Here is a 72,089-nt window from a genome sequence, read left to right on the forward strand (position 1 = left end):
GACGCGTGAGAACTCCGCACGAGAAACGCCAGCGAACAAGGCATTGACAGCCTTGGCGTTAGCCTCGTGCTCAGACATATGAAGATGTGAGGTCCGAACGGCAAGCACCTTGTAAGCCTGGTTCCTGGTAATATCCTAGACCTCGGCTCCCATGCACTGCAAGAAAGCTCTCATGCGAACCTTCCAGTAGGCATAGTCCTCGCCGAAAAACACCGGGATCTTCCCAAGACTCGCCATGGTCGCCAAGTGGTTTTCGAACCGGTTAAGGTACTGAAAACCTCAACCAAGCACTGATACCAATTGAGGGACCGAATCTGGCGACCAGAGGGGGGTGAATGGGAGCCGATCAAAATTTCTGCCGAATTTGATCTGTCGGCCTATATCCCGAAAATCACCACAAGCCCTCGAACCTAGGATGAGAGAGTAGCTATGGACTAGCTATCTCTAAGCAAAAAACCCTAGGAAGAGAAACAAAAGCAATACAAGAAAACACCCAAATAGCAGCTCTGTTGAGTCAGACTGGTCTGACCGCTAGCTCAGACCAGTCAGACCGGTTGGGCTGGAAATTGAAATTCCAGACCGGTCAGCCCGGTCTCTCCCAGACAGCCCGCAACCAAAGCTCCAAATGGCAAATCTCGAGCAAACGAAGTCTAAATCCAATGAAACTTGGAGAATAACTTCACACCTGTCCCGTGAACATATCCCCAAGAGATCTCTCCCAGAAGATTAAAGGATCTTGAGAAATTGGGGGAAGATCAAAGTGGATTGGGGTTTTCTCAAGAACACAAAAACTCCAATTCGTGAGAACTCGCGATTCCAGGGGGTTTGGCACTAGGTTAGATGCATCGGAATAGTCACAAAGAGTTCAGCAAAGCACGAATTCAAAGGGTTGTCTCCACCAAACACAAAACACACCAAAAGAGGAGAATTCGAACCCAAAACGCAGGAGAGGAGGGAGAGGACGAGAACTCAGCACACAAAGGTGAATCTCAAACGAATTTCATTCATTAATCTCAGAGGAATTCACATATACAAAGGCTAGAGCCTACCACACCATCATCCACCCTCTAGATTGGAGAGATTAGCTATAATCAAACCTTCCTTTGCGTTGGAGACCTTGGCCCCAACCTGGAGTAGGGGGAAGGGGAAGGAAAAACCAAAAAGGACTCAAGAGACTCAAAGCACATGACCTGGAGAAGGGGCGACTTAAATACTCAGCTGCCGCGGCCAGACCGGTCCATGGGACCGGTCAGACCGGTCGGGTCTGCAGCAGCCCGCTGTACAGACTCAATCGACGGCGGAGTTTCTTTCTTCGACTCGAAGTCTTTGCTGCGATGCCGCCACGTCAACGAAGTTCCGGTCCGCGGTTTTGGAGGGTCCGCGAAACCCGGGTAGGTGGCCGGTTTTGAGAAAACTGCCAAAACTTCATGCGCGGGAAGATTCCCGCCTCCACGCCGTGGCCGTAGACGCCGTTCCCGCCTCGGCCTCCTGACGGCCCTAGACGCCATCCGACGCCCGTCACCTCCTCGCCCGCAGTGAGGCGCTAGACGCCGTCGACGCCCGTCGCCTCCATCAGTCCCGAGACCGACGCCCGTGCCTCCACGACTTGGCGTCTTCAACCACCGTCCGTTTGCTTGGTTTTGTGGCGCAAACCAAGAAACCCGCCTTCCGTCGCCGCTTGCGCCCTTGATCCAGTAGTGGACGCCACAGCTGTCGCCCGGCCTGAGCTCCTCCACGGCAACTCTCTGTCGACACTCGACGCCCGTGTACCTGCAATCCAAAGACAAAGTGCACGATCACACCGCATGGTTGACAATTCACTCATCACAGGCAGGATAGAGTACTCAACATTCCTCACATACATAAAGCGGCAAGTCACCTGTAGTCTGCGGAGATCCTCCATTGGCCGCTCTGAGGTCACAACAAGGTGGCCCGCGATCTTAATGGACACCTCTTTAGGGAGCTCCAACATCAACATCTGTTGTCGCTTTGCCGCCATGCAAATTTCCAGGCAGCATCACACGATGCGGTACACCATAAGATCAGGCCCCCGACTACCGGATGATCGAGGGCTCGCGTGGTAGCTTTTATCGATCGATGGACCACAGAAGCAGATGAATTTCCACTGGGCAGTTGAGGCTGGAAGCCAAAGCACTACGAACTGGCGATAATGTCGACGAGGAGTTCTTGAAGGCCCCTGTTTAGAAGTTCAAGCAGCGCCACGTCTTGGGAATGACAACCGTCTTCTCGCATTTACGGTAAGGTGCGTGGGAAAAAAGGAACCATTCACGGGAAGGAGCCAAAGGTATATTGTTTGCTCAAATAGAATTAAAGTGTGGAGTTGGTCACAAACAATTGAGTAGCGTATGGTTGATAGCACCTACCGAACTACCCTTGGCCCGTGTTCAAACCCGCGTGGCAGTAGAATTTTTTCCTACCTTTTATGGATCGTTCGTCACACATATTTTAATGCGGGCCTGCTTGTCTTCCAGGGCCGGATTGAGTTCGATCCTGGTGGCTCACTCAAACCTGGCCGCACACGTGGACCTCCGGGACCCGCAGTAACACGTGTAAGCCACGTCGATCTACTAGCCCGCACTCCTACACAGGGATGGTCGGATCGAACCTCTCTAGTGGCCCCATGTTGATATAATTGACCCACAACCCTAGACACGTGGACCGTCAGGTCCCTGACAGCATACGTGGCAACTAGGTAGACATGTTGGACTAGTCAAATGAGACCACACGTGGCTGCCAGCTAGACATACTGGACCAGTCAACCGGGGTCTACAGTTATATGTGTTAGCCACGTCAGCCTGCTAGGCCCGCACTTGTACACGTGAACCCTCGGGTCACACCTCTCCCAGTTGACTCGTGTTGACATAGTTGAGCAACAAGCCAGCATGTGGACCGGCAGGTCCAGACCGCTACACATGGCAGTCGGTCTGGTTCTATGACGAGTCACGGGCATTACAGGTACGAGGAGTTGATGGCGGGCTATTTTTGTGACGATATGAGATGTTGTTCTGTGACTTGCGCTTTACTTTCTTCATAGTTCCGTAGGGGCTGAGGGCTGCGTTGATGAACTATGATGAAACAAATGTTGTTCTATGATGCGCGTTTTACTTTCATCATAGTTAAGCAGGGGCCGAGGGCTCCCGCCGATGAATTGTGATGAAATTGGTTTTCATCATAGATGTGGTCTGTTCAATGATGAAGTTTCGGAACATCACGCGCAAAATATCGTTGAAGTTACTATTTCTACTAGTAACCCTATTCCCGTGGGCTATATAAGAGCGGACAAGGACCCCTCATACAACCCTCAGGCAATGCAAACCACCCAGCCGGACGCAGGGTATTACACATCTCGTGGCCCAAATCTGTACAAATCTCGTGTTGCTTGCACATGTTTTTGATCTCCGCGATTCCCTACGATCAATCTTTTACGTCGGGATATCTCTAGATAGGCGTGCCGGTAAAACAACGACAGTCATAACACTCATACTTCCAGTATAAGCTCCGAGTGCTTGCCATGAACAAAGCACTCAGGAAGCCCTATGACTGTAGGAGTCATCGCACACATACTTCCAATATAGGTTCTGAGTACTTGCCATGAGCAAAGCACTCGGGCAGCTCTATGACTGTAGGAGTCATCACACTCATACTTCGAGTATAGGCTCCGAGTGCTTGCTATGAGCAGAGCACTCGGCAGCCTAATGACTGCAGGAGTAATCACACCCATACTTCCAGTACAGGCTCCGAGTGCTTGCCATGAGCAAAGCACTCGGGCAGCCCTTATGACTACATGAGTCATCGCACTCATATTTCGAGTATTGGCTTCGAGTGCCTGCCATGAGCAAAGCACTTGCCAGCAGATGGATCTGAGTGAAGTGAGAGATGGAAGCCAGTTAGTTGGTTAGGGTTTGCTAGAGGGTGGCGTCTGACTTCCTATGGGGGTAGATTACAAGAAATCTTCTTTTTCTGCAGCATTGCTTCTATGATCTTAGAAGCACTGGCTGCCATGGCCCAGACCTAAGTCAAAAGACCTCTAGCTCATAGTTCGATTGGACATGTAGGTTATATTTGTACTGGTTTCTCATGTGGAACCATAGAAGGAATTCAATCACTACTAATTGGTATATTGATTTATGCATCGATGATGATAGATGCATTCGCCATAGTTCCAGCATTATATTACGGCAAACCCATGTCAAATATATAACGGATTTGGGCGCTCTAGCCAAAACGAATCCTATTTTGGCTATGACGATAGATGCATTCGCCATAGTTCCAGCAGTACTTTTTACTGGACTTTCAAAAGTTTGAGTCGTCAAAAACTTTTTTTGACTTTATTTGAGTTTTACATTGCAACTAACTGCAATGGTCGCACACTTTATTCCGTAGCCATATTCGTTATGATGAGGTCTCCACTCGTAGCAAAAGGAAACAAGCGCCTGCATTTTTATTTAAGAAAATGGAACAGCATGATCAGTGACAGGACAAACCAAACAGTATGAACGATATTAGCCAACCAAATGGAATACAAAAAGGTGAAAAATGCCAGATAAATGTGTTAGTGGAGTATATATTCCTATAAAAGCTGATTTGAATATAATAAATAGGACCTAAAGAAAAGATGCTATACAAAATCTTACCATCCCATAGATATAGTTTACGTCTGAATGATGCCGTAGATGCATGTGCTACAAAAAACTTTCCTGACTTGCAGCAAAACAATGTTTGCCGAAAGCTGCTTAATTTACTAGGTGTATGGACTGTATACATCTACGTTTCATATTAAATATGGTCACAAACATTTTAGAAAACAAAATATTTGATGGATGAGCCACCCATGTGCTCACTAATGGGTGGGCATAAAGTGCATGCACTAACTAAATAGTAGGCCCCTTTCAAACATACTACTAGAAAAATGCTCATATGGATGCCATATCACTCATGGATTTCTTGAAACTGCCAAATACTGTTTTCTCTTTTTGCTCAACATATAACCATATGAAGTATAAATGTAAGCCTCGTATTTATTAGAACTGTGACAGATATAAGGCGTATCTCCCACGGCATCTGCGAGGGATACATGATATATAAAATGGTTATGTAGTATAAACTCTATTGGTAGTAACAACATAGCTAGTGAGAGATACATTTGCTATGTTAGAGTTTAAATCTAAATATATATAGTAACTAAAAGATGAAATGATAACCTATGGAATAATTACATGGTCTAACGATGAACTTATAGGAAGAAAACACTATCAATGGCTTTGTAGTTCAACATTATGATTTATAAAAATATTCATAGTTGGTTGCGTGAAAACCTTTTGCTGTTAAATTTCAAGTCTTGATGAGATCTATAACTGTGTAGTTGATGACTTCTATAATATCTTAGTGATGGGTCAAATGCCTGTCAAGTTATCAGTATGATTGGCGCGATGCCCGCCACTTTTACAGACCTTTGTTCGCCACTATTGAAATTTCGCACGTAATGACTAAAAAATAGAAGTCCTGAAAACGTCATATCTAGTAAACAAAGAATCAAATACACCTCGAACTTACTACTTAACCAATGATCTCATTTGATAATCGATGCATGCTTCCTGCGTTACTTGTTCTCTATCATCTATCACACTCTTATGCCCTTCGATCCATTGGTATGAAAAGGTTGCTAGGAGCTAATAAGATCCTTTCCCGTGAACCAGAGTTCACAATGCACAGAAAGCCTGTCGATTCAACCATGAACATTACAAAGCTTTCGTGCCGCTTGTTTGCTATATGTCATAGCTTCTAAGTTACTGTCAAAAACATTTCAAATAATAAGACAATATAATACACCGTGACATGTCAATACTCAATACCTTTTCTCTTTTTTCTCCCAAAAAGTATCATGATACAGTAATGGCAGAGAAGATCATATCAATTTTCGTTAACTATCTTTCATATTTGAATATGGCTTAGGGATGGCATTGGTTGGGCCATAAGCAATATAAGTAAGCCAATTGCAGCACCTCACCGCATCGATCCTGCAATAACGATAGAGAACGTTTTCTGTTAGGCTATCTCCAACCATTCCCCCCATCCAACTCCCCCCAAACGTACTATTTACTATATTTTACTACCTCCCTCCAAAAGATTCATCCCCCTATAACTCCTTCTCTCCAACCATTCCACCCATATCTATTCCCCCTATATACTATCACTCATTAACTAACTATTTATTTAACATTTTTGAATTTAAAAAAAAATCATACAGTATTTGTACTATCATAATACACATTATCATTATGTTACGGGGCTCAAATGGTGTGTTAGGTTGATCTCCACCAGACTTGGCCCAACGGCCATGTTTGGGCTCTTGACTTGCGTCCTGATCGGGGACGCCCATCCCAACACGGCTGGTGGGCCTCCGTCGCACAGTGCCATATAAAAGAGAGAGCAGTGGAGTTGGCGGAACAAGACACGAGGTTCACCACAGCCGCCACCACCCCACTGTCCAAACCCTAACCGATCTACAGGCGCACTGTCAGCGACGGGAAGCTCCACCGGCGCCGGCACACCGTCCCCAACGTCCTCGCTGTGCCAGGACATCCACGCCGCCACCAAGCCGTCGCCGCGCCTCTGCGGTCTCTTCTCCAACTATGCCACCATCTCGTCAACCCTCAACGGCGGCACCATGGGAGGAGGCAGGAGCCGCCAACAAGGTATTTTCCCAACAGAAATTACTTCACCCACTCGATCAGCTCCTAAAAGAGCCAAAGTAGTCTAACAGGGTGATGTTATAGTTACGCTTCCCTTGGGTTCAGTCGCATTATTTGACGTTCCTCCGTGCATCATCACTTTCTCTTTTTCGGTTTTGCTGTGTAATTTCATGGCTTGAATTCATATATATGTTTTTTCCTCTAATGGCAGACATCTAGAACACGTTCCCTGCTCCGATATTGCCCCTCTAGCAAAAGGGCTGGGGTGATTTCCTCTAATGGCAGACATCTAGAACACGTTCCCTGCTCCGATATTGCTCCGATATATATGATTTTTTGTTTTTTCTGTGTGAAGTAACTCATATTTACTTGTTATTGGGCAATCATTTATAGAGTATTATTTAACCTAATTTAGTTTATAAAAGGGCTGGGGTAATTTCCAAAAGTCTTATTTTTATAAATAAAGATTATATACATTTCTCTTTTACAACCTTAACGTGGTTAATTCAAATAATTAGATTTTCATATCTTCTGGTATTGATAGTTTTACATCAGGTGCAAGTTTGACTCAGTCACTTACTATAAAAATTTCAGCAACTTTTATGCAGCAGATTAATTATGAAAAATCAAACAAATAGCTACACCTAGTATCAACATCAATTTATACAGAGAAAACTATACAAGTACTGGTCTTGAAAATTTTACTGAGTCTTCATAATACTATTATGAGTCTACTGTAAATGTTTCAGATTTAAATAAATATTACACAGAGCATTAAAAATCACACAATTTAAAGCTACATATATCAAAACTAATTTACACAGAGAGTTCTACTCAGTTTGAGAGGATTTAATTTTACCAGTATGATTATACAGATAGCTAGAAGTTTCAGTAAAAATTTTAGATTTTTCCAAGTACAGGAACTATTTTTATTGATTTAGTGTAATTATCCTAACCATAAATCATTTAGTCCAGTTGTGCTTAACTAAAATTTCTCAAACTTTTTCTATAGCGTCTAGGTACCAAAATAAGGGTACTGAAAAGTTGTAACTCCTAAAACATAGTATAGCAACTTGAATAAATAACCCATTTAAACTAAGCATAAATCAAGATCTATTTTAAAACTTAAGTTAGGAGTAAGTACTGGTCCTGCAAATTTTACACAAGCCTATACATACAACATGCAACACACTGACAAAAAATTGAAGACATCCCATGAAAGGATCTTGAGATCTAATTAAAGGTACATTAAATTTGTATTTAAATTAGAGCCATATACAGTGTGCAAATGAAAAAGTTTATCTAACAAAAGTTGCAGATCTACTTGCATGAATTCCAGAACAGTTGAGCTTCTATTTTTCCGATTTTTCTACGATTTTATATCAATTTTACAATTTCACTATTTTGAATTAAAAACTTGAAATAGAATGTCATGAATAGATCCCTGCATTTAGCAAAAAAACCCCTGGAACGATTGAAATCGTTGCAATCTCACCCCTGGCTGTAAACGGAACAGGGGCAGCGGCGGAGCGGCCGATTCCAGCGAGCCTCTTCGCCGGCGGCAAGGGGAACAGGACGGGGAAGCTTCACGGAGGCGAGAGCTACCTGTGGGTGGTCTTGGATGGGTCTGTGGTGGCCTGTAGCAGTGGCTTATCGTTGGACAGGGATGGCGGCGGTGGAACTTGGCGGCGGCGCAGCTCCAGCGGTGATGGCTGGCGATGACCGAGCCTAGGAGCTTCGTGTGAGCAAGGGGGAGGTCGTGGGCGAGTCCCTCTGGGCAGAGGAGGGCCAAAAGGGGGCGCTCGGCAGCCAGCAGGGCTGCGGTCAGGGGCGGCGGTTGCGGTGAGCGGTGGCGAGCGGTGGCCGGTTTGTTCAGTGAGGAATTGGGGGCAATGTTAGGCCGTTGAGCATCTCGGGAGGGAGGGGAAGCTTGTTAGGGGGCGAGTTTGGGCGGAGGAAGGCCGGGAGTGGGGGCTCCGCGGTGAGTTGCCCACGGTGGTGACATTGGCCACGGCGGCGGTGTTCTGGACATAGGTGAGGGAATGGGCGGCGATGTTTGGGCCTGGGAGGACCGGGGAGGCAAGGTGAAGGTGTAGGGGAGGTCAATTTGGGTCGAGGAGAGGTGGAGGAGGGGACTCCACGGTGAGGGCTCCGCGGCAGCGCTAATGGCACGGCGGCAGCGGTTCCTAGGCGTGGCTTCCCTTGCGCAGGGGCTGGCACGAGGGGGAGAGTAGAGAGGGAAAGTGAGGATGTGGCTGCGCGTGCGAACTGAAGTGTGGGAGCTGCAAGGGGCGGTGCAGGGGAGGGAAAGGCGCTAGGACGGACGAGGTGGCCGGCACGCGCGCGCGCGGAGCGCCGGCAGCGCGTGGCATGGCCGGCACGCAGCGATGGCGACGGGACGAGGCAGAAGCAAGGTGCTGTGGGTCATGGCTGGTCGGGGCTGTGCTTTGCTGCTGTCATTGGTGGCGTGTGCGCGCGGGCAGAGCTGTCGGCTCTGACTGGCGCCAGGCAGCAGCACGCGCGCAGAGCAGCGATGGCGGGCGGGAGGATGTGGTCGGGGCAGGGCTTTGCCGGCGGCTTGTCGGTCACGGGCGCGCGGTTGGTCTGGTATGGTCGGGGCAGCGGCGCAGCATCGTCGGCAGGGCTGCTCGGCCGCGTTGCGGCCGGGCTCTGCCCAAGGCGTGGCAGCGACAACGAGAGAACAGAGAAAGGGAGAGAGAAGAGAGAGAAAGTTGGTCAGCGGTGTTGACCGCGATTTTTCTCAAGATTTTCAATTGAAACTCGAAAATTTTTGAATACGAAAGTTGTTCAAAATTTCAAATCCTACAACTTTTGTTGCAGGCACTTTTTCATTTGAAGCTTCCTTTGAAAGTTAACATTTGAAACCTAAATGTAATTGAAATTACCCTATACACTTTGAATTTCAAATTTTTCTCCAAATTTTGTGTGGGAACTTGATAAACTTTGAACATGAAAATTGTTTGTCATTTAAAACTCTACAACTTTGGTTTTGGGCAAAAGTTCATTTGAGCAATGGTTTGAATTTTTCTTTTTAAGCCTATTTAATGAATTTTCAAATCAATAATTGTTGAAATCTTGAGTTAAAACAACTCGTCATTTCATGTGCAAAATTTCACTTTCTCCTCTTGACTTCATCTAGACTTTGGTTTATTATGATGTTGGTGAGATGCCTATTCAATTTCATAAGCATACTTGCATTGGTTAAAAAGTTATTTGCAGTTCCTGACTTAGGCTCAAAATAATTTATATGGTTTTATCTTTGGTTTTCATTTAGAATTTCTTTGTGCATTTTATGTGTAGTTTAGGCTAATGACCCTAGCTTGGCAATTTAAAAGCCTGGGCTATCACAGTTGACTCCGAGACTCTTATAATTATCTAACCTCGTTTGCCGAGTTGTGCGGCCTAGATAATGGCTATTGTTGAATAATGGGTAATGCTCTTTAGAGTGATGTTGATTGCATATCTTCTTTAGTCTTAGCATTGCTCATCTGACTTTTGACAAGGGTTGATGACAAGGGTGGCTCCCAGTGCCCTGCATAGATTGCGGCACTCGAATGCGGAGTGCCTGCCACTTGGGTGCCATTGGCTGTGCTTGTGGAGGGCTTGCTCGAAGCGTTCCTGGACTAGCGCAGCCCGTTTGCCATAGTTTTTTTTTTGAGGAGCTGTTGTAGATGGTCCAGCTTCTGAGTGGTGAGTTCTGATGTTCGGCCGCTTGCGTGCTGGTCTCGGGTAGTCTTCAGTGATGCGGTAGTTGGAGGAAGGGCTGTATGCTTCCGCTTCCTCGCGTTCTTGCCTCTTGGAGATGATCACGGTGTGAGCATCTCGATCGATATTGATGACATTGCAAAGGTCATTGTTGGAGTAGTCGTAAGATTCTCCAGCTTCATCTTGGTAGCGTTCAGCCATGCGGTGACAGTGTTCGGTGCACTTCTGGTTGCGGATCTTGCATCGCTCTTTCTCAATGTTGTTGTTGTCCTCATCTTCCATCTTTATGGCGATGGTGACACTTGGAGGAGGATGAGAAGAATCATGATTGATATTGGTTGTTACCTCCATTGTCATCGTAGTTGTCTTTGTGTTGTCATTGGAGAGGTACTCTTCGAAATTATCGGTGTGGTAGTCGTCGAGGATGGCCCGTTCCATCGAGTTATCTTCAGATTCGTGGATCTCTGTGATGCGCACCATGAAGACTTCCCGTGCGAGGTCTCTGGTGCCATTGGTTTCTTCTTCTTGTGGAGGAGGTAGAGGCACTCCTTCTTGGAAGGGAAATTTGTCGGGAGCCTGGTTGTTCACCTCCGGGAGGGTTTGGTCCTCCGTGTTTTTCCAATAGACTGTCCTACCCTAGGGGTGGATCTTATAGTCAGGATGGAGTCGTGAGGGAGTTGGTCTCCGTATCCCGATTCGGGATTGATTTAATCTGTTGGTAGGGCCTCCTGAGAATCGGTGGCATCTTCCTTTCCGAGTAGGAGTAGGGAGTCCAGATCCTTTTCGAGATCAACTAGGGTTTTGGATTTGGTAGCCTCCCGGAAGGTAGAGGCCATATTCTATAACCCTAGCGGGTAGCCGGCCAAAGAATTATAGGGTTCCGGGGGAGGTAGTCCCATCTCGGCCCGGATGCCTACATCTTTTAACCATTGTCAATATTCTCTGAATGGATCTGGTGTTGGTTTGCAAAGTTCTTCCATGAACTCATGGTTATTGTTCGACCACTGTTTGAGATCGTCGAAAGGGTTGGGATGATCGAGTCCATACATGAATTCGTCGAGGTTGTAAATAAATCTTGCCTCATGAGTGGTGTATTTCGTGGCGTCATAATAATTAAGGGTTCTTTTGTCAATTTGTTGCAATCAAGTAGAGAGTGATCGACTTGATCTAGACAGGCCAAGATGTCGTCCGAGCATGAGAGGCGCGGACTCGTCACTTTGAAGTTTTCGGCGGCCTTGCCGCCGTTTCGGTTGAGTGTCGTCTGCGTTAGTTCGATGAACTCGGCGATATTGTTTGTGACGTGATCGATCCCTTTGACTAGATCAAATTTGTCTACTTGAGGGTAGGTGGTGGCTTTGAAGTCATTTAGGTAATTTCCGATTAGATCGGAAATTCTATCTGCTTGGGGGATTTCGGTCTGGCCGCCTGCATTGTCGTCCTGAGTTGTGGCATTGGCCTCCATGCTCTAAGGCTCGGCAAGGTGGCTAGTGAAACCGCCCAAGCCATCGGTTACGTAGACCCATGAACCGAAGATGATGGCCGTGCCCTTTTTAGGGGTGTTGGTGAAGTTGAAGGTGGCTATCGAGTCCATCAGGAGATCGTCAGAGATTTTCCCCGTGGTGGGCGCCAGCTGTCGGTGTTTTCCTGGCACGCCTACTTAGGGATTCCCCAAGGTAGAAGAAGGATCGTGGGGGATCGTTGTGATCAAGAGCACGATGGTCCAAGCAACACGAGGGTTTAGACAGGTTCGGGCCACGACTTGCGTAATACCCTACATCATGTGGGTGGTTTGTATTGCCTGAGGATTATAGATGCTTTGGAGGGTCCCTACCTGCCCTTATGTAGCCTGGGGGAGCAGGGTTACATGAAACCCTAGATCAGTACAAGCCTAGGAGTCTATCCCGAGTACTTCTTGGGTGATTTCCTTATATACCGAATAATTCTAAGTCACACATATTTTAATGCGAGCCTGTTTCTCTTCCAGGGCCGGATAGAGTTCGATCCTGGTGGCTCACTCAAACCTGGCCGTACACGTGGACCTCCGGGACCCGAAGTAACATGTGTAAGCCACGTCGATCTACTAGCCCGCACTCCTACACAGGGACGGTCGGATCCAACCTCTCTAGTGGCCCCATGTTGACATAATTGACCCACAACCCTAGACACATGGCCGTCAGGTCCCTGACAGCATACGTGGCAACGAGGTAGACATGTTGGACTAGCCAAATGAGACCACACATGGCTGCCAGCTAGACATACTAGACCAGTCAACCGGGGTCTACAGTTACACGTGTTACCCACGTTAGCCTTTTGGGCCCGCACTTTTTACACGTGGACCCTCGGGTCACACCTCTCCCATTTGACTCGTGTTGACATAGTTGACCAACGAGCCTAGCTCGTGGACCGGCAGATCCAGACCGCTACACGTGGCAGTCGGTCTAGTTCTATGATGAGTCACGGGCATTACAGGTATGAGGAGTTGATGGCAGGCTATTTTTGTGACGATATGAGATGTTGTTCTGTGACTTACGCTTTACTTTCTTCATAGTTCCGTAGGGCCTGAGGGCAGCATTGATGAACTATGATGAAACAGATGTTGTTCTGTGATGCGCATTTTACTTTCATCATAGTTAAGCAGGGGCTGAGGGCTCCCGCCGATGAATTGTGATGAAATTGGTTTTCGTCACAGATGTGGTCTGCTCAATGATGAAGTTTCGGAACATCACGCGCAAAATGTCATTGAAGCTACTATTTCTACTAGTAACATTATCCCCGTGGGCTATATAAGGGCGGACAGGGACCCCTCCAAGGCATTACTTAGCATACGCACCTCATACAACCCTCAGGCAATGCAAACCACCCAACAAGACGTAGGGTATTACACATCTTGTGGCCCAAATCTGTACAAATCTCGTGTTACTTGCAAATGTTCTTGATCTCCACGATTCCCTACGATCAATCTTTTACGTCGGGATATCTCTAGATAGGCGTGCCGGTAAAACACCGACAGTCATCACACTCATACTTCCAGTATATGCTCCGAGTGCTTGCCATGAACAAAGCACTCAGGCAGCCCTATGACTGTAGGAGTCATCGCACTCATACTTCCAATATAGGTTCTGAGTACTTGCCATGAGCAAAGCACTAGGGCAGCTCTATGAGTGTAGGAGTCATCACACTCATACTTCGAGTATAGGCTCCGAGTGCTTGCCAAGAGCAGAGCACTCGGCAGCCTAATGACTGCAGGAGTCATCACACCCATACTTCCAGTATAGGCTCCGAGTGCTTGCCATGAGCAAAGCACTCGGGCAGCCCTTATGACTACATGAGTCATCGCACTCATATTTCGAGTATAGGCTTCGAGTGCCTGCCATGAGCAAAGCACTTGCTAGCAGATGAATCTGAGTGAAGTGAGAGATGGAAGCCAGTTAGTTGGTTAGGGTTTGCTAGAGGTTGGCGTCTGACTTCCTACGGGGGTACATTACAAGAAATCTTCTTTTTCTGCAGCATTGCTTCTATGATCTTAGAAGCACTGGCCGCCATGGCCCAGACCTATAGCTCATAGTTCGATTGGACATGTAGGTTATATTCATACTGGTCTCTCATGTGGAACCATAGAAGGAATTCAATCACTACTAATTGGTATATTTATTTATGCATCAATGATGATAGATGCATTCGCCATAGGTCCAGCATTACGGCAAACCCGTGTCAAATATATAACGGATTTGGGCACTCTAGCCAAAACGAATCTTATTTTGGCTATGATGATAGATGCATTCGCCATAGTTCCAGCAGTACTTTTTACTGGACTTTCAAAAGTTTGAGTCGTATAAAACTTTTTTTTGACTTTATTTGAGTTTTACATTGCAACTAACTGCAATGGTGGCACACTTTATTCCGTAGCCATATTCGTTATGATGAGGTCTCCACTCGTAGCAAAAGGAAACAAGCGCTTGCATTTTTTTTTTAAGAAAATGGAACAGCATGATCAGTGACAGGACAAACCAAACAGTATGAACGATATTAGCCAACCAAATGGAATACAAAAAGGTGAAAAATGCCAGATAAATGTGTTAGTGGAGTATATATGCCTATAAAAGCTGATCTGAATATAATAAATAGGACCTAAAGAAAAGATGCTATACAAAATCTTACCATCCCATAGATATAGTTTACGTCTGAATGATGCCGTAGATGCATGTGCTACAAAAAACTTTCCTGACTTACAGCAAAACAATGTTTGCCAAAAGCTGCTTAATTTACTAGGTGCATGGACTGTATACATCTACGTTTCATATTAAATATGGTCACAAACATTTTAGAAAACAAAATATTTGATGGATGAGCCACCCATGTGCTCACTAGTGGGTGGGCATAAAGTGCATGCACTAACTAAATAGTAGGCCCCTTTCAAACATACTACTAGAAAAATGCTCATATGGATGCCATATCACTCATGGATTTCTTGAAACTGCCAAATACTGTTTTCTCTTTTTGCTCAACATATAACCATATGAAGTATAAATGTAACCTCGTATTTATTAGAACTGTGACAGATATAAGGCGTATCTCCCACGGCATCTGCGAGGGATACATGATATATAAAATGGTTATGTAGTATAAACTCTATTGGTAGTAACAACATAGCTAGTGAGAGATACATTTGTTATGTTAGAGTTCAAATCTAAATATATATAGTAACTAAAAGATGAAATGATAACATATGGAATAATTACATGGTCTAACGATGAACTTATAGGAAGAAAACACTATCAATGGCTTTGTAGTTCAACATTATGATTTATAAAAATATTCATAGTTGGTTGCGTGAAAACCTTTTGCTGTTAAATTTCAAGTCTTGATGACATCTATAACTATGTAGTTGATGACTTCTATAATATCTTAGTGATGGGTCAAATGCCTGTCAAGTTATCAGTATGATTGGCGCGATGCCCGCCACTTTTACAGACCTTTGTTCGCCACTATTGAAATTTCGCACGTAATGACTAAAAAATAGAAGTCCGGAAAACGTCATATCTAGTAAACAAAGAATCAAATACATCTCGAACTTACTACTTAACCAATGATCTCATTTGATAATCGATGCATGCTTCCTGCGTTACTTGTTCTCTATCATCTATCACACTCTTATGCCCTTCGATCCATTGGTATGAAAAGGTTGCTAGGAGCTAATAAGATCTTTTCCAGTGAACCAGAGTTCACAATGCACAGAAAGCCTGTCGATTCAACCATGAACATTACAAAGCTTTCGTGCCACTTGTTTGCTATATGTCATAGCTTCTAAGTTACTGTCAAAAACATTTCAAATAATAAGACAATATAAGACACCGTGACATGTCAATACTCAATACCTTTTCTCTTTTTTCTCCCAAAAAGTATCATGATACAGTAATGGCAGAGAATATCATATCAATTTTCGTTAACTGTCATTCATATTTGAATTTGGCTTAGGGATGGCATTGGTTGGGCCATAAGCAATATAAGTAAGCCAATTGCAGCACCTCACCGCATCGATCCTGCAATAACGATAGAGAACGTTTTCTGTTAGTTACACAAGTACGGTGTGTTAGGTTGACCTCCACCAAACTTGGCCCAACGGCCATGTTTGGGCCCTTGACTCGCGTCCTGATCGGGCACGCCCAGCCCAACACGGCTGGTGGGCCCCCGTTGCACAGTGCCATATAAAAGAGAGAGCAGTGGGGTTGGCAGAACAAGACACGAGGTTCACCACAGCCGCCACCACCAAACTGTCCAAACCCAAACCGATCTAGAGGTGCGCCGTGAGCGACGGGAAGCTCCACCAGCGCCGGCACACCGTCCCCAACATCCTCGCTGCGCAAGGACGTCCACGCCGCTCTACTGCAGGAAGCGCCGCCACCAAGCCGTCAACCCTCAACGGCGGCACCATGGGAGGAGGCAGGAGCCGCCAGCAAGGTATTTTCCCAACAGAAATTACTTCACCCACTCGATCAGCTCCTAAAAGATCCAAAGTAGTCTAACAGGGTGATGTTATAGTTACGCTTCCCTTGGGTTCAGTCGCATTATTTGACGTTCCTTCGTGCATCATCACTTTCTCTTTTTCGGCTTTGCTGTGTAATTTCATGCCTTGAATTTATATATATGTTTTTTTCCTCTAATGGCAGACATCTAGAACACGTTCCCTGCTACGATATTGCCCCTCCAGCAAAAGGGCTGGGGTGATTTCCTCTAATGGCAGACATCTAGAACACGTTCCCTGCTCCGATATTGCTCCGATATATATGTTTTTTCGGTTTTGCTGTGTGAAGTAACTCATATTTACTTGTTATTGGGAAATCATTTATAGAGTATTATTTAACCTGATTTAGTTCATAAAAGGGCTAGGGTGATTTCCAAAAGTCTTATTTTTATAAATAAAGATTATATACATTTCACTTTTACAACCTTAACGTGGTTAATTCAAATAATTAGATTCTCACATCTTCTAGTCTTGATAGTTTTACATCAGGTGCAAGTTTGACTCAGTGACTTACTATAAAAATTTTAGCAACTTTTATGCACAGATTAATTATAAAAAGTCAAACAAACAGCTACTCCTAGTATCAACATCAATTTATACAGCAAAAACTATACAAGTACTGGTTTTAAAAATTTTACTGAGTGTTTATAATACTATTATGAGTCTACTGTAAATTTTTCATATTTAAATAAATATTACACAGAGCATTAAAAATCATACAATTTATAGCTACATATATCAAAACTAATTTACACAGAGAGTTCTACTTATTTTGAGAGGTTAAAATTTTACCAGTATAATTATACAGATAGATATAAGTTTTAGTAAAAAGTACTAAAAAAGTTTAGATTTTTCCAAATATAGGAACTATTTTTATTGATTTAGTGAAATTATCCTAACCATAAATCATTTGGTCCAGTTGTGCTTAACTAAAATTTCTCAAACTTTTTCTATAGCGTCTAGGAACCAAAATAAGGGTACTGTAAAAGTTGTAACTCCTAAAACATAGTATAGCAACTTGAATAACTAACTGGGCCTAGGAGCTTTGTGTGAGCAAGGGGGAGCTCGTGGGCGAGTCCCTCTGGGCAGAGGAGGGCCGAAAGGGGGCGCTTGTTAGCCAGCTGGGCTGCGGTCAGGGGCGGTGGTTGCGGTGAGTGGTGGCAAGCGGCAGCCGGTTTGTTCAGCGAGGAATTGGGGGCAATGTTAGGCCGGTGAGCATCTCGGGAGGGAGGGGAAGCTTGCTAGGGGGCGAGTTTGGGCGGAGGAAGGCCGGGAGTGGGGGCTCCGTGGTGAGCTGTCCACGACAGCGACATTGGCCACGGCGGCGGCGTTCTAGACATAGGTGAGGGAATGGGCAGTGATGTTTGGGCCTTGGAGGACCTGGGAGGCGAGGTGAAGGTGGAGGGGAGGTCAATTTGGGTCGAGGAGAGGTGGAGGAGGGGTCTCCACGGTGAGGGCTCCGCGGCAGCGCTAATGGCACGGCGGCGGCGGTTCCTGGGCGTGGCTTCCCTTGCGCAGGGGCTGGCACAAGGGGGAGAGTAGAGAGGGAAAGTGAGGATGTGGCTGTGCACGTGAACTGAAGTGTGGGAGCTGCAAGGGGCGGTGCAGGGGAGGGAAAGGCGCTGGGACGGCCGCGGTGGCCGGCACGAGCGCGCGCAGAGCGCCGGCAGCGCGTGGCATGGCCGGCACGCAGCGATGGCGACGGGACAGGGTAGGAGCAAGGTGCTGTGGGTCATGGCCGGTCGGGGTTGTGTTGTGCTGCGGTCGTCGGTGGCGTGTGCACGTGGGCGGAGCTGTCGGCGGCGACCGGCGCCGGGCGGCAGCATGCGCGCATAGCAGCGATGGCGTGCGGGAGGATGTGGTCGGGGTCTGGTATGGCCGGGGCAGCGGCGCAGCATCGCCGGCAGGGCTACTCGGCAGCGGGGCGGCTTGGCTCTGCCCGAGGCGCGGCGGCGATGGCGACAGAACAGAGAAAGGGAGAGAGAAGAGAGATAGGGAGAGAGAAAGTTGGTCAGCGGTGTTGACCGCGATTTTTCTCAAGATTTTCAATTGAAACTCGAAAAACTTTGAATACGAAAGTTGTTCAAAATTTCAAATCCTACAACTTTTGTTCCAGGCACTTTTTCATTTGAAGCTTCGTTTGAAAGTTAACATTTGAAACCTAAATGTAATTGAAATTACCCTATACACTTTGAATTTCAAATTTTTCTCCAAATTTTGTGTGGCAACTTGAAAAACTTTGAACATGAAAGTTTTTTGTCATTTAAAACTCTACAACTTTGGTTTTGGGCAAAAGTTCATTTGAGCAACGGTTTAAATTTTTCTTTTTATGCCTATTTAATGAATTTTCAAATCAATAATTGTTGAAATCTTGAGTTAAAACAACTCGTCATTTCATGTGCAAAATTTCACTTTCCCCTCTTGACTTCATCTAGACTTTGGTTTATTATGATGTTGGTGAGATGCTTATTCAATTTCATAAGCATACTTGCATTGGTTAAAAAGTTATTTGCACTTCCTGACTTAGGCTCAAAATAATTTATATGGTTTTATCTTTGGTTTTCATTTAGAATTTCTTTGTGCATTTTATGTGTAGTTTAGGCTAATGACCTTGGCTTGGCAATTTAAAAGCTTGGGCTATCACAGTTGACTCCGAGACTCTTATACTTATCTAACCTCGTTTGCCGAGTTGTGCGGCCTAGATAATGGCTATTGCTGAAAAATAGGGTAATGCTCTTTAGAGCGATGTTGATTGCATGTCTTCTTTAGTCTTGGCATTGCTCATCCGACTTTTGATGAGGGTTGATGACAAGGGTGGCTCCCAGCGCCCTGCGTAGATTGCGACACTCGAATGCGGAGTGCCCGCCACTTGGGTGCCATTGGCTGTGCTTATGGAGGGCTTGCTCGAAGCGTTCTTGGACTAGCGCAGCCCGTTTGCCATAGTTTTTTTGAGGAGCTGTTGTAGATGGGCCAGCTTCCAAGTGGTGAGTTCTGATGTTCGGCCACTTGCGTGCTGGTCTCGAGTAGTCTTCAGTGATGCGGTAGTTGGAGGAAGGGTTGTATGCTTCCGCTTCCTCGCATTCTTGCCTCTTGGAGATGATCACGGTGTGAGCGTCACGATCGATATTGATGACATTGCAAAGGTCATTGTTGGAGTAGTCGTAAGATTCTCCAGCTTCATCTTGGTAGCGTTCAGCCATGCGTTGACGGTGTTCGGTGCACTTCTGGTTGCAGATCTTGCGTCGCTCTTTCTCAATGTTGTTGTTGTCCTCATCTTCCATCTTTATGGCGATGGTGACACTTGGAGGAGGATGAGAAGAATCATGATTGATATTGGTTGTTACCTCCATTGTCATCGTAGTTGTCTTTGTGTTGTCATTGGAGAGGTACTCTTCGAAATTGTCGGTGGGGTAGTCATCGAGGTTGGCCCGTTCCATCGAGTTATCTTCAGATTCGTTGTGATGGTGTCGTGAGGGAGTTGGTCTCCGTATCCCAATTTGGGATTGATTTAATCGGTTGGTAGGGCCTCCTGAGAATCAGTGGCATCTTCCTTTCCGAGTAGGAGTAGGGAGTCCAAATCCTTTTCAAGATCAACTAGGGTTTTGGATTTGGTAGCCTCCCGGAAGGCAGAGGCCATATTCTATAACCCTAGCGGGTAGCTGGGCGTAGAATTATAGGGTTCCGGGGGAGGTAGTCCCATCTCGGCCCGGATGCCTACATCTTTTAACCATTGTCAGTATTCTCTGAATGGATCTGGTGTTGGTTTGCAAAGTTCTTCCATGAACTCATGGATATTATTCGACCACTGTTCTAGATCGTCGAAAGGGTTGGGATGATCGAGTCCATACATGAATTCATCGAGGTTGTAATTAAATCTTGCCTCAGGAGTGTTGTATTCCGTGGCGTCATCATAATTAAGGGTTTTTCTAGTCAATTTGTTGCAATCAAGCAGAGAGTGATCGACTTGATCTAGACAGGCCAAGATATCGTCCGAGCATGAGAGGAGCGGACTTGTCACTTTCAAGTGTCGTCTATGTGAGTTCGATGCACTCGACAAGATTGTTTGTGACGTGATCGATCCCTTTGACTATATCAAATTTGTCTACTCGAGGGTAGGGGGTGGCTTTGAAGTCATTTAGGTAATTTCCGATTAGATCGGAAATTCTATCTGCTTGGGGGTTTTCGGTCTGGCTGCCTGCATTGTCGTCCTGAGTTGTGGCATTGGCCTCCATGCTCTAAGGCTCGGCAAGGTGGCTGGTGAAACCGCCCAAGCCATCGGCTACGTAGATCCATGAACCGAAGATGATGGCCGTGCCCTTTTTAGGAGTGTTGGTGAAGTCGAAGGTGGCTATCGAGTCCATCAGGAGATCGTCAGAGATTTTCCCCGCGGTGGGCGCCAGCTGTCGGTGTTTTACTAGCACACCTACTTTGGGATTCCCTAAGGTAGAAGAAAGATCGTGGGGGATCGCTGTGATCAAGAACACCATGGTGCAAGCAATACGAGGGTTTAGACAGGTTCGGGCTGCGACTTGTGTAATACCCTACGTCATATTGGGTGGTTTGTATTGCCTGAGGATTATAGATGCTTTGGAGGGTCCCTACCCTCCCTTTTGTAGCCTAGGGGGAGCAGGGTTACATGAAACCCTAGATCAGTACAAGCTTAGGAGTCTATCCCGAGTACTTCTTGGATGATTTCCTTCTATACCGAATAATTCTAAGTCTATACGACTAGTTACATGATGTATGGGTATAGGACATGCCCCATCCCATATCTGGTACTGATCCGCGCCATGTCAGGTATCCCGTGGCCCCAGGTCTGACAAAGCCGGTGCCCAAACCAAGTATTTTTGCTAGAGAGAACGACCTTTAACTCACTTATAGTACTACCTCAGGAATCCTCTCCATCCATGACACATATCTTGGTGTGTCCTGCACACATGTTCCCTATGGATTCAATACCCTTGAATACTCTTGGGTGAAAGCTACAATAGTATCCGTGCGCTTGCGGATTTATTCGGAGTCGTTAAAATACCCAACAATAGGCTAACTTGCTTTTTCCTATGAGAGAAAAGAAAGAGGGTGATGAAGACATGATACCCATGGATATGACCATGCTTAGCGTATGACCATGCTTAGAGTATGGTATTTAAGTAAAGAAGGAGGCCCAAGGCTAATTCAGTTCGAGTCGCCAAGGTGGAGTCCCAAAGCAATTCAAGTTCGAGCCCACCTCGGTATCCAGGAGTAGCTCGCACCAAAAACGACACCTAGGTTGCATACGGAGTCCAAATTCGACGTTCTCCATATGTATGAAAAGCTAAGGAGATAAGCTATCCAATGGCATAGGTCACACCTCAATATCAGGTTCCATCAGGAATTGTCGAAACAAATGGACGTCTAGAATCTGTCAGGGTGATGCGCTACCGTCTTTTGGGCTGTTGGCCCGTGTTTTGTGTTGGAGCCCAATAGGGGCGTGTCCACGGGGTTTTTGGTCGACCCTTGGAGCATATATTTAGAAGCAGCAGCCACATTAGAGGGTTTTGTTGAGTTTAGTTTTCCTTTGAGAAACAAACATCGTTCATTGTAACTGTGACGCCGAGCCCTTTTGCTATGAATCAGGGTCACCGTTCTTGTTCTGCACCACTGTAGTGATTAGTCCTTTTGTGATCATAGCTTGAACCCCATATTCATATTCGCTTCATATTCATATGCAATTTCAGAATGCGTGTTTACCGTTTGTTATTTGTGTTCTTCCATTCAGTTTCAGAAAAAGCCTTCTTGGTGGGTCAATCGAGTTGTGGTTGGTTGATAACCAATGGAGCAGTGATGTAACGGTTGCATAACTTCAGATCATGTTTGATTAGAAGCTCGAATCACCAACGTTGAGTCTCCACTAGTCGAATTCATTATACCTATCGGAAGATCGGGCTGGAATACTCCTGGGTGAAGGCTACGATGATATCCCGTGTGCTTGCGGATTTATTCATGACGCTGGAAAACATCAACACAATCCATGATGAAAGAAGTAATCAAATATGGTGTGGCAAAAGGTCGAACAAGCATCATCATCCACTTCTCTGGGAGGGAACATTGCATGGTAAAACAGTGCCAGAAAAAATCCTGCATATCGGACTTAAAACCTCCTAGGTGATGACACTAAGATTTACGTTAAGATATATCTCCTGCATGCTGAATGGCATTTTCCCAGTGCCGTTACCGGAGGAAATAACAACCTCCTGGTGATGACGCTAAGAAATACCAATAGCGGATTTGGCGTGTTTGCGGATGTGGATATAATATTTTCATACCCATGAGAAGATATCTGTCAGGTTTAAGGTCGTATCCACTGGATTGCAAAAGAATTGCATTGGATTGCATTGAATTGCATTTGATACCATGAGCAGATATTTTCATACCACATTTGCTTCTACGATTTGTTTGTTTTTTACTCTGCTTGGAAAATGTGAGGTGGCCTGTCAATAGATGTGATGTAACCAACAGAGCCGTAATAAGGATACCAAAACTATTCTTCGACAACCATAAATTGATTATTCATGACCTTTGCCTTGGTTGGTGTCGTTTCACTTTCCTTGGACTTTCGTTCTCAGGACCAGTGGTTCAATTCCTTCGTCATTGGACACTAGCCTCCTTTTGTTGAGCCTCCTTTTTTCACGACCTCTTTATATCTATCAATCACCACTCACGCTAGACATACAACCCGCTAGCAGCAATCAAACAAGCTTAGTTTGCGGACCATAACCAGAGAGTCTTTATCTATCAATCACCAGAGAGAACGCACGCTAGACATATCACCTGCTAGCAGCAAGCAATGAAACAAGCTTAGTTTGCGGACCATAACCAGAGAGAGAGAGAGAGAGAGAGAGAGAGAGAGAGAGAGAGAGAGAGAGAGAGAGAGAGAGAGAGAGAGAGAGAGAGAGAAAATGGGCAGTTCATCTGGGCTTGTGGACTGGAGAGGACGGCCGGTGAACACGAAGAAGCATGGAGGAGTGAGAGCTTCAATCTTCATTCATGGTAAGCCAGTGGTATTTAAGTGCTCTCCAGTCTCCACCATTAAGTGTCAGCGAATCTAGTCGTCATCATCGATGATACAAAGATATTCTTTTGGCTCCCGGCCTGCTTCTGATAATCTAGAAACAAACTATGCCGATTCTGTTTTCTCTGCCATTATATATATGGCTTAAGCAGGTTTTGGATCTTCTCCCTCTTGTAATCCAAAATTTTGTACTCCCTCTGGTCTTTATTAAATGAGGTTTACAAAGGCTAATTAGTTAAAAATGAACAAACTAGCTTGTAGAAACGTCATTTGGTTAAGGAGGATAGTGCTTAGTATTACACCAGACAATTTGTTCAGATAGATTCTCCGACAAGGTACATCTTTCACAACATAAGAAACAGTACTTTCCATAGCTAGCGAGCCTTCCATTTTCACCTACTCCCGTATTATTGCTTAACGTGAACTCTTTTTTCTATTCGATGTTGACATCCATGGCTGTTGTGAGCCATCGTTGTCTCGATCAAACCATCTACACGCTAAACGCTCTAGTGCTTGCAATGATTCTGACATCTGGCCTCTTCCCTGCAGCGCTCGTGCTGCTCAGCAACGCCGCCAACATTGCCAATATTTTGAATCTTGTAAGCTACCTGCGCAATGAGATGCACATGGACGTGGCGAGGGCCTCCACCATGGCGAGCAACTTCTTCGCCGCGCTGCAGATGTTCTCCATCCCAGCAGCTTTTCTTGCCGACTCCTACATCAGGCGCTTCTACACCGTCCTCATCTTTGGCCCTATTGAGATACTGGTACAAGTTGCTACTCCATTTTTTTCGCAAAAGATATATATACGCCCAATTTTGTTTACTTTCAAGGTACATGTTGGATAAAAACAAAGAATCTTCTTTTTTTTGAAACTAATATTTTGCGCATGGTTAATAGCTTGTCATGCCATCTAGTATGTGTAGTGGAGACATTAGTCTTGTCGTTTCATCACTCTTTCGCAACCAATATGTAATTATATCACTGGTGGCATAAGTCGCTGCTCAGCGAAGTGGCACAAAAAAAGAACCAAACATTTAAGATTATATCATACTTTTGCTTTCTCTAAGCTGCCATGATGCAATAATGAACTAGACTATCTGCAAACTTTGCAGAGTTGGAACATGTTTCTATTTTCTAAAAAATAAATAGGAAAAGAAGTAGTTTGTATATTTCAATTTGGGTGATCCAGATCTGCACTACATGCATGGGCACATGACAACTGTCATTCTGAAATATTAGTGAGCCCTTGGACAGGGGGCCAAGATAAGGTGTGGCCAATCAAACTACTTTTCCTTTGCTTTCAGTGCTTTTGGTGTGCTGTCCCTATTTTATTTGTTGTTGTATCGTTCCATGTTTTCCTGGTTCTATATTAGTTTCGATGTTCCTTTGAACAGTGTAACTGTATTTTTCGGCCAACAATATGCTCATTTGTGTACCTTGAAAATATTAATCATTACCGTTATTATTAAAACTGTTCATTAGTGATGAGTTTATATATGTAATCTCCCCCACCTGGTAATAATATTCAGACATAAAAGTACCAAATCATGAAAGTCAGACAACAACCACTGGTGATGGAAGAACCAATTTAATTAGAAAGATCTTTGTTTAAACAGCCTAAACGTAACAAAGTACTGTGTAACTCAACTGCGGTATATGCAGGGCTACATCCTTCTGGCGGTCCAAGCACATGTCCCGTCCCTGCACCCACCACCGTGCAACCCTGGACAGCAGACAACCACTTGTGAGTCTGTCCACGGCTCAAACCTGAGCCTGCTTCTCCTGGGCCTGTACCTAATCCCCATTGGTGATGGGGCGGCGCGGGCGTGCCTGCCGGCTCTTGGCGGGGAACAGTTTAACAAGTCCGATCCCGTGGAGCAGAGGCAAGAGGCGAGCTTCTTCAACTGGTACACCTTCGCCGTTTCGACAGGTGGATTTGTGGGGCTCGTGTTCGTGGTATGGGTTGAGAACGATAAAGGTTGGGACATCGGGTTCATTGTATGTGCCCTGTGCGTGCTCCTGGGGATGATGATATGGATTGCCGGGTTCCCATTCTACAGGAACCAGCTGCCAACTGGGAGCCCCATCGCAAGAATACTGCAGGTACGCATTGCATTTAATCTTTGAAGTTGGTCCGTTTTCAATGCCTCCACATGAAGTATTATGTTGGAAAACACAGAGAAATATGCAATTATCTGTTCAAAACTAGTGCATCAAGAAATAACACATCAATGCTGGCGTTGTCTACGTCGAGTTATATGTAAATTGCAAATCATCCCCTCATGTGGATGATTTTGGGCCATCTTGGCCGATAGATAAAGCTCAATATAGAATCGAAGCAACACGTCTTTCAAATCGAACTTTGGCTAGTGCAATTTGATGAAAATATTGTTCCCTCTCCTTTTACACATTCCGTGGCTTTGAGTGACAACATTTGATGTGATTTTTTAATTATAGTAAATTGTACGCTGCTCATTGTTTTGAACTCTCCAAACAAGGATAGGAATGTGCAAGTCTTCGTTACAAAATTACTAAAGACTCATTAAGCCCACCATTGTTTTCATAGTTTATTGATATATTCTGATGTACTAGCCCATATAAATCTTATTGCCTTATCGTCCGATCCATGCTAGGTTCTTGTGGCAGCATTCAAGAATAGAAATGTTAAATTATCAGAAAACCCCAGTGAACTAAAGCAAATAAACCCTGATGAAGCCAGTGCATTTGAAATGCTACATCAAACCGAGGGATTTCGGTAAGTACAGAACATTCTTTTGATCTCTCCAAGCATTGCTGAAATTCAACAAAAGGTTGAAAGTCTCTTGTCACTACCCTACCATGTTTTTTTTTCAGTTGCCTTGATAAAGCTGCAGTAGACACCGGGAAGACTGGTGCCTGGTCTCTCTGCAGCATAACTCAGGTGGAGGAGACCAAGATCATCCTTCGCATGGTCCCCATCTTCCTCAGTGCCATCCTTGGATACATTCCGGTGCCTCTGATCCTCAACTTCACCGTCCAGCAGGGCAACACAATGGACACCAGGCTCGGTTCAATTCACATCTCCCCTGCAACACTCTTTGTGATTCCTACGGTCTTCCAGATGGTGATACTTGTCTTTTACGACCGGTTTATTGTCCCCTTCCTGAGAAAACTCACAGGCTATGTGGGTGGCGTCACACACCTCCAGCGCATCGGCATCGGGTTCCTTTCGGCCACAGTGGCCACAGGCATTGCTGCCCTGGTGGAGACCAAGAGGAGAAAGGTGGCCGAAGATAATGGCCTTATGGATGCGACCTCTGGGATTCCAATATCTGTGTTCTGGTTGACAGTGCAGTTCTTCCTCCTTGGCATTGTTGACGTCACCTCCTTTGTAGGGCTTCTAGAGTTCTTCTACAGCGAGGCATCCATGGGGATGAAGTCCATTGGGAGCTCCATCTTCTACTGCATTCTTGGGGTGTCTGCTTGGCTGGGGAGCTTGCTGATACAATTGGCTAACCGAGTTACAAGACACAGCGATGGTACAGGAGGATGGCTTGATGGGACAAACCTTAACAGAGGGAAACTTGATCGGTTCTATGGGTTGCTAGCAGTTCTTGAGCTAGTGTCGCTATTTATCTACATGTTTTTTGCGAGGAGATATGTTTACAGGAATGACCAAAAGGTTGTGGTTGATGAGGACAACAAGATTCCATCAGAACGAGCCATGAATGCCATCTGATCGTCTGCAAGTATTTCTAAGGCAAACATGTTGAGATGCTTAACTTACAGAAACTATGGTGATGTCGGGAATAGAAGGATGTTATGCGCTTATACAAACTTTTTTAGAAATATTGGGCCTGTATTGATTGTGTTAGAAATATAGGACATCTAAATGCAACAAATGATGGGCTACATTTCTACTTTGCAGGAACTGGATGCTAATAAGCTAATCCATCGTCCATGTGAAAAATTATAACCACATATTATAATAATTGAAATACATGTGTTGTGTTAAGCATCTTTTTTCATTTATTGAGTACATCCATAAATTTGCATTTCTGGGAGGTGTTGTGGTCGACTTTTATGATCCAAACATACCACCGGTATATTATGGGGGATATGTGAATTAAGATGTCTTTTATTTACATGGACCAAAGATAACTGCCATGTAGGGTAGCAGGGTTTCTGAAAATGTCTTTTAGTGAGAGCGTGAGGAACCAGCCCAAGTTGATTCTATTTAATCAAGTCATCATCCATTGATCAACTCAATTAAAAACAACCAATTCTGGTAGTTCTTGGAATATGTCATGAGCAACGCCTAGGATTTAAACACACTCTACAAGCACAACAGATTAAACATCATCACACAAGCACATCCATACATAGAGTTTCTATTACATAAATAGGTTCAAGGCACATAAAATAAGTTTTAGAGTTTTGCAGTGGAATGTTTTACAACACACTCATTACATACATAACGCAAAATAAGAAGGTAAACACTATATGCCGATAGTGCTCTTCTCATAGCCACCAGACACCTCATCACCCTCACCTCGATCAACAGGGTAGAAGTACCAAAGATGGCCTCTAGCTACGGATCACCAGCATCAACTTAACAATAGCACCATAAGTACAAAAATGTACTCGCATGTTTTATCCAATAAGGGTGTATCCTTGCCCAACCTCAAGGAAAATGTATTTGGTTAGCAGCAAGGATAGATCATGGTATTTAATTTTTTTGCATAAAAAGCATCTAACTTTAATAAAGTTATAATAAGCAAATGATGTAGCATCTATGATCTCCACATGGTACATCAATACAATTGCATAAATAAACTGATCATAATCGTAAGATCAATCTTCCATAAACTTCCTTGGTAACACTATGTTAAGGTCAAAGTACAAGAGCATGTTTGAAAGTGACCGGGTGCTCGTAGCCTAAGAGGGGGAGGGGGTGAATTAGGCAGTCTAAAATCTTAACCTATGGGTCCAACTAGTTTGCACAATAACTTAAGCTAAAACATGCCATCTAGATGTGCAACTATAGTTCTTCTAGTGTGGAACCCTCATCCCAAAAGAGTTTTACAACCTATAGTCAATGCTAGTTTGATCTACACTAAGAAAGTAAAGGCACACAAGTTGCAAGTATAAAATGCGGAAATATAAAGAGGGGATGAGAGGAGGCGAACTCTTGACACAAAGATGTATCTGTGGCATTGGTAGGCAAATGCCACTCCTAGTCCATGTCATTGAAGCACTCAATCAAGAGTATCGCTTCTCGGCCACCAAATCTGTTTCAGGGACACCTTGACTTGTCACCTAGGCTTACCCAAATTCCTGGTCATCTTGGTCCCGTTTTCCACTAAGGAGCTTCTCCATAAAGGATGGGGATCTCCACGTACCCCGCACAAAGTCATTGACGCCGCTCCACACAAAGCCGGAGGGTCGAAGATGTGCTGGCAAGCCACCAAGACTCCAAGGATAGTCGGTGCACTGAGATACACGTTCATTCACACAAGAACCAGCTCACAAGGTGCAACAGCTTGCTCTCACACTCTCTCAAGAGCTAATCCTAGTACTAACACTCACAAAGCTTGTGCTAAGCCTAAGGATTTGACCAATTTGCACTTGGATGGCTTGGAGACATTTCTTCAATGTGTGTGTGACTTCTCTAGACTCTAGCAAGATTCAAATGGCTGGGGTGAGGCATATATATAGGCCACCAACTCAAGAGAGCCATTGCTCCAACGGCTAGCAAAAATCAGCCAAGCATTTGTTAAACCGGTGCCTTTAGTGTTGGTTTAACCAGTCACTGATGGCTCTAAGTAGCCATTGGACCTTCTCACACAGCTGCAGCTGACGTATGAACCATCAGTTAAACCAATGCTGGGGTACTAGTTTAACCGATCACACTAGTTCTACATAGCCATTGCACTTCATCTTCTTCTGCCGACATCATTTAACCGAAGCTTTGTACTGATACCCATCTATTTAACAAGTGCTGAAGACTTTGCTTATGGAAGCTTGACATGCTCTCTGTGTAATAGCACGGTGAATGCACCAACACCCTCGGTTTGACCGGTGCTACTGAGTTCTTTAGTTGATCTTCAAAAACACTGTTCAATAATGCACCGATGCCAATGTGTCGGTTAAACCTGTGCCTTAGTGTCAGTTAAACTGGTACTACTATTTTATGCAGAACTTGTCCAATTCCAAATCAGATCATATGGTTTCAGTCGGTACATCTACTAGTGATATGATCATGAGTAATCCTAGAAGATCGATTGATGAAGGTAATTTACTTGCTAGCAATAAAATAATTTCAGATAATATTGGCCAATGCATTGTGAAAATTAAAATGGCCGATAATAGTAATACTTTGGAATTTAAAATCAATCCATCATCAGTGCCAAAATTTTTCTCTTCGTGGTTTACTTGTGGTCATTCTAGAATTAAAAGCAATAAACCAAAACCAAAAAGCCTTATGGAATTGGATGATGATATAGTGATAAGCTCTAAAGCATCGGATATGAGAAGCACAAGAAAAGGTATAGCCAAATGGATCAATGAGAAATCTGAAGCATTTTTTCGCTCAGCTTTAAAACCTTCTCCACAAAAGTCTCGGTAAGAGAAACAAAAAAATACTTTTGATTTGACTTTATGTGATGATTTATTTAATGTATTGCTAGAGAAGAATTTTATTAAATCTTTAGATCACAAAGTCATGATGCCATCTCTTGATGCAAAGGAGCAATATTATTGCAAATTGCATAATTCATTTGATCATAATACTCAGAATTGCAATATGTTTCAACAAATTATACAATCGGACGTTAACTCCGGACGATTGAAATTTACTCCTGCACAAGAGACTGACCAATTGAAATCAATTGGTCTTAATGACCTGAAGTTACAAATTGGCCAGCATGTAGCAATAAAAATATTGGTGAAAAGGAGAATTATAACTCCTTGAGTGGTGATAACAGCATCATCCATGAGTTACAAAGGAATGATATTTTTGAGGACGATGAGCTCAGTAATTCTTCAAGAGGCACCGGGGGGCCGACAAGTTTCTCCCAATCAGAACAACAGCCGGTTGCCCCTATTGCCTTGGAGAAACAGGGTTAGACAGGTTGAGCCAACCGGTCAGACTGGTACAAAATTGGTTAGACCGGTTGTCCAAACTGGTCAAATCGGTTCTGATCAGGGAAGCCCATAAATTCTTAAGTCGGAGCGTCCTAAAACAAATGGGGGTAAAGACCATTTTAAGCATAAGGGCAAGAAGCCGAAGCTCAGTTTTGATGAACTTCTGGCTAAATATTTAAGAGAAAATGAGGCCAAACGTGCTAATCAGTCAAATGGTGTTAAATCATCAAGATTTCCTCCTAAACATAATTCCAGGGGTCGGAAATGGCAAAAGAAAAATTTCCATTCAGTAGCATCATATTCTCCTTTAGGACCATCAATGGCACTTCCATATTCTCCCCATCCCACTAGTTTTCATTGCTATTCATCATGGGGGATGGGATGATCTATGGGCACATATTCCTTCATATTTTAGACCATATTATGTGGGGTATGCAGCACCAAGAGAGCCATCATGTGTAGGGCAGCCGTGTGTTGAGAATGACTGATTTACGCCAAAGGTTTGGTCTAGAGTTCAAAACAAGAAAAAAGGTTGTCAAGGAGATTTATGTGGTGAAAAAGGATTGCCACAAAGATAAGAGTTCAAATTTGAACTCAATTAATGAAAATCCGATTAATGTGTTGAAGACTTCGGATATTGATAGCAAAGAAAGTGGAAAAGTAGTTGTTGATCCTCCAAGTGATAAATCTAAACAGAAGGAGTTAAAGAAATCAACAATCAAGGCAAAATCATTGTTGTCCAGAATTGAAAAAGCTAAGCCATCCACTTAGTTCATCGAATTGGCAAAAGAAGAAGCTCCAGAAACTTAGTGCCCAAGAGTTGACAGAAAGGAACATGGTGTGCGTTCCTAAAGAGAGCATTCAAACTCAAGACAATGATGATGGTCAAACAAAAGGTGCAATGCAATTAAAGAAGAAGAGAAGGTCCAAGGGACGATATTCAAATATGAGGTTTGCACCAAATCATCAAAATTATTGGTCAACCCATCATTTGTTTAATCTACACATGCCACATATCTATGTATTGGAATTCATCCTTAGATGCATTTGGTCATCTCTCATATTCTTATTTTGATCCTCGGATGCCATATGGGTCTTTATATTATGGAGGGTTATCACCAAATTGTTATGCATATTTCCAAAATATTTAGTTCCTAGAGATGTATTTCATTCTTGGATTTATATATCTCTCTATACTTAATTTCGGCTATACATATTCTTATGGATGAATTCAATTTGGAAGATAATTTGTATCGTCCTTGGCAACATATACGACCAATGAATGTCTTTGACCCTTGCCCTAAAGTGATAAGCTTCCCGATGAGAGATCATTTATTAGTGGCTTTACTGCTGGGGGGGCAAGGTATTAGTAGAATAAGCAATTTTCCCCTATGGTTTTCATACTTTGTTGAATCAGCTTGAAAGAATTCTCAAGGCATTGGTGCTGTTTCATTTCATCAAGTGATGCTATTTTGAGAAGTATGGCCGGTTGAAATGCTTTTACATTAATAATTAAGCCGAATATGAAGTTTTATATTTGAGCTAGAAATCATTTGATCCATAGGTGTGAAATGTGCAGCGAGTACCTAAGTTAAATTATTGCGTACTTGGATCACTAAATATTTATTATGAAAATGTCTAGATGTGATACTTTGATGGATTTGTCATTTATCGTATATCTAGACATGTCAATAATGGAGCTAATATTTTGTCAAATAAAACATCTGGCTATATGATTAGAAAGGATCATTTTTGAATAAAAAAGCCCATACTTGTTGATGCCAAAAATGTGTTATATGGACAAATCGGTCCAACCGGTTCATAAGATCGGTCTGACCGGATTCCAAGGCCGGTTTAACTGCTCGTAAGACTGGTCTAACCATTTTTCGTATAGAAGACACTAAGTCAGCTATAGTATCCAAAAATCATAATACAACCGTTGGAAAAACCATTTATTGATTATTAGCAGAATTCTAGCTGTAAGGCTCGACATTTCACAATCAATTATATTTTGATGTTGAGCTATGCAATCAACATACCGAAGCTTAGTTCTTGACAATAGTTCAATCTTGGCCATTTGCATAGTGATTGTGGCATATTCATTTGTGAGGCCCATTGCAGTATTTTGCACTAGCGAACAAGCAAGTCGAATATGGTTCTTTTATTCCGGCTAGAGATTTATCATTCATGGATGTAAGGCCAGTGGATACTATCTTCAGTCATTCTATGCTTTTAGTTTTAAATCTAGAACACATTGTAAGACCAATTGCTATTGATTGCAATTTGGTCAATTTGTGCATCCATGGTCATTTAGAGATGTGAGAGTGATTTTGAACCGTATTTCAAATACTCATAGCCGAGGTGGTGTGCACTCAGGCTCATGTCTCACTGAAGATATGTGGTGACCATCGAGATATTTTGTTAATTTGATTCCTTCATCATTAGTAACAAGGTGTGGTTGGCACACCGGTGCTTCTCATTGTTTCAGTGTAGTTATGGCTTGAAAAAATGTTTCTTGGTATGCAAGCTGTACCAAGATATAAGGGGGCATATACTGACACCCAAATTTGGCATAGTCATCTAAACCAGTCAGACCGGTCATGACAACATTGTCAAATTGTCAATTGCACTTCACCATTGTGTTGACCTCATCGAGGTGATTGAGATGCATATATAGAACATCCAATTTGGACTCCCGACGAAGAAGTTATGCCTCCTGGAAGACCTGCACCACGGTCTGATCGGTCAGATCGGTTCAGGGGCGGTCAGATGGGTTCAGAGACCAGTTATACCAGTCTGAAATAATGCCCAATCCAAGATAGGAGTTGTATTTTGATACAGGATTTGTGTAGGTTTCTACTCCTAATGGGTACAAACCACCCCGCCCTATAAATATAAAGAAATACGACTGATTGAGACACATCCAATTGAACAAATAAACTTTAACCTCTCCAGAAACCCTAATTCTCTTCCAACCTCAACATGTTATTCATCTACTGATCTCCACGACCAGAGATAGCATCGTAAGGCTTGCTAGTCAACCTAGGGCAGGTCCAGCGACATTCACACCCTGACGGGGTTCTTCCCGGGCGAGAGCTTTGATGACCTTTGCTAGTGTGCTCGCAAACTATTTGTTCTTCGTCACATAAGCATGTTAGTTATCCTTTGTTTGTTTGCTCATAAACCTCGTAGTCTTTCACTATGTAAGTGTGATAGTTATCCCTCGAGACGACTGACTCCGGCGAAACCCTAGAAACTGGTCCGACTGGTCTGCTCAACCGGTCTGCGCGGCCTCATTTCCCTTCGGTCCGTTTGCAGTGGTCTCATGTGTTTTGACCGAGATTTGCGTAAACAAGTGTTTCCCTCCAACGCAATTGTTCAAGGATACTAATTCAATTCACAACAATTTATTATCATCACATCACAATGTAGTTAAAGGCATACAAATGTTCAGGGTTGAGTTTGAGATAAATACTTTCACGTGTGTTGATCTACAGACTACGAGTTAATCTTCTTACTTATAACACCTTAACATAATTATTAACATTTGTGAAGAAAAAATAGAGGCATAATATTAGGATCGTAGTCATAGGAAAGGACATCCAAGCAAGAAAAATATAGAGGCACCTGAATGGACTGGAGAAAATTGTCTTGCTGCTTGAGGTCCTTGGCCACCTTCTTCGCAAAGCAGATTATCACTACTACAGAATAGGCCTTTCGTCCAGGACATTTGTCCTGGCTGTCTTTGGGCCCAAGACCAAAGAGTGCTTTAGTTCCGGGTCCAATGGCTAGCTAGGCAACGTGGGGGGTACAAGGGCCTTTTGTCCCGGTTGGATCCACCAACAGGGACCAAAGCCCCTACATTTGTCCCGGTTGGTGGCTCCAACCGGGACAAAAGAGCCCTGGCCTATATCCCCCTTCTTCCTCCCCCCGCCTGAGCCATTCAACTTAGTGTTCTTGCTGTTCTTGGCTCGGGTGGGGGGAGTTCTTGCCCATTTCGTCCACAATTTGTGAAGACTCTTTGATTCTCTATTCATTCAACAGCTATAAAAGTTAGGATCTTGTTCCTCTCATCATTCATTTCTTGTGTACCTCATTTTTTATGGTTTAGAAATAGAGAAATGGGAGGTGTTTTTAGATTGGGAAAGTTTCTTCATTTTATTCCATTTGAACTCAAATGTGTGTGGTACTTTTAGCTGTGCATATATAGATAGATTTACTTGTTTTAGTTTATCTAGATGAGTATAGAGAGTTGATGTGTGATTTTCTTGTATAGAGAGTTGATGTGTGATTTTTCATGTATAGAGAGTTCATATTATGATTATAAATTAAAACTAGATTTTTGTTTACAATGAGAGTATATATATTACAATGTGAGTATGTATATATTACAATGTGACTATTTAGTATTTTATTAATTTTTTATTGTATCAAGAATAATTAGTTGTATTTTGTATGTGTTTTCATTATATTATTGTAAAGATAAGTGTAGGGAGTATGAGTTTGCCACCTATGAGTACATTGGAGCGTCATGCGTCCGCTCGGGCGGCGGTACGCAATCAACTGGAGCCCACCAGACAATCCCTTGAGTTCCGACATGAGGAGCGTGTTGGACTTCTGAGATGTCGTATTCGTCGTTGGGTTAAGAGAGCATTTCAATGCTTTGAACTTGGCCGAGAAAATCGCAAATTTCAGCGTGAATTTAATGTCGAACTACATGGTACGGATGACGATCACGAGTTGATGGCTCGATATAATGCAAGGCGTGAAGCGTCAGGACTAGCAGAATTTGACTGTAATGTGGAGAGACTTTGCGAGGCGGTTCACGAGGCCTCGGTCAGTAGGTCTCGTGAGTAGTTTGTATTAGCATGCATGTATTGTATTTGCTATTATTTCAGCTTGGACCATTTAAATTATTATGTTTGTGTGATGGATTATGTAGACCTTTTAAATAATCATAGTGTGTGAAGAATGGTATTAATGTGGACCTTTATTTTTCTATTCATGTTATTCAAACAATGCAGATAGACTGGCAATGGATGTACAAAGCTGACCGACGTACCAAAGAGTTCATTGATGGCTTGCATTATTTTTTGAATGTCGCCGAGGCAAACAAGCAGAATGGTTTCATGTGCTGCCCATGCTTACACTACCATAATAATAAAGATTATTCCTCAAGAACAACCCTTCACAGTCACATTTTCCGTCATGGTTTCATGTCCAAATACTTATGTTGGACCAAACATAGAGAAAAGGGTGTTATGATGGAAGACAATGAACAAGTAGATTGTGATGACATCAATTTTCCTATCCATGCCGTATTCGGTGCCTTTGACGATGATACTTCCATGGAAGAGCCTCAAGCAGATGCTGCAGAAAATGAGCCCACCAACAAGCTTGGGCAGGCATTGTGCAGTGAGCGGGAAGATTGTGAGAGTGAAAAAGAGAGGCTAAAGTTCCAGGACCATCGCAAGTTGTTGTACCCAGGATGTGAGGATGGGTTGAAGAAACTTGGCACCACACTAGAGTTTCTGCAATGGAAGGCAACATATGGTGTATCAGACAAGGGATTTGGTGAATTACTAAAACTTTTGAAAAAAATGCTTCCTAAAGACAACGAATTGCCTAGCACAACGTACAAAGCGAAATAGCTTGTTTGCCCTCTAGGATTGGAGGTGCAGAAGATACATGCATGTCCCAATGACTGCATCCTCTGCAGAAGATACATCGTGAATTTAATGTCCTAGCCCAGGATGTTTTTCTAGTTTTCTACGTTAAGGACAAGTCTAGCAAGCCAAAGAAGGGGATCAACAAGCAAACCGATGAGACAAAGCGACACATAGTCCTTGGGATCAACAAGCAAACCGATGAGACAAAGCGACACATAGTCCTTTCAGGTAAAAGAAATATCGTTGGAGTTGAGGACAAGACAGACTTGTTAGAGGACTATAATAACTTTGTTGACATTCCACCTTTCACAGTCAATGCTGATCCATGCATCCTACTAGCCAATGAGGATGCTCCATACTTGCGCCATGATCATAATCAAGGGACATTTGTAAAGAGGAAATCTGTTACCGTACCGGTACCTGCTAATCCATTATTATGTAATATTTTATAAACATGTGATGGGGAATTTGAATATTTTGATTATATATGTATTGCATCAATTTCACCTCGCACATTCACACTCACAAACTCCAAGCGAAACAACACATTGACTAATAACATGAATTGATTAAGTTATATGTGAAAATCACTTTTTTTAACATTAATGTGTTGAGGAAACTCATTTTATTTCGAAAGCGAATAGTTTGAAATATTTCTATTATCTAATACATATTTGCATGGTCAAAATTAAAATTATAATATGTATAAAGTTATATAAATTATGGGTCCTATCACTTAAATAAAAATACAATATTTTTACTGGACATATAGAATCTAAATAAATTTAGAAACTTTGTTTGATAATTTTTGGACTCATAATTTTTTTTCTACACAATTAAAAGCTGATAGCCCATTTTAAAAAGACAAATAAAAAAAGAAACAAAAAAATGCTGATAGCCCAATGTTTTGGCGCCATAATGAAAAACTGGCCTCATTTGTCCCGGTTGTTAGATCCATCTGGGACTAAAGGTGGGCCGCAGGTGCATTTTCGCAGCGGCCCGCCAAAACACCCTTTGGTCCCGGGTCGTGGCTGGAACCGGGACCAAAGTGCCCCATCCTATATTTCCTGGCGCCCCCTCCCCTCTCCTCCCTAACACTTTGCCACTTTCTTGATCCGCAGCCGCCGCTTGATCGCCGTCGTCGTGACCTGCCCTAGAGCGCCGCCGCGTCATCGTCCCTGTCACCACCCCGAGCACCGTCGCGTGGTCATCCCCGCCCCGAGCGTTGCTGCCTCGTCGACCCCACGCGCCGCCCTCGCGCCGCCGCCCTCCGCGTGGCCCAGGAGCACCGCGCCGCCGTCTGCCACGCCCGAGCCCGCGCCGCCCCCTCGCCCCCCGGAGCCCCGCCGTCATCGAGCACGCGCCCGCTCCACTGCACCGCCGCATCGACCTGCCCCAAGCACCGCGCCGCCAATTCCTGCCCCGAGCGCCGCCGCCCCGCCACATCGTCGATGTACGTCCCCGCCCTGAGCGCCGCCGCCTCGTCCGCCATCGTCCTTCCTCTCCTCGCTCGCTCCACCGCACCGTCGTCCCCCTGTGAGCCGCCCCACGATCCCCCTGCCCACGCCAGCCGGCATGCAGGGCTAGGTTCTTGATGGAACAGTAGCCCTCAAATTAGGTTCAAATTTGAAGGCAACAGTTCTTTTTTTATTATTCAATTTGTTTAGTGCATTAATTTGTTTTGTAATTCAAGTTAATTTGTTGTGATTCACATTAATTTGTTTGGTGCATTAATTTATTTGTAATTTAACCTCAATTTGGATGTATTTAGATGGAAATTTAGTTTGGAAATTTACTTGGAAATGTAGATGGAAATTTAGATGGAAATGTAGTTGGACTTTTGATGGAAATTTAGATGGAAATTTACTATGGAAATTTAGTTAGAAATTTAGATGGAAATTTACTATGGGAATTTAGTTGGAAATTTACTATGGAAATTTAGATGGAAATTTAGTTGGAAATTAAGATGGAAATTTATATGAAAATTTAGTTGGAAATTTAGATGGGAATTTTGATGGAATTTTTGTATGGAAATTTAGTTGGAAGTTAAGTTGGAAATTTAGATGGAAATTTAGTTGGAAATTTTGATGGAAATTTAGTTGGAAATTTAGTTGGAAGTTTACTTGGAAATTTAGTTGAAAATTTTGATCCTTGGAAATTTGGATTCCAAGCTGCACGACGTTTTCTTGCAATTTAGTTTGGAAATTTTGGATAAATAGGTGTATAATTTGATTAGAACAATTCGTATAAAACTGCATACCTACTTTAATTTGATCAAAACAATTTGTATATTCAATAGTTAGTTCAGATGGACCCACGACGTGATGCGATGGATGATGAGCAGTTCCTAATGGATATGATTGCATCCGGTAGCGCCGCGGTGGCTGGTCATGCCGACGACACTGGTGATGCCGCCAATACCGACATATACCTCAATATGTCCGGTGGCGATGAAATTGATCAACCTACAGATGCTGATGACGACCAGGAAGCAAATGTATATATCTGAACATCGATCCATCTATTCTAAGACGTACTTACAATGACTAATAACCATGAATATATATATTTTTTTAAGCCTTCTGGATTATCAAGTCAGGCCAAAAAAATGAAGTGAGGCCCGACCAAGAAACTAGAAGGGTGATTTATCATATTAGAAGTGGCTCCAGATGGTGAACTGATCGCTCCAGAAGCAGTCACAAAGAAATACGTTAGGCAATGTGGGTGTCTTGTGCGGGACCACATCCCTATAAGCTTTAGGTTATGGAAAACTAACAATCCGAGTGAGCAAAGGAATGTGGTGCCTGAAAGAGAAAAGGAATGGCTCTGGCAGGAGCTGAAGAAGTACTTCACGGTTCCGGCTTAATTAGAAGAAGCAGCTAAGCGCTGGACCCTGAGCAAGATGGCCGAACAACTTCAGACATTTAAGAAGAATCTGACGAAGAATTATATCAAGAAAGGGAAAATGCCAGAGTTTACTGGAGACCTTGCAAAGCAGAAGGACCATTGGAATGCCTTTGTGGCATATAAGTCTTCAGAGCTTGGGATTCGGAACGTGGAAAAAGCAAAGGAAAATGCCTCCAGGAAAGTATATCATCACACTCTAGGGCAAGGTGGGTACAAGCTGGCAAAACCAAAATAGGAGAAGATGGAGTAGGATTTGATTGACAAAGGTATCACACCTGCAACCATCACTTGGCCTGAACATTTAAAGAACTAGTACTATGCTCATGGTGGAACATTGAACCCAGAGTCGGGTGAGTGCATCTTTGGCCAGAAAATTCAGCAAGTGGCCCGGAGACTACAAGAGGCCATACAAGCAGTTGGCCAAGGGACATTCCAGCCCGATAGAGAAATAGACGAGCTGACTTACACCCTTCAGAACCTAGAACATTCGGGGCGTACAAGATGTCGGTGTTTTATCGTCGGGGTTCTCTGAGGGGTTTCCCGAGGAGAGTGGTTATGAGTAGGGGCTTGCCGAGATCAGAATGCGATGGTGCAAGGAACACAAGGATTTAGATAGGTTCGGGCTGCCAGAGCGTAATGCCCTATGTCCTATGTGGTCGTTTGTATTCCCTCAGGTATTGTTTGATATTTTGGAGGGGTGCCTGTCCGCCCATTATATAGTCTAAGCGAACAGGGTTACATGAAAGTCCTAGCTGAGTTCTGTTAGGATTCTAGTCCGAGAGTTTCGGCTTGTTCCCGAGACCGTCGACTAGTTCTACTCCTATTCGGGTAGATACAAAAGAGGTAGGGCATGACCATGTACTACTCCCTACTCTAGAATATTCCATCCTGATGAGCAGTCCTGCTGCCCCAGGTCTGACAAGCCCCCAAGCTCTTCGTAGTCAATTCATGCAGGCATCAAGTGCTTCTAAAGACTTTCGTCGGGTGCTTCGAGAGTTCCTGGACTTTTGTCTGTGTAACCGAGCACCTCGAGTGCTTCTGGAGTAAGTCGTCCATCCTCAGAGTCCATCGAGTGCCTCGAGTAGACTTCCAAGTGCTTCTTCGGCTACATCAAAGCTATGAGGTGCTCAAGCTCCAAATCAGTCCTGATATATGGTGAGCGATGTACTCGCACTCCATATGGAGTAGCACCAGAGCCTTAGATTGATTCGATGAATCGGGCTGAGGATCAACTCAGTCTTCTGGGTTCTTCGATCTTCCGTTTGGAGTTTGGAACTTTTTCAAAAAAAGTTGCTATTTATGACACGTATTCCACAGCCCCAGAGCCTTGAATTCAAATCCTTGATTTGGGGTTAAGGGTCCAGGAGAATCGTGTTACGTCCTCTTGTGATCTTTCTGAAATCATCAGTACTGCAGTGAATCTTCTGAAAAGGTGACAGTGCAGTGTACTGTTTGCCCGTGGGTTCACGTGGCGAGTACTGCTGTAGACTCTTTTCTGTTTCGCCCATGAGGCTCCCTGCCCTTGGATGTCACTGGCTGAGCTGCGGGTCTGCTGCTTCCTCTATTTAAGCAGGGTCTACTGTGTTTGGATCTTCATTCTTGCAGATGTAGCCATGGGTCCCAAGTGGAGTTCTTCATTGGAGGGTACTCGACCTCCTGATGAGAGTACTCGATTCATCCTTGTAGGTGCTAGAAGAGTGTTTGCAAGCAGCACAAACACTTGTTATCTCTCAGGCCGCCACCTTTGCTTCTCATATCGCAGCCATCCTGGTTGTCTTGGAGGTGAGCTGGTGGAAGCCGTGTCAGAAGCTTTTTTGGGTGTGAACTGTGGTTGTTTCCCCCTCGATGGCTTCTAGACAGATGGCATTGTTTTTGTTGCAAAACATATCAAGGAGAGGAGCAGGTGCTAGAAGAGGATTTGCGATGTTCTGGACCATCCATATCTTCTTACAACAAGCCTTTTCCTCCCTGAATGTATCTAGGTTACTCCCTTTTGGGGGTAACAAGCTTTGTATCTTTGTATCAGCCCTTGGGCTATTCTCTTTGTAGTTGAGATCGAGTGGTTTCGAGTGGTGAAACCGTTGAGATCTGTGTATTTTCTTATATTTGGATGTAATCCTTGTAATCGGACTTCCTTTGTAGTGAATCCCGATGTTGCTGGCTGAAATAACTCTGAGAACTTGGTTCATGACCTTTGAATTTCTTGTTATTTACTGTACTGCCACGGGGTGTGCTTATTTAACTGTTCGAGTAAATCTAGGTTTAGCACGCTTCCTTTGTTTGCTCCGCCGCTGAAAAACTCATCTGCTCTCCCTTCCAAGTGCCACGAGAAACTAGCCACCGCTAGCTCCTGAGCGTGAGGCAAGAGAGAGTCTGTTTTTCTCTGTTCCCATGGCGCCGAAGAAATCCGCTGCGAAGGGGAAGGCGGGCGGCGCTGCCGGTGCCGAGGTGGAGGTCCATGGGTCGAAGTCGAGTAAGTGTTCCGACTCCTATCTATTGAATCTAGTAGAGAGTCATCTTCTTCAGCCCCAGAACGTGATCCATTGGAGGCGTTCGGATGGGGAGTTTCTTCCTCATGAGGGGGGAAATGAATCTATCGTTTTTCTTCCTCATGTTCTTCGAGGCCTCGGTTTTCCCGTTTCTGATTTCTTCCGAGGCCTTCTTCACCATTTTGGGGTTCAGGTGCATCACTTGACCCCCAACTCAATTCTTCACATCTCAATTTTTGTTCATCTATGTGAAGCTTTCCTGGGGATTGAGCCCCACATTGATCTTTTCCAGTATTTCTTTCATCTGATACTCCACCCTAACGAATCGAAGATAGATGTAGTTGGGGGTGCCGGGTTACAGTTCCGTCAGGGGAAGAAACCGGAGTATATCTCCTATGACTTGAGTGACAAGTTGATTGATTGGAAGGGGATGTGGTTTTACCTTAGGAATGTTTCCTCTTCCCTTCCTGTTCGTACTCCTGGCCCCCCTATGAGGAGACCAAGTTGGAATTCCAAGGGAGGCAATGTAGATCAACTCAACTTTCTCCTTGGAGAAATTGAGAAGCTGAAGGCGGATCACCGGATTTGCGGTGCTTCTGTGATTGCGCATTGGTCAATGCGGAGGATCCAGCCACTGCAGTGGCGGGTCCATTTGGGCTTTCAGTATACGGGACAGACGGATCCTTCCCGTTCTAGCCGATCCAAGATTACTGAGGATGATCTGAAGGATCGGGTTATGCGATTGCTGAAGAACGTGGTTGAGACGACACATATTGCTGGGACTTTCAGTGCTGGCAGATGTCCTCTGGAGGTACTGCTTCGAGTAGTGGATTGTAGTTTTAAGTCGAGTACTTTTTGTGGCAGAGCCAATTTGAGTTACACCAGTTCGAATGCGCTAAACATTAAAACGCACCTCAACCGGTATAATCATTGGTCTGCGGGTAACATCCCGATGTAACCACTGAATATCTGATCGTAACACAAGTATACATCCCGCACGAAGGCGAGTCAGAGATACAACATTCCACAAAATTTTACATCACATAGATAAGGGGTGTAATTTACATCAGAGTTTAAAAGCTAGCAAGCCGAAGTTCTAGCTTTTACAAACTTATTCCAAAGGAACTTTAAAGAGCATTAACAGTAACTAAGTATACAAGAAAAGTTCTGCAATGGAAAGAAAACACAACTATACACAAACATCGTAGGATAGATGCCATGGTAAGCCCGAACAGGACATCATTCAGCCAACTCATTGCTGGCCGGGGATGGTTCCCATTCCATAGACCAGCCAGTAGGTAAAACACTAGGCCAAGTCAAACTAGTGTTTGGGTCCTCACAAGTCATTCCTGAAAACAAAGTCATAAGCAAGACTGAGTATACTAATACTCAGTAAGACTAACCCGACTGAGGGTATATAATAGCCCTTTAACTAGACATGAAAGGTTTGTGAAGGCTCTAGGGTTTCTTTTGCTGAAAAGCAACAAAGTGTAGGTCCTTACTTTCAAGTTTTAGCTTTTAGATTCTAGTGTTATTAATCATTCTAGGTAAGCACCTATCTACACAAACATGGTAGAAGATATATTTGCATCCAACAAGATTAAGTATCATAAATGTTTCACTTCTTACTCTATGTGGCACAGGGATCAAGCAGTCTCAATATCTGCGAGAAACGGACGATTCTGAATCGAATTTCCAACCTTGTAAGGGTAAACCTAACACACACGCTTGGAGTACTGTCAAATCACTCCCAGGCAACCGTTTGCTTCTCGTTCCGGTTCGTGGATCAGGGCCACTCTCCCCGACTACAGAGAACCACCACATCTCTGTACCCGTGGTGTTGCAACATAATTAATTTTCTATCTCTAAGAGAGAGTGGGAGGTATGTCCACTTTCCGGGCCGATCAGTTACTAGGTGTACCGCGTACCATTTTTATGGCATGTGGCTAGTACTTTCATACGCTTAACCACCGCTACCACACACTGTGGCCTTATCAAAATTTCATCAACATAGACGGATTTCAACCATGAAGCTTGTAACCAAATCCGTCCATGGTCCTTATAGTGATTGCAATAAGGTAAACAATCAACTCCTATAAAGCTCGCGAGTGACAGGCAATCACTTGACTTTTACCAGTTCTATTAGCATAGCATCTATTCGGACTCAGATTTCTAGTGTTCAATCAATAGGTACCTAGAATTTTGCATCTAAGGTTTTCAATCAACTCCAATAACTTAAATGCACAAGTAAATAGTAACAATAAGTTGCATAATTTAAAATAATAGGATTATGCACCGGGGCTTGCCTTCAGTGGCGTCTATTGAGTCAGTAAGCTTTGGCTCTTCCGAATCAGAGTTCGAGACATCAGTTAATTCAACAATGTTGGCCTGGGCTTCAGAAAAATCCCCGTCTGGCTCCTGGATGAGCTCGTTTGTTCCGTCTGCTAGTGATGTTGTTTCTATATGCAATGCAATAGTTGGAAATTAGTGAAGTGCTTGAGTATAGCTTTCCTTCACTATAAAGATGTAAACCAATGAAGTAAATAGTTAAGATTAAACTTAAAAGTTTTACTTTATTGGATAATTGTTTATAGAGTAAAAGTGAACACAATAAATTCCATAAAATAACATGGTAAAGGGATTTTTATTTCAACAAAACAAACAACAAAAATGATTTTTAAAAGAAATCCTGAAGAACAGAAGCAATACATCAAAAAGAAATTTTAAAAGTACAAACTAGAGTCCACTAATGGGTCTAGAAAAATTATACAGAGCTAGACATGCTCTCTAGAACACATGATCCAAAGCTCACAAGAAACAAAATTTTAGAACTTGAGTTACAAATAAAAAGGATCAAAATTCAATCCTATTTTTAGAACTAGCTACACAAGGATTCAACTCAAGCTCAGAACTTCAAACTATAGAGCTAATCAAAAGGAACACAACAAAATTGGTTTGACATTTTTCTGATTTTTCTACATTTTTCTAGGATTTTTCAAAGTTCATCACATAAAAAAAAGAAAAAGACTCTGGTTATTTTGCAGAAAGGACCCTGGAAAAGTTTGAATCCTTTGCAATCGGGTCCTTGGTCGGGGTCAGAGATGGGGAAAGGTGTTGACCGGCCAATTCTGGCGAGGGGGGTCGCCGGCGGCGAGGGCCAAGGGGCCAGGGAGGTTTAGTGGCTCGAGGCGCACCTGTAGGAGGGTTTGGGTGTGGCGTGGGATGGCCGGAGGAGGCTCATCGCCGGTGGGGCAGAGCATGGCAGCGGAGGTGAACGGCGGCGAGGATGTTCCGGTGAGATTCACAGAAGCAGTGTGAAGCTTGCTAGGGGGTTGTGGGGGTCGGGGTGGTGCTGCAGCGGTGGGTTGACGGTGGCAGGGGTTCGCCGGTGTTAAGAATTGGTGGCGGTGGTGTATGCCGGTGATAGTGCCCGGCTAGTGCTACTTATAGGCCAGAAAGAAGGAGATGAGTGAGAGGAGAAGTCCAGGGAGTGAGCTCGACGGAGGAAAGGCAAAATTGGTGACGGCGTTGGCTTCTCCATGGGCGGCCGGCGAGGTGGCGCGAGGGGAAGCGCTCAGGGCGGCGTGGCGCGAGCCAATGGTGCCAGTAGAGGCGGCGGAGTGGCGGCGGGGGCCTTGTGCGCGGTACGTGGAGGCGGTGAGGCGATTCAGGGAGGCGAATTTAGGGGCAGCCAAGCTCGCCAAAGTTGGAAGACAAGGGAAAGTGGGGCCAGGAGGATGCTAGGAGAGGTGGGTGGCACTCCAATGGCGGCGCAAGTGCCAAACCACGGCGGGGAACCGGCGGTGGCGGTGGCCTGCAGAGCTCCGGCAGATCGGGAGGTTGAAGATGAGCTGGGGAGGACTTGTTTGTAAAAAGGAAAAAGTTCAGGGGCCTAGAAGTAAAGTAAAATTTGCCATTGATCTAAGGCTCAAATGAAAAAGTTCCCAAAATGAAAGTTGTTCAGTTTTTAAAGATCTACAACTTTCATATTGTGCAAATTTGCACTAGATCAAAGGATTTTAAAATATTTCCAAAACTTCAAAAGAACTCTAATTTATAAAAGAAAAACACTTTTTGGTAGCAAATTTCAACAAATTTACGACTAATTTGCAATAAAGCTGTCAAAGTAATGATTACTAGCTCAATTGCAAGAAAGCCCTTCACAAAGTTGAAATTACTCCCTAAGTCAAACACTTTTGAAAAAAGTTGTAATTTTTCATAATTATAGATATACCCCTGATTTTGCACTGAAAATTTTTATCTATCAAACAAGAATAAACACAAAGTTCACACATTAAACTTTGATCTACTGGCTAGACACCTGAAGTGTCACACTTATTGTCGAGTAGTTGAGTTGATCTAGTATCTTTCGTGCAGATTAATCCCGAAAACTATAAGAGTAGGCCTCCGCTGCCCGAAGATGTGCCTTTGGCGCATACTGACTCAAGTGTGCATCTGACTTCTTTTGTCTTGCATTTTGGTTCAAATTAACCGTTGGATCTTTGGCTGATCGCGGTTGTTTCTTGTATGCAGGTCCTTCGGCTAGTCGGACGGCGTCAGACATCCGTGACGGGGCGGCAGATGAGTCGGCCGTTGATTCGGGAAGGACCCGAAAGTGGGGGGCCGCCTCTGCTGGTAGCAGTGAACGGTGAGTACAAACTTCCACTTCCCGGAGATCTTTGGCTTGTTTTTGACAATTTTTCTCCTTCTTAGGCCTCCCTCTCCTTCAAAGAGGCGGGTGGTGAGCTCCGTCGTGAGCCCGGCTACGTCGACTCCCGCCGTGACGGCTGAGTCTGGATGGAGTGGTTTTGCCAAGGGTCAGGGTGCTTCAGGGCTGAGCGTGGTCCCGAAGTTTAGCAAGCCAAAGAAATTCGTCTTGAAGCTGTCTTCTTAGTAAGTATAACTGTTGATCGGCTTCTTTGTCTTGTTTTCTTTGCTTTTATATTGAAGCTTCGAGTACTTTCCTTGTTTTGTAGCAACCCTGATGCTCTTGGGGTTGATGATTCGGAGAAGCGGATTTTCTCTTCTCTGAAGAGTATTGCTCAGCTGCCCCACAGCCCATCGAAGGGTGATGATCGGGTTGATGACTCTGCTACCGGTACAGCCGAGAGTCCTGCGTCAAAGGAGGCGAGCCAGAAGTCTCCTGTTGCTGGCACTGGTGAGTGGTCTCATTATGAATGATCGGCTGGTTTTTCTGTCATGTTTTGCTGACTGTCTTGTATCTTTCAGATAAACAAGCTGAGGTTCCGCCAAAGAGTCCTATAGCTGCTGGCGATATTGACTTGACCCCGCTGGATGTGCTGTGGCAGGAGGTGGAGAAGCCAGTCGAGGGGTCGACTACTGTAGCAAAGCAGATTCTGGGCTGTCATTCTGCTCTTACTGTAAGTGTCTTTTGTACTCAAGTGTTTTTTGTAGAATTGTCGAGTACTTCTGTTTTGACTGTGTTCTGTTGACAGGTTTTGGCTAAGCAAGTCGCTGAACAGGCCGAGTTCCTTCGGCAGGTTGGAGAGGGTCTCCAATTATCTGCTGACCAGGTGCAGCAGCTTGAGAAGATGGCTACTCTTGAGCGGTCTTCTCAAGAGCAGTTGCAGAAGGTCAGTCTTCTGGAGGCTCGAGTCGAAGCTTTGGAGTAGGATAATTCTGCTCTTAAACATAAGGCCTCCAAGCTGCAGGAGGAGGTGAAGGCTGCTGCCAACGAAAAGAAAGGTATTCTTCTTTCTTGATGCTTATATGCTTCGAGTAGTTTCTTCTATGCTCATATTTGCTTTGCTTTGGCAGATCTTATGAGCTTGTTGATGAAAAGGGATGAACTGGTGACTGATCTTAAGAATATTATGTATCGTCATGCAGATGATGTGGAGAAGCTGACCAAGATCAAAGCTGATGCTGACAAGTAGATGGTTAGCGATATGAAGCAGATCCAGGGATTGGCCCAGCAGCTGGCTGATCTTGAGGCGGCGGCTAAAGTAGTCGTCGACATGGTGGACGATGAGGGAGCTGGTGGCAAGAGTCTGCTGGATCGTCTTCGTGAAGCCCCCCAGCGACTCAGCAGTTTCTTCTCCGACACCTCTAGGGATTACTTAGCTCATGCCCTAGGATTAGTAAAGTCTTTTCTCCCTTCCGCGAACTTGTCCCCTATTGGTGATGGGGTTGCCGGTGGCTGTTCAGAGGAACAATTCTCTGAGTATGTCACAGAGATGAAACCCATTGCTGATAGGGTTATTAGTGGCTTGGAGTCGACGCCAGAGGCTTGAACAATTGTTGTAAAACTCCATTGGCTTTTGTGTGGACAGGTGTCTATTGCAGTACTTTTGTTATTCTGATGTATAGCACTTTCTTTTGAGTTGACGGCCGATCGGCTGGTTGCCTTTGTCATTGGCTGTCTTGATTTGTTTATTCGAGTATTGTGGTAGTCGATTTTCCTGTGTCATAGTTGTTCGAGTACCATAGTAGTAGAGGTTCTTGATTGTCACGTGGACGGATGAACCCTCTTTGTCGAGTACTATAGTAATCGATAGGTCTTCATCTTCTTGTGTGATGACTCCCTTGATTGGGGTCTTTTTGGGTCGAGTACGTAGTAGTTGACTGGTTATCATCTCATGGATGAGTAATTCTTCTTGTGAAGTAGAGATCTTGTCTCAGCTTGAGTCGAGTACTGTAGTAGGCGACTAGTTGTTGTCTCTTATATGAGAGAGTCCTTTTGGGAGATGGGGAGCTTGTCCCGTCCGAAGGTCGAGTACCGAGGTAGTTGAAGATTTGTCGTCTTATGGACGAAGAAATTCCTCTTGGGAGATAGGGATCTTGTCCCATCCGATGATCGAGTTCCGGAGTAGTCGATATTTTGTCGCCTAATGGACGAAAAGTTCCTCTTGGGAGATAGGGAGCTGGCCCCATCGAGTACCATAGTAGTCGATCAATTGTTGCCTCATGGACAAAAAAAATCCTCTTGGGAAATAGGGAGCTTGCCCCATCGAGTACTGTAGTAGTCGATCAATTGTCGCCTCACGGATGAAAAAAAATCCTCTTGGGAAATAGGGAACTTGTCCCTCAGGGCCGCAAGGCTCGTGTCCCTTAGCCCCATCTACTCGATTCGCCGTGCCTTTTACATTAACTTAACAAGGAAAGGTTGGTATTTGGAGCAATAGATGGAGTACCAACTCCTGAAGAAGATAGAGAACTTGTCTCTCGGGCCGCGAAGTTCATGTCCCCCAACCCTAGCTACTCGATTCGCTGTGCCTTTTATCTTAACTTAACAAGGAAAGGTTGATATTCGACGTAGCTGATGGAGTAACGACCCCTAAAGAAGGGGGAGCTCATGTCTCTGTGTTTTACTCCTGAAGAAGTTAGAGAACTTGTCTCTAAGGCCGCAAGGCTTATGTCCCGTAGCCCCAACTACTCTATTCGCCGTGCCTTTTGACTTTGAGTAAACAAAGAAAGGTTGGTATTTGAGATAGCCGATGGAGTTATGACTCCTGAAGAAGATAGAGAACTTGTATCTATGGTCTATGTCGACAAAAATTTCTCTTTCATCCAATTCTGAAGCACTCGATTTCTTCTTTCATTGGAATCTTGCTCGGGCAGATGTTGGCATTTCTTATGCCCCAATAGAATGTTAATTCCGCAAACGCACATAATCACTGCTGTAGCACTTCACCATGGAGTATTCGAGGGTATCGTATTTTCCTCAGGGAAGCACTATGGTAAAGAGTATCGTAAATCGAATGATAACCGTACTAGCTTAATCAACCGACTAACTAAACGGGGGTAAGCCAGATACAAGATAAGATAAGATAAGTGGCTAGTCTATGAATGAATGACACACGGAGGCTCAAATCCTTAGAGAGGTAGCAGCTGGGAGGACAACGAGCGAGATAAGATATCTGATACACTTCTGAACTATCGAACTAGCCTCTTTAGATCAGACTAACTATCTAACTAATCTTTGGGAAGGTAGAGCTTACTTCGGCGGCCTCAGGGAAGGACTCAGAATGTGATGAGAAGGGAGTCTAATGGCAGTCGGCACTACTGATATGAAAGCACCCGAACGTGGTGGACTACGAGGGATGGATAGGGCTATCACCACCTGCCGCCTACCACAATGGTACCGTAGGGTGGAACACACTTTCTAGCTAACACTAAGCTCAGACACCATGTCTGCATCAGTGTTAGGATTTCTCTCGAGGCCTTCGAGAGAAATCTCCCTCAACCTAGAGCACTAACTTGAGATACCCTTGTCCGGGCGAGAAAACCCGTAAGATAAATTCCCCAATATCAGAGAGATAACTTAGCCTAAGCTAAAGGATACAACTTCTGCGCTCGAGCTAAACACTCAGACTCGAGAAGATAAAGGAAAGCAGAAAGTAAAGCTGACTCAGAAAAGTAGAGAAGATAACTTATATTGATAACTTCGAAAAAAGATACAAGAGCTATAATAGACTTCCGAGGACTCCGGAATCTAGAGCAAGCTCGACTCGACTCTAACTCCCAAACTACTAATCCTACTCTACAAAGTGAAGAGAGAAATGAGCTCCAAGGTGTGTGTTATAAGTGATGGATGGGGGTTCTATTTATAGCCTTCCAAGGTCGGTTCTGAGCAGGTGAAGCACGTGGCATCGGTTGGAGGTGGTTGTGACAGTTGAGCTTAACTTCCACGCAAAGCCGGGGCTCGAGTGGCTACAAGGTGGGGCCGGCCGGCCTAGGAGTGTGGCCATCTGGCCACCGCCTTTGCGTGGACGTCCCTGATCGCTTCCTGGAGTCGGTGACAGTTGTATAGCCTCAACACCCGCACGTGCTAGGCCGGCCGGCCTATGGGAGGCTGGCCGGCCTCCCTCTAGCTCTCCTCGGCCCTCGGTTGCACTGATGTCGTGAGTGGACGCTTGTGATCATCCAGGGATGTGGATTGATGACATGGACATGTCTTTGCACTGAATGGTGGGTCCTTTGATCCTTGTGCAAGTCTTTCGGTCCATTCGATCAAACCGACGTCCAATCCTCGGCTCAGATACACTTGAGTACATGATAATGCCCCTGGATCGAAGATGTAGCAGGGTCTGTAGAGGTGCTAGGTCGGCCGGCCTAGGAGAGGCCGGTTGGCCTGGGATTTTGCCCAGTTTCGTCCCCTTTTGGCATGTGCTCTCCTGAAATCAAAACTCATCCAAAACTTGTGGAACTTATTAGAATTAAATAAAATATGAATGGAATATGGTGTAAAGCTCGATTTATTTCTGAGAAGTTGACGGCCAGAACGTGAAATAATGGCCGTCAATACCCCCCAAGCTTAAACTTTTGCTCGTCCTCGAGCAAAGCTGAAACTGAGGCTCGGTGGATCAGGAGTTGCATCAATGTTCACACCCAGCAAGTACCTTGTGCACAGCATATTACTCATCCCATATGTACTATGAGTAAGTTGGCTCATACCTAAGGTTCTTGAGGTTGGGGCGTATTCGTTTTCATCCCTTGGTCTTGGGCGGTTGAAGGACTGAACAACCTTCACCAGAATATTTTCTGCTGCTCGTTCAGGTTCCTAGCTCGGAGTTTTTTCAAGACTTTTCAAAAGAAGTTCATGTTTCCCAATGGTACTCTCGAGTCCCTCAAGGTGTATGATCCTCACATGGGGTCGGAGTTTTGACCCTCTTTTCCCTACTTCTAAAGCTGATATGTGGAGTTTATAGGTAGGGAGAGTGCTGCATACCTTGGTTACCTATATTGCTGAGCCGAATGGTGATCCATGAAGGATTGGAACTTAGCCAAATTCCAACCTTGTGGAATGTCAAAGAGGTGAACTCAGGTTTAGGAAGGGAATTTGGTCTCTTGTTTGAACTCCTTGTTTGCAACTCTTTGGGAGAGTGAGATTTTCTTCTTTCATTTTCAACTCTTTTTTTAGAGAATAATCCCCCCTCTCTTTTGCTGAATTAATTCTAATAACTTTGGAGTTTCATGATGAGAAGACCTTATATGGGATGATTGGGTAAGCAGTGGAGACATTTGGGTGTACGATTGCAGGGAAAAGATGCCTGGCGGTGGACGCCAGTCCCGGAGTGGGTGGTTGACAGACCAGACATTTGAGGCTAGCAAACGATGGGTATATGAAGGAAATTGATCGGCATATGGCAAGTTCCATTTCCTTGACGGACACACCATTCGGCAAAGCTCATGATAACACAAGATAGCTCATTTTTGGTTTATATAACATGAAAGGCTCTAGATGGGTCATTATAACCATGTGGGAAACCTTCACCATAATTTTAATTTTCAAATGATTCTGAGAGGTTCCCTACTAGAGCAAGCAGTTTTAAATCCGGTTTGGGCTATCTCGAATCCCGCAACAACTTAGACTTTGGAAATTAAACTCATGCCTCCACTCAACCATTTTTCAGTGGAACTAAAATGCGCGAACTAGCTCATGTACTAGGAGAGTAAAAACCTGTAAACGAGGCACATACGAGGCACGAACAGATCAACTATTCATCATTTCCAAAGCACGAGCTTACACGGATTTCTACTCATATGAGATTATTATTATTATATTTATTTTATTATATATATATTTTTTTAGATGCTTATTTATTATGGCATGGCTACTGAAAAACGATCGGGATGTGGTGACTTACCTGGTGGTACGACCCCCCCCAAAGTTTCGAAGAAGCTCAGTCCTCCTCATCGGAGTTCTGATCCTCCTTGTTGTGGTCCTCCTCTTCCTCCTCCTCATTCTCGTCGTCATTGTCCTCTTGTTCAGGTTGTTGGTACTGCTGGTGCTGATAGTACGGTTCGGATGGTTGATGATCCAACCCCATGTGGATGAAGATGTTGGATACGTCGTATTGCATCGCCAATGTCAGCCCCCAGCTCTGCTGAGTCAGCTCGGGGTTGTGTGCGATGGTCTCCTGCATTTGCTGCTGCTGTGCGCCAAGGTTGGTGATCTGGCTCGAGAGGTTGCCAATGCTCCGCATGATCGGGTCCTCATAATTGAAGCGTGCCGATGCCGAAGGACCTACCTGTGGACCATAAGACGGATGCATACCTGCGGGTAGTAGGGTCCCTGATCACCGGCGTACCCACTACTGCCGGCCTGGAATGAGCTCGGGTCGCCATGGGCATAGTACCCATAGGCATCCTCGAAGCTCATGTTCTGAGTAGAAGGTCCGGGCTGCGTAGTAGTGGGGGCCGATGGTGCTTGGCGTGATGGTCCTGCTCCGGCTTGCTGGTCCAGCCGGGTTCTGCTTCTTGTCTGTGCACATGCAACACTCCGTCGCGCGGGCTCCTTTTTCTCCATCTGCAGGGTTAGGCTTTTCACCGCGTAGAGAGAGAGAGTCTCGGCCATGGAAGCTCGATCTCCCTATCGTACCCGGGGTAACACATAAAAATAGAGTTTCCAGGCCCTTCGCGCATCATGTGCCCCTGCACGAAGTGCTCGAGGCCAACCTTGTACCTGAATGCCTCGGTCTCTGGCATGAAAGTGACCTCGGCATTGTCGATCACACCGACATACCTCGCAATGCGAGTGACTAGGGAGGTCATATTGATGGGGCTTTTGCTGGAGACCATCTTCTGTCAGTGAGCGAGCATGGTTCTGACTGGAGAGCAGCGGATTTGCTTTCCCATGGCATACAGGTACTGCAACTCAGGCAAGCTATAGAGGCGAAGGTCTGCACGAGGGTGCACGACCATGGCGAGCCACTTGGCTAGGAACCTCAGGGTAGGATTATGGATGGAGACTGTGATGTTTTTGCTCATCACAGGTTCATTTGATATTGCACTCCACCATGAGTTTCGATCATAATGATGTTTCTTAGCAAGCTCGTTGGGGTCAAGGATGCATCTTATGTGAAAACACAACGCGATGCTAAAGTCTTTTAGTTTCATTTCAAATTGTTCATTAAAGAGGCGGAAATGAACTTTAGTTTCAGCACCGGTTTCTTCAATGGCAAGAGAAATTAGAAACTCCATGGTTAGGAGCTGCGAACCTGGCTCAACAATGTCGGCGAAGTTCTCCCATCCGACGGCGGTGAGGGCGTTGTTCATGTCCTGCTTGAGTCATGTTTTCATGAGGAAGCGAGATTCGAACCTCTTGGCATGGCCGAAGTTCTGCCTCTTCAGTAGCTCCAGGGCCTCCCGTTCGTAGTCGTTCTTGATGGCGATCTGTTCGTCCATCATCAGAATCCTAATGCGAAGGCGGGTCTTCGGGATTACTGGAGGTTCCTCTTCCTCCCGGGACACATTGGTATGGCGACCGGAGTCGACCGACATATTATCCCGTGAGGAGGATGAACTCTGTGAACTCCTCGAGCTCTTCGAGAATGTCCTCTTGATCTTTTCCTTGGCCTTCTCGAACATGATTCCTGCAAAATGTTAGCACACAATACCCGAAGGATATGACAATTAAGAGGAAGGTTAGTCATTCTTGCGGGGCGTTAAACCACACAAACGTTCATCGTTCAGTGTTCCATGATTTTATTCAAGGGAAATATTTTTGGTATTTTCTGGTTTATGAACTTCACTAAACATTACTGAAATTTTATTTGTTTTTGGTTGAGCTAGCACTTGAGTTCTCCACCTGATTAACTCAAAAGAGACTAATTAAGCAAAGGAACTCAGGAAGCGAGAAGAGAAGCTCGTGATCAGGCTGGAACATGCAAACCTAAGCATGGGGTGCGTCGAGGAACGTCGCCGTCGCCGGGTTTTATAGCGGTGCACAGAAGCCAGGTCGGCCGGCCTAGGTGAGGCCGGCCGGCCTCCCACTGTGGCGAACGTGCCACGACAAAGGTCTACAGTGTAGGTCTGCAGGTGCTGGTGCTCCCTTTCGGTGGTGACGGGACACGAACAGAGGAGGAGAGCCGGGCGGCCTGAATGGGGCCGGCCGGCCTGCACCTGCACTTTCGGTACACTGCGCTTTGTCCCTTGCTCCATGTGCAAGTAATTCTTTCCATTCCCTGCTGCTCCTGGCCGACACGAGACAAAGTGGGCGGGCCGGCCTAGGTGGGGCCGGCCATCCTTGCATGTGGCCGAAATTTTTCGAAAATGTTTGTGAAGTTCTTTTGAATGCAGATTTTCAGAAATCAAATATGCTTTGGTTCAAAATCAAATATGCTTATGCAGAAATAGAGTAAAGTGTATGCAAGGGAAATCATACTATCCTATATGCAATGCAATGATGGATACGTACCATGAACCTCATGGCGCGGGCTTGGGTTTTGAGTCCGGAGCTGGTCTCTCCTTCTCTTTGGTTCGTTTGTCATCGTTGGGTGGAGTTCCTGACGACGACCCTTTCTTCTGCCACACCTTCTTGGGTGTGGGTTTTGATTCGACCTCTTTATTTTCCGATTCCAGAAATTTCTTACGTTGGATCCTTCGTCTCGCATTTCTGTAGTTGTGAAGCTTAATTTGCTTCGCCTCCTCTTGAATCCGTAGACTCTCCACGTACTCAATGAGGGCTTCGATAGGTGGGATGGACGGCTTCTCCGGCTCTTTCTCGGATTTCTTTTTCCGGTTGATTGCCTTGACTTGAGAGCATTGTTTGACCTTTGGCTTTAAGGCGAACGTCTCCTTCTGACCATTGATGTTGAGCTGAATTTCTCCGGCTCCCACATCAATACTTGCGTTTGTGGTACTCAAGAATGGCCTCCCAAGGATGAGAGGTGTCTTGGTGTCAACTACCATGTCAAGGATGACGAAGTCTATGGGAATAAGAAAATTCCGGATTGCGAATGTTCTCCGCTACTCTCGCGGGGTAGCGAATCGATTGGTCCGCTAGCTGCAAACACATAGCAGTAGGGGCAAGCGCATGATGATTAAGGCGGTCATAGACTACTTTGGGCATGATGCTGACACTTGCTCCCAAGTCGCATAGAGCGTTTGAGAAATGTTGGGTCCCGATTGAGCATGTGATGGTTGGGCAGCCTGGGTCCTTCTTCTTCACCAGGAGAGGGTTGAGTATAGCGGTGCTACACTCTTCTGTTAACTGCACAACATCGGTGGTGGGCAGCGCTCTCTTGTTTCCAAGAATATCCTTGATATACTTGGCATACGTAGGCACCTGCATAGCATCAAGAAGCGGTATATTGACATATAGCTTCTTTATTACCTCGACGAACTTGCCGAATTGTTCGTCGGCCACCGGCTTTCTTATCCGTTCCGAAAACGGTAAGGCAGTTGTATCATGGTAATCCTGTGAAGTTCTAGGGGGGTTCCACTGGGTCTTCCTGGGCTGCAATGGTGTTGGAGTCGACAGCCTCCTCCTGCTCTTCTTCTTCAGCATCGGCATGGTTGGCGGATACGGCTTTCCGCTGGGTTCCAGCATCTTGTGGGAAAGGTGGCTCCCGTGTGGACTTACCTCCACGCGTAGTCAACGCATTGACGTTCTCTTTTGAGGGAACATCCGGTTGCCCGGGCAGTTTCCCCATGTTAGCATTAGGATAGGATGAGGCTAGCTGAGCTACCTGAGTTTCTATCATCTTGTTAAAGCTCAACTGGTTTTTAATAACAGAGCTAAAGCCCTCTAGTTGTGTGGCCAAGGATTCCAAAACCTTGTCATTAGCTAGAAATTTCTTGCTAATATTGTCATTTATTTGCTTCTGGCCATAAACTAGGTCTTTTAATGAAGGCTGAAAATTGTTAAAGTTCATACCTTGCTGATTTTCAAAGGGGAGGTTGGGCTTTAAGTTCCAACCTTGCTGAGGACGGAATCCCGAGTTGGGATTGTTGTTGTTTGTGCCAACGAAGTTCGCATCCTCTTGAGTTAGGGGGCATGACGTGCCCGAGTGCCCAGTCTCGCCACATGTCTCACATGTCATCCGAGGCTCCAAAACCTGGTTAGCCTCCATGTGCGGAGATTCTAGTTTTTTTATGAGAAGGTCCATTTTGGCGGCCATCATATCGACGTTGTCGATCTGATGCACGCCCCTTGGACGGGCTGGCTACTTGTCACCTCTCCAACTCTGATTGGAGGCTATCTTGTCAATAAGCATCTTCGCTCCTGCAACATCGAGAGAGAGGAAGGAACCACCTGCTGCTGCATCTATGTGGTCCTTGACTTGATGATTCAGGCCATGGAAGAAGTTCTGGATGATCAGCCATTCCTCCATACTGTGGTGTGGGCATGCTTGGATGTATTCCTGCAGATGCTCCCAAGCCTGAGGGATGGTCTCATCCAGTAATTGCTTGATTCAATCCAGCGGGCATGTGGCTGCTGGACGGGGCTGAGAACTGACGAAGAGACTTCTGAGCCACGGGTGATGCGGCTGAAGTGGAAAACAAACTGATAGGACAAGTAAGTCTTTTCTGAGGTGGGACGACGCAGCGTCTCACGTTTCTCCCGATTCTTTCTAGATTCGGATTGAAGTTACTTGGTAAGTCGAACCGGTCATGCACTGCTCTGCAACAATCAAAAGGATAGAGAGAGCAATGGTAAGCCCACTAAGGTTAACGGTGACAAACTAGTAAAGTCTATTAGACTATTCATGATATCTTTAGCCAATTGCTTCCCCGGCAACGGCGCCAGAAATGCTTGCTGGAATTTTTTATGCCCCAATAGAATGTTAATTCCGCAAGCGCACAGAATCACTGCTGTAGCACTTCACCTTGGAGTATTTCAGGGTATCGTATTTTCCTCAGGGAAGAACTATGGTAAAGAGTATCGTAAATCCAATGATAACCGTACTAGCTTAATCAACCGATTAACTAGACGGGGGTAAGCCAGATACAAGATAAGATAAGATAAGTGGCCAGTCTATGACCGAATGACACACGGAGGCTCAAATCCTTAGAGAGGTAACAGCTGGGAGGACAATGAGCGAGATAAGATACCTGGGACACTTCTGAACTATCGAACTAGCCTCTTGAGATCAGACTAACTAACTAATCTTCGGGAAGGTAGAGCTTACTTCGGCGGCCTCAGGGAAAGACTCAAAATGGGATGAGAAGGGAGTCCAACGGCAGTCGGCACTACTGCTATGAAAGCACCTGAACGTGGTGGACTACGAGGGACGGACAGGGCTGTCACCACGTGCCGCCTACCACAACGGTACCGTGGGGTGGAACACACTTTCTAGCTAACACTAAGCTCAGACACCACGTCTGCATCGGTGTTAGGATTTCTCTCGAGGCCTTCGAGAGAAATCCCCCTCAACCTATAGCACTAACTTGAGATACTCTAGTCCGGGCGAGAAAACCCGTAAGATAAATTCCCGACTATCAAAGAGATAACTTATCCTAAGCTAAAGGATACAACTTCCGCACTCGAGCTGAACACTCAGACTCGAGAAGAAAAAGGAAAGCAGAAAGTAAAGCTTACTCAAAAAAGTAGAGAAGATAACTTATATTGATAACTTCGAAAAAAAGATACAAGAGCTATACCAGACTTCCGAGGACTCCGGAATCCCGAGCAAGCTCGACTCGACTCTAACTCCCAAACTACTAATCCTACTCTAGAAAGTGAAGAGAGAAATGAGCTCCAAGGTGTGTGTTACAAGTGATGGATGGGAGTTCTATTTATAGCCTTCCAAGGTCGGTTTTGAAAAGGTGAAGCACGTGGCGTCGGTTGGAGGCGGTTGTGACAGTTGAGCTTAACTTCCACGTGAAGCCGGGGCTCGAATGGCTGCAAGGTGGGGTCGGCCAGCCTTTCCTAGGCCGGCCGGCCTAGGAGTGTGGCCATCTGGCCACCGCCTTTGCGTGGACATCCCTGATCACTTCCTGGAGTCGGTGACAGTTGCATAGCCTCAACGCCCGCACGTGCTAGGCCGGCCGGCCTCCCTCTGGCTCTCCTCGGCCCTCCGTTGCACCGACGTTGTTAGTGGACGCTTGTGTTCATCTAGAGAAGTGGATTGATGACATGGACATGTCTTTGCACTAAATGGTGGGTCCTGTGATCCTTGTGCAAGCCTTTCAGTCCATTCGATCAAACCGACGTCCAATCCTCGGCTCAGATACACTTGAGTACATGATAATGCCACTAGATCGAAGACGTAGCAGGGTCTGTAGAGGTGCCAGGCCGGCTGTCCTAGGAGAGGCCGGTAGGCTTGTGATTTTGCCCAGCTTCGTCCCCTTTTAGCATGTGTTCTCCTAAAATCAAAACTCATCCAAAACTTGTGAAACTTATTAGAATTAAATAAAATATGAATGGAACATGGTGTAAATCTCGATTTATTTTCGAGAAGTTGATGGCCAGAATGTGAAATAATGGCCGTCAACACCGGACCCATCCTAGCCTTTATTGGGTGTAAGATCGGGGGTTGTCCCTGAGGGATTCAGCTTTATTAACTGTCTTCTGCCAACACGAGTAGTTTAGGAATTGAGTCAGAGCTCGGGCGAACCAATCCTAGCCTTTATTGGGTATAAGACTGAGGGTAAGCCCTATAGATGACTCGATTCAGAGCTCGGGCGAACACATCCTAGTCTTTATTGGTTTTAAGACCGGGGATAAGCCCTATAGATGACTCGTTTGAGTATTTTCCTTTTGTTAACACAAGTGGTAAACTGAGTCAAAGCTCAGGCGAACCCATCCTAGCCTTTATTGGGTGTAAGACCGGGGGTAAGCCCTATCGATGACTCGATTGCTAGTACGGGTAGTTTTGAAGCTAAGTCAGAGCTCGGGCAAACCCATCCTAGCCTTTATTGGGTGTAAGGCCGGGGGTAAGCCCAATAGATGACTCTATTGAATAACTGGCACACTTGACTCCTTCTCCCTTGGTTGTTAGAAAGGAGTTTTCTCATGTTGGCTTTGTTTTTTGCTGTCCTTGTTGGCAGAAGATGGAGGTGCTCCAAGTGCTTTACGAAGGATGATGCATTGGAAACTCGAGTGCTTTCCTTTAGGGTGCAGGAAGCATTTTGAATGAATTTTCTGGTGAGTTGAATCAATTGTCAACTACTTTGGTTGGGAAGGAGGTGCTGCCCTGTCGCGGCACCGTTTTCGGGAGTTGTACACGTAGATACCGGGTATCCGGTAATTAGATGTCGGACTGTAGGTTTCTACTTCCTCATGAACTTCCCCTTTGTTGATGATGACTATTTTTGCGTTGCGACCAATGTTGATAACATTGTGTAAGTCGCTGTTGGAGTAGTCGAACGAGTCGCCAAGTTGTTGATGATGCTCTGTCTTAAGAATCATCTTCGGGTTGTTGTCCAGATGGACAGTGAATGTGATTCCTAGTGGAGGTGGAGGAATTTCATAGCTAGTTGCTGCTGCTTCACTCGTCTCTGGTTCAGAAAGGAATTTATCATAGTCCAAGTCTTCTAATGCCGTAGGATTAGCTTTTCGGTTCGTAGCGGCTGAAAGGAAAGCCATGAAAATTTCACGACTGTGGCCGCGAATTTTTGAATTGATGTTGTCTTCCTTGAGCGGAAAGCCCTGTTGAAATGGTAGTTCTTCATCTTCTGAAAATTGCTGCCTCTCTGTTTGATTTGAGGACTGCAGTTCTTCTTTTGTAGTGACTGTGGAAGTCGACTCCTTGTCGGATTCAGTTTTCTTGTCCGAATCGGGTTGTATCTCGAGTCAGTTTCCTTGAAGAATTTGATCCGAATCCGGGTAGAGTTTCTTGTCTGGCTTGACTCGAGAAGAGAATCTAAGAGTATGTCGCAGAAGGTCTTTGTCATGTGGGATGTGATCCTCTAGTGTCCATCCGCCTTCGATTCCAACTAAAAGTTCGTTTATGAATTTTTTGTATTTGTCCAAATTGTCACGTTCTTCCGGAGAAAATGGCTGCAGCGTGCGATGATTTTCTTTCAGGGTAGGTGAATTTGGAGTTTGAATGACATTACACCAGTGGCTCGTGTAGTCTTCAATTGAAACAGAGTCTTCTGCAGGGTGGGATTGTGATAAATATTGATCCAATTGAGTCAATAATTTGTTTTGTGAGTCGTCCCACAATTTCTTCACTTTGGAATGCTGCCAAAGAGCTTCAAGCTTGTTGGGATTGGTTAATCCTTCCATAAACAAGTCGATGTCGTGTGACCATTCGGCTAGTTCATCTTTAGAGATTGGTTCAGCCAATTCTTTGAGATATTTGATGAAAGCTTTGTCTTGTTTCAGCTCCGCAGAGTTGAGATCCCACTGGTTGGAGAATTCTTCACGAGAATTGTTGATGTTGAACGTGTCGTCAGCTAACTGAAGGCCATGTTCGATCTTTTCATCAATGTTATCGATGTTTGAAAAAGTGTCTTCCGATGGCTTCTTTTTGCGAGTGGTTTTCTTGAAGGTGGTTTTTGACTTTTTCTTCCGAAGACTTGGTTTAGCGGAGTGGATGCAATTGGAAAGTAGAGTCCTTCCATCCGTGGAGGTTTCTGGCTTGGAATTTTCTAGCAGTTTCTCCAAGTCCTCTTCCAACTCGTAGAGTGTTTTTGTTTTGATTGCATGGAATTCGGTTTGAATTCGGGTTTCATCGTTGAGGTTTGAAAATTCAATTTCTTCGAGTTGATCGATGAATTCGTCGAAATCGTGGCGCTTGGGAATTTCTGAAACTTCTGGAAGATCTTGGTCGATTGAGCGGCTTTTGAAACCGCCTGATCTGTCGGTGATGAAGATCCAGGAACCGACACGGAAGGAGGTGCCGTTTTCGAGCACCAGATTGTCGTTGAGAGGAGCCATTGGGTTCTTCTGACGATCGTTGGCGAAAGGCCCCACGGTGGGCGCCAGCAGTCGGTGTTTTACCGTCGGGTTCTCCAAGAGGTATCCCGAGGAGAGTGGTTATGAGTAGGGACTCGCCAAGATCAGAACGTGATGGTGCAAGGAACATAAGGATTTAGACAGGTTCGGGCTGCCGGAGTGTAATACCCTATGTCTTTGTGTGGTGGTTTGTATTCCCTTAGGTATTGTTTGATGTTTTGGAGGGGTCCCTGTCCGTCCTTATATAGTCTGGGGGAATAGGGTTACATGGAAGTTCTAGCCGAGTTCTGTTAGGATTCTAGTCCGAGAGGTTCGGCTAGTTCCCGAGACCGTCGACTAGTTCTACTCCTATTCGGGTAGATACAAAAGAGGTAGGGCATGACCATGTACTACTCCCTACTCTAGAATATTCCGTCCTGATGAGCAGTCCTGCTGCCCCAGTTCTGACACAAGGGGCAAAGGAGTGGTTCCGTGGAAATTTGGCTTCAGAGATTACATCGATACATATAGAAGCTGGGATAGAAGGAAGAACAAGGAGAGACTACACTTGCGAAGGCTAGAGGAACAACTCCTCTCACAAGATGAAAGAATGGCAGTTGAGGTTAAATGCCAGTGGCCTTAGCAATGAGCCAGCAGCAACAACAGCAAGCGGCACCTGCAGACGCTAATGTCGACGCGGCCGGCCTATCTCAACGTAAAAGCAGCTGCGCCTCCACAGGCCTCCCTGCCGATATGGGAATCGCCGTTATTGATATGACGGCCGAGCAGCACTATCCAGTGGATGAGATCACCCAGCGGACATCTTGTGTGCTTCAAACTTGCAGTAAGAACTTAAGGTTCACGGTAGCGTACTGTTGGCGCTCCTTAAGTATCCATTTTATCCCCTATTTAACTTTGCTAATGGCATGAATTTAATATCAAAATCACTAACCATCCTAACCTCGGCCAAATTATTGGTCGTTTTCACGTTTGCACATATATTTTGGAGGTACTTCGTTTTTGCAGGTTTTTGACCAATTTTGGAGCATGAAATGACGAGGCCCGCGATGACACGAAGAAAGACGAAGGCCAAAGCCCGAACAAAGGACCGAAGGCCATGATGATTAGAGGCCCGTTCGTGCACATCCACCCTCCAATGAAGCCCAAAGGACAAAGCCCACAAGATAAGATCAAGATACTTCGGGGCTAAGCAAAGCAAAGAGAGATTTAAGGAAGGATTTTCCATCCTATCTTTTTCCTCGAAGAAATCTCGAAGATAACGACGTCTAATGGGGTGCAATCGTGAAAGGCATAAACTCTAGAAGACACCAGGAGACTTGGGGAGAAAGGAGGACACGAGGCAGCGAAGAAATGGGCCAGGCCGGCCGGCCTGGGTCCATTGGGCCGGCCGGCCTAGCCCCTTTTTGAGGCGGTTCGGCCTCCCCTTTGACCTAGGGTTCCCTGAGTCTATTTAAAGACCCCACCCCAAGGTTCACGGAGAGATCAATTCATAAGACGACGCCAAGGAGCAGAGAAGATAGAGGGACACCTCTCGGAGAGCCGAGGGTCGTGCTAGTTGTCTAGGGGCTTCCGTAGCAGATGTGGGAACCTTGCAAGGAAGACCACATCAGAGTTCTGGAGCTAGGATCATCAAGATCAAGGTAGGGCCCCGGTTGTGATCTTGTGATGTACAATCATTCATGGTGAAGTTATTTGTGATTCCGAATGTTTAGCGACCATGTTCTCTCTTTCGATTTCGTTCTTTTCTTTGGGTTTGCTTCATCCTAGATCTATTATCGAGATAGATTGCTTAGCATGATCTTGTAGTCATGGTGGCTAGAGGTTCATGGCGGAACTACCAAAGGGGGTTCGACTTGCTTCAGGGTACTTTCGTCCAAAGGGGCGGTGTTGTGACAGGGCGTTGCCACTGAGTAGGTGGGGTATCGAGGGATCAGATTGGAGATTTTGAATTTAAAGATGCTTTTCATTGAGATTCACATCTATCTTACTTCACTACATCTAGCTGGAACTACAACATATGCATGATCTAGGTGATCTAGATTGGTTATCTCTAACTTTCTCTTGCTAACTTCGGTGTTTGTCAGTTTTAGTAGATTAGATTCGTTTTTCACCATCTCAACACAAAGGAATCTCTATGCTAGTAGATTGTTTCTTGTATCTTTGGTTCTGTGGATTGATAAACCTTGGGGGAATACTCTAAGGGAAAAGCTACACGAACCGTGCGCTTGCGGTATACAAATCGGGGGCGCTAAGGAGCGTCAACAAGCTTTTCTGGCGCCGTTGCCGGGGAACCATCGATTTAAGATCCAATCTTACTTGCATTCGTAAATATTTCTTTTTCTTGATTTTTCTTTTTGACCTGTTTAGATCTCTTATTTTTCTGAGCTAACTAAAAAAACGGATCTATTCCACGAAAATCAATCTAATCTATAGTTTGCTTTATTTTGCTTTATTTTTCTTTTATATTTTAGATCTTGTATATTCATCTTTTAGATCTGGTATATATTTTTCTTTTTCACTAACCCCTAACAGGAGATGGACGGGAGCCTGTCCAACAAACCCGAAAATTTTGTGGATGATCCAGAAAAAATTTATAGGCAAAGGAGACGAGAAGCACGATCAAGGAAGCCGGAACTAGTAGATCCAAAAGTCGAAGCCGACGGTTCATCGTCTTCACCTCAAGAAACTCCACCGACAAGTCCAAAGGAGGTGCCACTTCACCAAGGGATGGCGCTACCAGAGCAGGAGCATACGATCGGAGAGCTATGCACTCCAGACATTCGGGACTTGCTGATCCAAAATCTCGACAACATCGGAGTTCCATTCGAGATCAAGACTTCAATCATAAGGATGGTGCAAAGCTCGCCCTTCACTGGAAAAGAAGACGCTAATCTACATCTTCAAGCATTCCTCCAACTACGCCGCACCTTCGACATGCAAGGGATGACTCAAGATCAAATAAGAGCGAGGCTCTTTCCGTTCTCTCTACTTGGGAGAGCGTTGCAATGGTTTCATTCTCTACCACCGCGCACGGTGAAAAATTGGGAGTCCTTGATGAAAGAGTTCATGACGGAGTTCTACTCGCCGGGCAAGACCCAGATTCTGCGCAAGATTGCAACATTCGTGCAAGCCCCGACGGAGACTATTGCGGAAGCCTATGAGCGCTTCAACGACTACATCCACGCCATACCTCATCACAAGTTCTCAAGGGAGGATGTGGCCCAGAAGTTCTATGAAGGCCTCACTACTGCATCAAGGGGGATCATTGACGCATCGGCCGGAGGTTGGAGAAGATGGAAGTGAAAAAGAGAGAAGCCCAAGCTATTGATTTGAAGGCGGCCGAAGCAAGGTCTACATGTGAAGAATGTGGAGAGTACGGCTATGTCCAAAAGAATTGCCCGGAGGAAGCCAAGATGCTCGACTACATGAAGAAGGGAGAATGGATTCCGCCACCCAACTTCCGCTACGGGCAAGGTAGACCCCAATTTAATGCAAGCTCTTCCATTCAAAACTCGGTGCCTCTTCGTATACAATTGAAGGAGTTCATGGAGGAGCAAGGCAAGATCAACAAGGACACCGTCACCAAGTTCAAGGCTATGGACAAGATCTTGGAGAACATTGATGGCAAGGTGACGGAGGTCGGGAGCTCTAACCTTCAAGTACTCAACATGATGAAGATGCTAGAGATGCAAGTAGCCCAGCTCGCCGGACGCCTATCTAGCAACGAAGGAAAATTGCCCGGGCAACCTCAATGTCCGGAGACGGCTAAGGCAATTCAAACTCGCTCGGGAAAGGAGACCGAAGAACCCGAACATGCAACTGGAGCAAGGAAGCCTAAGCCAAGAGTTGAAGTGGAGACCATCATCAAGGAGAAGGCACCTACTCCTATGCCAGAGATAGTCACCGAAGAGCCGGAGTTTGAGCTAGATGATATGGACACCAAGATTCTACTGCCAAGGCTACGATACCACAAAGGTAAACATGAAGATGAGCAATTCAACAAATTTGTTGACATGGTACGCAGGTTGAGCATCAATATGCCGCTCTTGGACGCTTTACAAGTTCCGACGTATTCTCGCTACTTCAAAGACATCATGGGAAACAAGCACGAGATACCGCCAAGCACTATCAAGCTAACCGAGGAATGTAGCGCGGCAATCGCTAATGAAGCTCCTGAAAAGAAGAGGGACCCCGGATGTCCTACCATCCCGTGTTCCATTGGATCTCTTATTTTCGAAAGAGCACTTTGTGATCTCGGTGCAAGTGTGAGCGTCATGCCAAAGAATGTGTTCGAGAAGCTCCGCTTACCAAAGCATGAGGGGAATGTTGGCGCTCCTTAAGTATCCATTTTATCCCCTGTTTAACTTTGATAATGGCATGAATTTAATATCAAAATCACTAACCATCCTAACCTCGGACCAATTATTGGTCGTTTTCGCGTTTGCACATATATTTTGGAGGTACTTCATTTTTGCAGGTTTTTGACCAATTTTGGAGCATGAAATTACGAGGCCCACGATCACGCGATAACACGAAGAAAGACGAAGGCCAAAGCCCGAACAAAGGACCAAAGGCCATGATGATTAGAGGCCCGTTCGTGCACATCCACCCTCCAATGAAGCCCAAAGGACAAAGCCCACAAGATAAGATCAAGATACTTCGGGGCTAAGCAAAGCAAAGAGAGATTTAAGGAAGGATTTTCCAACCTATCCTTTTCCTCGAAGAAATCTCGAAGATAACGACGTCTAATGGGTTGCAATCGTGAAAGGCATAAACTCTAGAAGACTCCAGGAGACTTGGGGAGAAAGGAGGACACGAGGCGGCGAAGAAATGGGCCAGGCCGGCCGGCCTGGGTCCATTGGACCGGCCGGCCCAGCCCCTTTTTGAGGCGGTTCGGCCTCCCCTTTGACCTAGGGTTCCCTGAGTCTATTTAAAGACCCCACCCCAAGGTTCACGGAGAGATCAATTCATAAGACGATGCCAAGGAGCAGAGAAGATAGAGGGACACCTCTCGGAGAGCCGAGGGTCGTGCTTGTTGTCTAGGGGCTTCCCTAGCCGACGTGGGAACCTTGCAAGGAAGACCACGTCGGAGTTCTGGAGCTAGGATCATCAAGATCAAGGTAGGGCCCCGGTTGTGATCTTGTGATGTACAATGATTCATGGTGAAGTTATTTGTGATTCCGAATGTTTAGCGACCATGTTCTCTCTTTCGATTTCGTTCTTTTCTTTGGGTTTGCTTCATCCTAGATCTATTATAGAGATAGATCGCTTAGCATGATCTTGTAGTCATGGTGGCTAGAGGTTCATGGCGGAACTACCAAAGGGGGTTCGACTTGCTTCAGAGTACTTTCATCCAAAGGGACGGCGTCATGACAGGGCATTGCCACTGAATAGGTGGGGTATCGAGGGATCGGATTGGAGATTTTGAGTTTAAAGATGCTTTTCATTGAGATTCACATCTATCTTACTTCCCTACATCTAGCTGGAACTACAACATATGCATGATCTAGGTGATCTAGATTGGTTATCTCTAACTTTCTCTTGCTACCTTCGTTGTTTGTCATTTTTAGTAGATTAGATTCGTTTTTCACCATCTCAACACAAAGGAATCTCTATGCTAGTAGATAGTTTCTTGTATCTTTAGTTCCGTGGATTGATAAACCTTGGGAGAATACTCTAAGGGAAAAGCTACACGAACCGTGTGCTTGTGGTATACAAATCAGGGGCGCTAAGGAGCGACAACACGTACGGTTCTGCCCTGCCAAGCACACCAGGCGAGGTGTACCATGGGCAGGAGATCCCGGCTGGATACGCTAAAGTTGGGGTCGAGGAGGTGTGCAATGATTGGAAGAATCTCGAGCTTGATATTCCTGGAGGTGACGGGGAGACAACACTAGCAGACGCCATTCATGGTTACATCCTATGGGACAAGCGGTACATCATCCTCAAGCCTACCGATTAGGGATCAAGGCCGCTATTGCCGCAACCCGCTCGTCGTTCACCTCCTCTGCCACCGTCTCTGGGACCTTCCCTAGAACACTCTCATGCATGTCCATCTCCTAGGCAGCCGTCAACTACTCCTGCCGAGCCGCCATCTCCTGGCTCACCTCCTCCACCACCACCAAAGAAGGAAAAAAGACAGAGCCAGAGAATCAGGATAAACCACTGGACCCTTCAAAATTAAAATTTTTTATTGGAATGAAGGAATCGAATAGGAGAAAGTTCATTGACAAACCACCGCTTTCGGACTACGACCGCTCAATTAAGAAATCATACGACAAGAGGAAATCAGGGTCGTCATCGTCCGTTGTTCCACAGCTCGGGGCCCAACAGAAACAGTCAATAGAACCGCTAGTTGTTCTAAACCAGGAACAACAAGGCTTTCTAGGGTTCTTGCAATCATCAAAGTTCACTACTGATCAGATAGCAGGGGCTTCGAATCAAGATCCAGATCCACTAAAAGATTATCCGATAGCTCCAGTGGTGAGATGGCCATATAAGGAGGGCACCAGCCTTGTCCCCCCAGAGATTGTGCAATTGCTTCCAATGCAAATGCGAAGGCTACATGACTTGTACATGAAGGTGATGAGAGATTGCAACTTCATGCAGGGCGTAAAGATTGGAGATGAAGATTTCTTTCGTGGAGAGGCCATCATATGGAGTGATTGGGAAGAAGTATACCAACTATACCATCAGGACTCCCTCGACATCTCTGTCGTCACTTTGTGGCTTCTGTAAGTGTGTTCTTTAAATCTTGTTCATTACAATATATAACTAAGGATGGAGATTCAAACATGCCAGAAAAAACGGTATTATCACATTGGCTTCGTGGACCCATCGGTTGTGAATTGCAAGACTCTCCAGAGCAATCCTGCAGAAACATTCAAAAACTTGTACAAGTACTTAAGCATTCAACATGACAAGGGTCTCATTCTATTTCCATACAACTTTGCGTAAGTCTTTTCTGCCATGTAACTATTTTAGTTATGTATAACTGAATTTTATTAACCGTACATGAAATCTTGCAGAGATCACTAAATACTAGTTGTCATATTTCTGGACTTGAGCTTAGCAGTTGTTCTGGACTCTTTGGGGAGAGATCCAGACCAATTCAAAGACATGAGCAACATGTTGAACATGTAATTAATTCTTGTCATACCACCTCAATCACCATTGCTTTTGAAATCAACTATCTTTAATTATTCGTCGGGGTTCATGTTCAGGGTTTGGAAGAAATTCGTTCGAAAGCATAGCGGCAATTTCAGCGCCGAACTAAAATGGAAGACAAACTTTCCGGTACGGATGGGATTCTACTTTATTTTCATGTTCCATATCCTTTAATATATATGTACACATTGATAGCTAATTACTTCATTTATTTCTCTTAAAGTGTCGGAGGTAGGCGCAAGGAACTAATTTATGCGCAAACTATGTCATAGAGAATGTCCATGGCATAACAGGTCCACAAAAGACCGAAACCGCATGAGAGAAGTGTTGACACCGTTTTTTGACGCGTGTCAAGGGAATTGATTTGGCGAAAGAAAGGTTGCCGATTTAAAGGAAACCAAAAGATGCGCAAGATCAGGATCGGCCGATGAAGTGCAGCCGATGGGCCAAGAGGAATATTCTATTAAGATGCTGATCCGTGCGTTTGGGTGATTGGCCGATGGAGAGTTGCCGATGAATCAAGAAGAGCAAAGAAAGTCCGAATTCTACGAGGATTCTGATGATTCGGTTGTAATATTTTAGTATAGTTTAAATTAAGAAGTCTTTCTTATTAATCAAGTAATGTGTTTGCCGTAATCGACTAGGACTTGGTAGCGTTAGGCTATATATACCAGTTGTAAGGGACCGAAAAAACTTGATACACAACCAATACAACAACACTTAATAATTCCATTTGCACTTTTTCGGCGACTTCGCCTTTTCTTTTCTCTTTTCGACGAGTTCTTTCAAGTTGATCAAGGACGCCTCACATTCGAGCGACTTGGTTTGCTGTTGAGTTTTCGTTTTACCGAGTATATTTGAGCTTTAGCTACCGGGCGTATCGTTGTGGCTTCGTTTAGATCTATTCAAAAGTTATCGAGTTTATCTAGGCTTTGATGTCGGGCGCATCGCTGTTTTCTCGTCTAGATTTATTCACAATTTATCGATATCGGCAAGATTTGTAGGTTTTCCTATGTTTTTTTGGCCATTATCACATCTATCTGCTAGAGACATATTAGATCGGCTTTAGGTCTTGTAGCAACACTTTGTTATCATAAAAGCCGGTTTAAATCTATTTTAAGCCTTGCATCATCTGAGTTGCACATTCATATCTTAGATCTTGTTATATACGTACAATCAGCTACTTTAAGCTGATTTTGTCGTTTTTCGCATCAGCTGATCCTGCCGACGCGCTTCTTTATTACATGCTCACAATTAATATCTTTTTGTCATTTTCTGTTTCGGCAGAGCCTGCCGATACGCCTGTGTGAGAGATATTCGGCAACCCAGCCGATACGCTCTCGAATTTGACTTTGTTTTATCCCTTGTCAATTACAGGTCAAATTGACTGGCACACTTGGTTGACTTTCCGGAGCTTGGCGAACACTTGTCCACTGATTCCAGTGTGTTGATTTTTGCGTCAACACATCTTTTGGCACGCTCGGTGGGACCGGAAGCTTCTACATGGTGGAATTTGGTGATCAATCTAAAGTCACCGAGGACAACTATGTCCCTGTTCCCGAAGACAAGCTCAAAGAAGAACACAAGAAGAAATATGAGGAACTGGTGGAAAAGTTTAAACGTGAATGCCTCAAATCCTATAGCGTCACCAGATCTGGTGATGTGATCAAGAAGTTTAATCTTCCATCCTTCCAGCCCTTGACAAAGACGCAACGTGAGAACAAGATGATAGATGCAGTTGGTCAGGCTGTGGGCCAAGCATTTGTCATAAGTGTGACGGACATGGGCAATACGGCACACAATGCAGTGGTCAAGACTTTCATAGAAGGCACGTTTCCAGGTTGCATGGGTCCTTGCTATATACAGCCAAATCAGATGCAGTATATCCCGTTGGAAGTGTCTTTGGCAGCAGCTTTGTCGGCTCAAAATAGCCAGGCAGAAGCAAGTAACAGTCAATCGCCACCACAAACTACTACTGCAGCATCTGCGGCTACAACAGCTCCTGTCTACACAACCACTTCACCTGTCCCTACCACCGTGCAGGGTGGTTTTGCGTCTGGGTTTCCAAAAGTAATGGATTCAATGACTGGGTATGGTATGCCTCCAGATTTCTTTACCATGCCATTCAAGACCCAATTTAATGCATCGGTTACTCAGCCGGTGACGCCTCACTCCAATCCATCGGCCACCCAGCCGATGGGTGCCCAGCAGGATGCATCGGCAACGCAACTGAATGCACAAGCTACGTGGAGTCCGCAGATGGCTGCACAATCCAACACATCGATGCCACCGTCGATGACACCACATCAGCGTTTCGCAATTATGCTCCAACCCAGATCTCATACGGAAATTCTACTTTCACAATCTCCTCACCAGAATGGAATCAATTGGGTTTTCCATGATCAGGCAACTAGACAGCTGCGGTATGTCCATGTGCCGTACATGGATTCTACTGGTCAGCAGTCAGCTAGTCTGTCGGTTCAACAACCAGCAACTCAGTAGACACCAAATCAGGTGGCGCAACAGACACAACAGATGCAATCAGCTGGACAGCCGATGATGCCAATGTCTCCACAGCCTGCAATGATGACAAACTCAGCGAATATGGTTTCTCCTCAGCAGATGCCAACAACTGATCAGCAGGTTGATTGGAACTCTAAGATAACTGAAGTGATGAGGGAGCAGTTTGGCTTAAGACCGAAGCAGCAGTCTGTTATGTACAAGACTCCTTATCCCCCGATGTACAATCAGATTTCTCTCCCACACAAGTACAAGATGCCTGACTCCACAAAGTTCTCGGGGCAGGGGGAAGTTTCTACAATGGAACATGTCAATAGGTTTCTTTTGCAATTGGGAGAAGCGGGCAACTAGGATGCACTTAGAGTTCGGTTGTTCTCCTTGTCTTTATTTGGATCGGCCTTTGCTTGGTTTACCATTTTACTAGCAAATTCCATTTTATATTGGGTTGATCTGGAAAGAAAATTTCATCAATTCTTTTACTCTGGGATTACTGAATTGAAGTTGACCAATTTGACTGGTTTAAGGCAGAGGAACGAAGAATTGGTTGCTGCTTTTATTTAGAGATTCAGAGATGTTAAAAACTGATGCTATAGTCTGGTTTTGTCTGATCAACAGTTGTCTGATGCAGAATTTAATGGGCTCTTGCCACACATTAAAGACAAGTATGCATCGCAAGAATTCGAGAGTATTAGCCAGATTGCAGCAAGGATGTCAGGAGAGACTCGATCCTATGAGTCCAAGAAGCATTTTCAGAAGAAGATAAATTATGTGGAATATTCTACCAATGATGATTCTGAAGTGGAGCAAGAGATGGTCGCATCGGCTGAGTGGATACAAAACAACAAGAAGCCGGTGACGTGTCCATTTGGGAAGAAAGAGCTTGAGTCATACGGATTTGACATCACCAAAGCCGACAAGATCTTTGACTTGTTATTGTCAGAACGGTTGATCAAGTTGAAGCTGTATCATAAGATTCCATCGGAGGACGAGCTCAAAAACATGAAATACTGCAAGTGGCACAATGCCATGTCGCATGATAAAATGAGTGCAAAGTCTTCCGGCAGCAAATTCAATTGGCTTTCGAGCAAGGGAAGCTGAAGTTC

General features: G+C 44.9%; 1 protein-coding gene across 2 annotated transcripts; it reads left to right on the forward strand.

The window, feature by feature from the left end:
• Positions 1-23,151: 23,151 nt before the first annotated feature.
• Positions 23,152-27,494, forward strand: LOC120644256 (protein NRT1/ PTR FAMILY 4.5-like). 2 transcript variants are annotated; one of them, XM_039920842.1, is made up of 6 exons: positions 23,152-23,346; positions 23,399-23,490; positions 24,062-24,279; positions 25,178-25,618; positions 26,149-26,270; positions 26,369-27,494. In XM_039920842.1, the coding sequence occupies exons 2-6, from the start codon at positions 23,400-23,402 to the stop codon at positions 27,231-27,233; spliced, it is 1,737 nt and encodes a 578-aa protein (XP_039776776.1). In that variant the 5' UTR covers positions 23,152-23,346; position 23,399; the 3' UTR covers positions 27,234-27,494. The 2 variants fall into 2 exon arrangements, with proteins under 2 accessions (XP_039776776.1, XP_039776775.1); XM_039920841.1 differs by having other exon boundaries at positions 23,152-23,490.
• The last annotated feature ends 44,595 nt before the right edge of the window (positions 27,495-72,089 follow it).

This window comes from Panicum virgatum, chromosome 8K (assembly GCF_016808335.1).
Source record: "Panicum virgatum strain AP13 chromosome 8K, P.virgatum_v5, whole genome shotgun sequence".
Taxonomy (NCBI): Eukaryota; Viridiplantae; Streptophyta; class Magnoliopsida; order Poales; family Poaceae; genus Panicum; species Panicum virgatum.

Bases quoted from the DNA above. Each gene is read 5' to 3' on its own strand.
- LOC120644256 (XM_039920841.1), top strand. From the start codon at position 23,400: ATGGGCAGTTCATCTGGGCTTGTGGACTGGAGAGGACGGCCGGTGAAC. The intron at 23,491-24,061 runs GTAAGCCAGTGG...TCTTCCCTGCAG, and splicing joins AGCTTCAATCTTCATTCATG to CGCTCGTGCTGCTCAGCAAC. The intron at 24,280-25,177 runs GTACAAGTTGCT...CGGTATATGCAG, and splicing joins TTGGCCCTATTGAGATACTG to GGCTACATCCTTCTGGCGGT.